The 72,089-nt window shown below is 41.5% G+C and overlaps 1 protein-coding gene across 1 annotated transcript; it reads left to right on the forward strand.

Moving 5' to 3' along the window:
• The first annotated feature begins 21,465 nt into the window (after positions 1–21,465).
• On the forward strand, positions 21,466–51,539 carry LOC147606003 (coatomer subunit beta'-1-like). Its single transcript, XM_086792787.1, has 24 exons — positions 21,466–21,663; positions 22,886–22,906; positions 23,020–23,081; positions 23,176–23,230; positions 23,320–23,356; positions 23,481–23,806; positions 23,893–24,024; positions 24,144–24,292; positions 26,242–26,310; positions 26,432–26,579; positions 27,073–27,138; positions 27,526–27,714; positions 28,662–28,802; positions 29,062–29,136; positions 29,292–29,468; positions 29,555–29,646; positions 29,745–29,861; positions 30,028–30,142; positions 30,637–30,708; positions 49,635–49,831; positions 49,941–50,034; positions 50,144–50,250; positions 50,361–50,493; positions 50,591–51,539. The coding sequence occupies exons 1-24, from the start codon at positions 21,661–21,663 to the stop codon at positions 50,732–50,734; spliced, it is 2,721 nt and encodes a 906-aa protein (XP_086648913.1). The 5' UTR covers positions 21,466–21,660; the 3' UTR covers positions 50,735–51,539.
• Positions 51,540–72,089: the final 20,550 nt, after the last annotated feature.

A 72,089-nucleotide genomic window follows, 5' to 3' on the forward strand; every position in this document is an offset into this window, starting at 1 on the left:
ATGCAAATAGCATGGAGTACTATTATTTTACTAAACCAAGGCAATGATAGGAAGGTAATGTATAAACATGTAGAAGAGGCTACTCTAGAGGTAGGGGGAGCGAGAGAGGCTAAGGTGGTTAATAAATTAAAATGCAAATAGCATGGAGTACTATTATTTTACTAAACCAAGGCACATTGCAAAGGACTACTATAAAAAGGAGAATATAAAAATTAAAAAGTTGTAAGCAAGGAAACTATGCATCATCAAGTAAAAAGGTTGATGAGATAGAAGTGAGTAGTTGTTTATGATTATCAGTTACACCACACGACGTATGTCAAGATCAAGAAATATTTGGTATGTGAATTCTGGAACCTCTAAATCACATGAACATTCATGAGATGAGTGGTTTGGAGATATGCTGAAAATGGAAAAAAAGGGTATGTGGAAACAAGTAATGATACTGTACACCCCATTGCGCATGTTGGTATAGTGCCATTATCTATGCCATGATGACAAAATGAAGAACCTAGAAGATATACATCATATTCCTAATATTACCAAAAACTTGGTTTTTGTTAGATAGATGATTGAGTAGTAGGGTCTACAAGTGAGGTTCAATCCTCAAGGAAAAGACTTCAACAATTACGGTTGCTTGGTTGCCAAAGGGTAACATAAATGGTAGGATGTTTACGTTGGATGTTAACATGCTTGAGGTAAAGGAAACCGTATTTGCGTGATAGGACAAGTATCATTGTAGACATTGACATATGGCACAAGCACATTGGTCATATGAATATACAACGGTGGACTCTAAAGTCTATGCAAGCCCAAAATATTGTTGCAGGTTTACCGAAGTTTAATGTTGATGTATACACAAAGTATGTGAAGCATGTTAGTTTGGTAAGCAGGCCAAACATGCTTTTCTACATGAAAAGCACGTCACTGCAAGGCCATTAGATGTTGTGTTATATACTTTGATATATGGGGACCGACTCCTAAGACTATAACAACTGCAGGTTGGAGATACTATGTTACATTCATTGATGACCCATACTAGTAGGAAAGTATGGGCCTACTTCATGAAGGAGAAAAGTGAGAGGTTTGCTTACTTTCACAGACTTAAGGCCTTGGTCGAGAAGGAAAAACATATGTAGATAAAATGCCTAAGATCGAATGGTGGGGGTGAATATTTCTCCAATGAGTTCAATGATTTCTTGAGAAATTAGGAAATCAAGAGGCATTTCACATGCAGGTACACTCCGCAATAGAATGGTGTTAAATAAAGGAAACGTAGGCACATTATTGTAGAAGTATTGTAGAAGTTTCTTGTGTCTTAATGTTTGAAAAGAATATGTTGCATTATTTTTGGGCTAAAGTAGCACAACAAAAATTGTTTACATTATGAACAAGAACCCACCAGTAGCTATTAATTGCATGATGTACCTGAATATAAGTTCATAACAACATAGAAATGCATTTTCATTAGTTATAATTTAGAGCAGAAAGGTTATAGATGCTATAACCCTACCACTTATGAGATCGATTAAACAAAGATGTTGTCTTTAATGAGATGATGAATAGCTCTTGTATGCACCAATGAAGGCAACTGAAGATGTAGATGTAATAGGTAATAATGTTGTCTCACATGTAGAGTAGCACAATCATAGGTGCTAGGCAAGTTGAGAATAGATGCAAGAAATGTAGATGCATCATCTCATGGTACTACAAGTGCTGGTACACATGTATCATGAAAAGGGAAGAAAAAGGTAGATCATCCTTTTGTGCTTATTCTGTCAGTAAGTCACTCTTATGTGGATGGTGACTCTAGTGGATAGAAGAGCCTTAATGAGGATCTTGGCATTCCCTCAATGGTGGTTACTCCTGGCCATGTGCATTGAGAACCAAGGCTATTTTGAGGACACCCAATAGTAACCTAGGTGCACGGAGGTCTACTTGGGTTAGATACCCCATTGAGACAGGTTAAGATTTGATAGATATATATCCCATCACTATGCTTATATGCACGGAGGTCTACTTGGGTTAGATACCCCATTGAGACAGGTTAAGATTTGATAGATATATATCCCATCACTATGCTTATATGTTTAAAGAAATATATGAGTTAGATTCCACTTGTATTGAGCAGGAACTTGGAAATTAGAAATGGGAAGATGTCATGGATTGGGAGATAGGAACATTAAATATAAATGCATAGATGGGGAGATAGCAACATTAAATATAAATGCGACATGGGAAGTAGTTCCTTTGCTCTAAGGATAAGAAGGAAATTTGATGTAGGTGGGTATACCAGATCAAGCATACTTAAATGAATCTATGAATAGGTATAAGGCAAGATTGGGGTTGCCAAGGGTTATATGTAGATATATGGCATTGACTATGAGGTAAAAACCCTTTTGTATTCACACGGAAGAATATGAAACACCTATTTGATTTATCTTTATAATTAGATATGCAAACTTCTTAATTTTAACCCATGGATTTAAATGTATGCTTAAAATTTGGTTAAAAAATGAAGCTCCAAGTATTATCACACTAACATCTATGTTGTCTATTAATTAAACTAGTTCTTCACACTGATTAATTAATTAATATAATGTTTGAGCTTATATATTGAAATCTTCAAACCTTATAAAAATAAAATTTCCTTGAGAAATACTTGCTCCCTCACATTTGATCTCATCGCCCTCTCTTCTCACCTCCCTTGCATAATCTACCCCTCGCACAGCTTTAATATACCACTAAAAAATTGTGTGTGTGTGTGTGTGTGTGTGTGTGTGAGAGAGAGAGAGAGAGAGAGAGAGAGAGGAGGTGAATGCTCAGCCACAATCAAATGTGTCCCAGGGACCAACTCATAAGGATACATTAGCTCTTGTTTTGCCATTTGGTTTGAATATAGAGAAGGGCAAACAATTAAAAGAGGTTAAGGCCTTAGCCTTAACCTCTTTTAAGGCCTTAGCCTGGGACAAGAAGTATCCGGATATCAAGTGGAGATAGGATACTTCTTGTTTTGCCATCTGGTTTGAATATAGAGAAGGGCAAACAATTAAAAGAGGTTAAGGCCTTAGCCTGGGACAAGAAGTATCCGGATATCAAGTGGAGACAGGATACATTACCTAGTGATGCCCGTACTTTAGGTGAGAAGGAACAGGTGGATGTTTTGCTGTGAAGAGTATGGGAATAGATGGAGAGAGAAGGCATTGAGGATCCCGTGCAATATTTTAAGGAAAGAGATGCCGACGGTGGTACCTCTCATTGATTGGCTTTCTGTTTTGATGGATTATGAAGATTATTCTTTGGAATGTAAAAGGTGTGTGTTCACCATCCAAGAATTATCGCATGTGATGTACTGTGTTTCAAGGTCAATGGGATATATTTTGTACTCTGGAGCATAAGCAACATTCCATGACTGGACAAGTGTATGATTACAAGTAATTTCGTGTGTTTTATAGTGGGCACCCCACTACACAATCAAGGGTCATGATTGCAGTGAAATCTCATTTTAAGCCATCATTGGTTATGCAGTGAAATCTCATTTTATGTAGGATGTCTGAGGGCGATTCATTTTTGTGGAAGTGGAGTTTATGGATGAAACATTATGGCTATATATGCCTAACGATGTTGCACAACGTTGTCAGTTATGGGATGATTTATTATGTTTGTGCAATGCTAATCCTGGCTTTGTGTTGTGGGCGATTTTCATGTATGTGAATTGCGGGAGCATGCTTCTACACCTCACTCTATGGATGGGCCGGAGAGGCTCAACTAAAATGGGTTTGCCAATCAAGTTTTGAAACAAGATATGTGGTCATGGCTACACCCGCATGAGAGAGGATTTACATATACCTCTCAACAATATGTGGACACAAGAGCTCGTCTGGACTGCATGTATATTTGCCATCATGATTTGTTTCTGCCATAGATATTGTCCATGGAGGTGGAATATAATCATATTTTGTTAGATCATTTCCCTTTGGTATTGTAGATGCATGGCCATTCTATGGATGCTTATAGGCCATTATTGGAAATGGATCCTCTTAAGGTTAACCAGACTTTCTTGGAGCATACTATTTTCCATCAGTTTATGTTGTAGGTGTTACAAAACTTTCAAGGCCATGTAGTCTCTATTGGGGTGTCAACTTGGGAGTGTTGTATGGCCAATATTCAAAAGCTTGCTCGCCAATATGGGATTCATAATGCATCATATTTTATGGAGAAGTTATAGAACCTAGAAACATTGTTGGTTGATTTGAACGAGGTGGTTCAAGAGGACGGCTCTTTCCCTGACATTGAGATAGCTATTGATTGGTTGTCCCATTAGGTTGCAGCATTGCATGAGAATCAATATGTGAGATATAATCTTATGTCTCGAATGGATGCCCTAATGGATTCTTATTTTTAGTCACATACATTCTTTGCTCATTTGCAGCAAAATCATGCACGTGAGAATATTGTCAGGATGTAAGATAGGCAAGGAGTATTGATTACTGATCCTACTTATGTTCTAGATGTGTGTATGGACTTTTATCGCCATTTTTTGGGTTTGCAGGAGGTCATATCTCCTGATGTTATTGCAACTAGAGAGTCTTTGTTTCACTTGGTTCGTCACTAGGTATCAAATGTTTCTGCAAATGAATTGGAAAGAGATATTTTTACGGATGAGGTGGAAGATGTGTTGAAGCATTTGCCTAAAGGGAAAAGTTCAGGCTAGGATGGGCTCCCCAATGAGCTTTTCACGAAGTATGTTCATGAGTTGAAGGTACCTCTCGCTTCTATTTTTTAGGAGGTGTGGAATACAGGTTATCATGCCTATGAGTTGGAAGATTGGGCTTGTGCGTTTATTGCCTAAAGTTCCATCCCCAGTTAATCTACATCAATGGAGACCAATCACATTGATGGGGGCCATATATAAGATATTTGAAAAGGTCTTGCCAATAGGTTGCACTAATTTCTTCCTACTTTGATTCATCCAAGGCAATATGGATGTATTAAAGGTCAATACATTTTGCATAATATGTATTGAAGGTCAAAATATTTTGCATAATATACTAAATGTACAAATTGGAATTGATTATGTAAGGGCTTCGAGGCAAGAGGTGGTTATGGTTCAATTGGATATTGAACAGGCTTATGATCTCATTAGTTGGTCTTTTCTTTCATAGCTTATGCAAGCTATGGGATTTAGCCCTCGCATGTCTTCTTTGATTTATACTATTAGCGAACATACAATGGCTAGGCTTATGATTAATGGTGGGGTGATTGAGCCCATTTATTTGATGAGATCGATCAAGTAGGGATGCCCACTTAGCCCTCTCTTGTTTGCAATTGTTACACATGCAATCTTATCTCGACTGTATAAGCTAGTGGAGGACAGTGAAGTTGTAGGGCTTACTCTTCCAAGCGGAGGGCAAATGGTCAGCCAAGCATTGGCAGATGATTCTTTCATGTTCCTTAAGGCTCAAAGAGATAATGTTCAGAAGGCTATGTGTGTTTGGGATACTTTTGGTCTTGCTTTAGGGTTATATATTGAAGCCTGTTCTTATGTTCGGTGGGGATTCAAAAGTGCCTCGCAAATTAGAACATTATAAATTCATTACCATATTTGAAAATGAGTTTTGTATCATGAATCAATATGTAGAACTAATGGCCACCTTCAATACTGAAGGTGTTTTGGTCCACTTTCGATATCGAAAGTGCTATTTGGGAAACAGGGGAAGGGCACGTTCTCCTATGTTTATAAAATTTTGGGGAGGACTGTGCCAACTCCCTGCCATACTTTATGTATGGTTTTTTTTTTTAAACTTCACTCACACAAACGAGCACGAAAATCCTATGACTTGAATTTGGCCTTCGCTTTTCAAAATATGAAAAATCTGCTCTGTTTCTTCACTTCTGCCGCCTACTGTAGGGGTGATTTGAGAGGTTTTTTGTGATAATTGAGGGCATATATAGTTACCCAACACTCCAAGGCATGTGCACAATCCATAAATGAGGTGATTTTTGCAAAAAATCGGCTTTAATTTCATCCACAATGGACATCTCTTTTCTGTTTTTGTGAGGACTTCAAACCAATGAATTTCCAGTCACTAATATACATAACTTTGTGAGGACTTCTGTTTTTGTGAGGACTTCTGTTTTTGTGAGGACTTCAAACCAATGAATTTCCAGTCACTAATATACATTAACTTTGCTCCAAATTCAATGTAGGGCTTGCACATGAGTTGCCAATACATTCCCATTTGCAAGATACATGATTCTTTGTCAGATTTGCAACCATTTACCTCATACATTCACCACACTCAAGCTTCAATGGAGAGCTTGCAAAACATAATTTTTCTTTGCTTAGGCCAACTCAAATCTGGTGTTGTTTGTGTTTTTGCACCTGCAATCCGCTCAAGGATGTTTAGTAGTCCTTACCCGATAGGCCAAGCTGATTCATTTAAAAGTTATGATTGTGAATGCATGATAGAATTATAGACTAGTTGGGCATGATGATCGTCTATAGCTCATCATCAAGCCACACAATGGTGCATTTGGATACAATACACACACATGGCTTCTTAGATGCATTTAAAAGTTATGACTGTGAACGACATGATAGAAATGTGTGGGTGCTATCGGATCATTGTAGTCACACCATGTTTCCATCAGTCAAGAAAAATATGCCAGATATATTTTGTATCTATTGGTTCTGTTGCTCTTTTTTTTGTTGTGTGCATGTTTCAAAAAGCATGACATTCTCCAATTTGTTGTATACCATTTTGGAGTAGCTAAATAGGCATTTGGGGAACATGCATTTTGGAGTAGCTAAATAGGCAACCAATTTTTACCTTTGGAAGAGTAACAAATAATTCAGTTTTCCATGTTTGTGAACAACATGAGTTACACTATACCATTATCCTAAGGAAGAAATAAGTACATTCACACACATAAGCTATGGAAAGACAACGCAATACATATGTTTAGGTGCTATCAGATCGTTGTAATCACGTCATATTTCTATTAGTCAAGAAAAATGTGCACAGATGTGTCCTATATCTCTTGCTCTTTTTTTGTGGTGTGCATGTGCATGTCTCAAAAAGTTTGTCAGCTTTCCTAGACTTTTGGTTATGTAGTTTGAGTGTTTTAGTTCTTTTTGTGTGTATAATTGATAGGCCATAAATAGCTAGAACAGAGAAACAACAAGGATAGTTGGACCAAGCAAAATAATATAGCAAAGGAGAAGCTTAAAAAAAGGATCAACCAACACATGAATTCCTTAAGAGAGATAAGGAGGGCTCAGAAACATGTTGAGTTACTCATACCCAAGCTTTCATTCATGAGAGTTGTGAGACAAGAAGCTTGGGATGAGATGGGCTAGCAATTCAGTATGTGTCCTTCAAGAGGCTGCAAAAGATTTCAATATAGATTTTTTTATTAATAGTTACATTTGTTCTTCCCATGCGCATAGGGTCACTCTTATGGACAAGGACATGCACACCTGGAGACTTATAAGATATAGGTTTGAAAAGCTATTGCATCCTATACCATTGAGTGACTCCAGAGAATTTAATATCCTAAATGTGCCACCAACTAGAAAACCCAAAGACGCGGGTGTATCAAGATTGAAGACGTTACGCATGATAGGGAGACTAGGACTGTAGATCAAGCAAAGACTGAGAAGGGCAAAGAACAGATGTATTTTGAAGAAGAAAGGAGAATTGATAAAGAAAGAATAATGAGAGATGAGATGATGGAACTTGAGGAAAAGAATCTTCGAGATTTAAAGAAGATACCTAGACAACTTGTTGTTCAAGTGAAAGATTTTGCTGATGGTTTAGAATATCTTGAGCACCTTCAAATACATATGTGCTTGCAGAGAGAAATCAAGAAATAAATGATGTTGTGATCTTGATATCTCTCAAGTATGTAAGCTACGAAATTTTTCCTTTGATTTATTTTTTTATCCTTTGATAAATGCCTAAATTATACTCTAATTTACTATTTTGTGGTTTGTTATTTTGCAAGGCATATAATAAGCACATTAGAAACACTCCATCCTTCACTCTTGGACAATGAAACTCATCAGTTTTTCATTTTGCCAGTATGTTATCATAATATCAATGATAACTTTAAAATTTGTAAATAAAGCTTTATATAAAAGTCTAAATAAGAACTATCATTACTATAGGTTCCATTACAAACCGACAGAAGCTCATGTGGATGGAGAGTGGTTGCAAACACATGGAGATACATCCAATCAAAATTTCCAGTAGACATATCAAAAAGAGTAGCTAGTGAGTATTTTCGACAAACATGCTTATGAAAATTTTATGCATTTCCCTTAAACTTTCATATCCTACTAATATATACTAAGATTTTCATCATAATTTTTTGCATTTCACAACTTCATGTTATACAGATACATATATTTGGTGCGTGAGAGCAAAGGAAATCAGATTAATGCTCGATATTTGTGTGGATCTTCCACCACCATTCCACCACCATCAATCCCACCTATGATGGCACAGAAGCCATTGAAAAAGAAAGGACTTCCCACAGTGTCTCCACTGAAATTTGGGTCATCTTTAAAGAAGAAAACGAAATACATGGAGAAAGGAAAGGCTTCTCAAAAATGGAAACAGTCTAAAGAAAAATACTCGAAGTCAAAGGAAACATCCAAGAAATCGAATTCCAACCCGATCAAGAAAGGTAAAGAGGCCAAAGCTTCTATAGACACTAACCAGCCAAAGTAGATAGTTTTTTTTATTTTCATACATTGTAACCAACCAATTTGTATAGATACCATTGTAATAAATATATATATGAAATTAATATTGAGTTTAGTTTCTTATTTAACATTGGTCATCTTGTTGTAGTAATGTTGAATAACTATTTAATCAAATGAATCCACAAGACAAGATAGATGGGTGCAACATTATATTGTATTAAGAAAACTTCAAAATTATAGGGAACAAACATTTCATACAACTAAAAGTATTTTCGAATCTTCTTCCCATCGTAATACCATCTACCTTAAATTTGTAGTATGATGGTATGGCATCTAATAGAGACTCCAAGGACATGCACACATCCCTCAACATCTATTTTGCAGTTACAGGGACGACTCTATTGTCATCATCACTTAAGTTGATCGTTAGGTTATACTGCATAAATTTTTCCTCTGAATCCAATGGCATCCAAGTCCCTCTACTCTTTTTCCATCATCTGCAATCTAAGCTAATGTACAAGTTTTGTTGAGAGATGTTGTATGCCATCACCACAGAATCAATGCGAGCATTACATTTAATAAAATCACCCCTATGGATGTCTTCATTCACTTTCCATTTTACTCCAATTGCATTATCCAAGTCAGACTCATATATATTTGTAGACAGCCACATTGCTTTTGTCCTGTTCATGTTTGCTTCTTGAAAACATGCAACAAATACATGGAGAGGTATAAACCATGGTAGCCTAATCCTCTTAGAAATCCTTCCTGCTTTCATAGACTTCTGAATATCCAAGACAATCTCGAATTTAAATGCTAATAGAGTACCTTTGTCTGGAAATTCCCAATCTAATGAATCTAGGCTTGGTATAGCCCAACTATCCAATCTTCCATAAGCTTTTGGTCTTGTAGAGACAATATACTTAGCGTTTTATAAAAATATGTGTTTATTAATGAAAAAAGTAGATGGATGATCGAAAAATAATACTTTCCCAAGATCAACATGCATGGCTTCGAAAGTCTCGGTGAATGACTCCACAGGTTGCAACTTAATGCTTGTTGACGAATAAACATCTATCACATATACAACACATGTAAATAAACCATAGAATCATAAAGAACATAAATAAAATTACAAAAAAAATCTTACAATGAGCTTAGAATGCAGATGCTGGAGTACAAGAATGCACGTGCATGTCTCTTGCATATTGCACCTTTGCCTTCCACCCATATATTTGCTATCTTGAATTCCAAGATACGTCCCTTCTAATGGTATTGTACTAAGCCTCTTCTTTGCCTTTTTATCCTATGAGGACCTTTGCATGATGGTTGCATAGTCACCCAATCGTTTAATTTGAAGTTTATATCTTTCCTGTCTACTTGTTGTTGCTTTGTAAATTCGGTAGCCTACATCAGGATGCCAAGTTAAGAGACTACTGTCTCTTTTCTCAAGCCTTTGTTCCCTGTTATGAGATCTAATGGTCATAACAAGGTGGATTTAGGCTATCTACAATACCCTTAGCCACCCTGCGTGCCCAACGTGTCCAAGGGCAGAATACCTCCGTATAAGAGAGTGTCAAAGTGTGGGATTTTGATGTCAACAAAGTGTAGAATATGATCATCTTTAACATTATGAAGGATGCATGATGAAATGGCACTAAGAGTGCGCTTTGTGTTAGATTGTTGTCTCGACATTGTTAGATGATGAATAGAGGAGAGGATGATGCAAAAACACGACTAGAAGGAGGTGAAATCATAGTAGATTAGGGAATTTCAAACGCATTTACTTATTTTGGGGGGAACCTAAATTTTATTTTTTTATTCTTTGAAGTACTGACATTTGGTATGTGGGGGATAGGACCTTGAAGTTGTAACCCACTAAAGTGACATTGCAATAGCCGTGCTGTATCACATTAAAGTGGTGATAACCCACTAAAATAGCCAAAACTAGTGAAGTTAGTAAAAAGTGGATATGACACCCAATGTCATATTTGTGGTTGAATGTCACATTTCTATTGGCCTCAAGCTTAATCCAAATCCGATACACGTGATTAAAATGTAACCCTTTTTTTAACGTTTTTGGCCCTAATGCTCTTTAAAGTTGTTGTTCACACACCTTCCCCATGTACTAAGGTTGTATTCAGGCGTGCGACCGAAAAGGACTGGTACTAAGGTGACTTGGGTTTGTTTGCTAAATTTTCTAGTGATGGATGTCCATTGTTTTTTTTTTTAGTTTCATCCTCAAAGGGTAGATTGAGCAGAGGCCATTCCAAAACCTTGAAAAAATGCAATCTCGATTGCAGCTCTCGTGGACTTTAAACCCAAGCCATACCACATGTGGCTAGACACTCTAACCACTTGGGCTATACCCATTTTTTGTCGATTGGTGTGGGTGTCTGGTTGCCCACTTTTGGTCGTGAGGAAAATCAAGGGGGTGTCAGCACTCAGTAAGCAATTGCTAATATTGTTAGCAATGTCTATGTAATGCAACACAGATTTTTGGACTCATGTTCTTTCTTTTCCTCCACTGCGTCCATAGCTACATCTAAACCCTTACTAAGCTTCGAAAGTTGGGTTAGTACCCCCCCTTTTCAGCCATGTGATGAGCTTGCAACTCACCTCTCTAGTGTCATCAACAAGATCTCTCTCTCTCTCTCTCTCTCTCTCTCTCTCTCCCCTCCCCCCCTCTCTCTCTCTTTGCTCCCTATCTCATAAGTGAGCATGACTCTTTGCTCTCTTTTTTCCTCTCTACCAAAGTGATATGCTCTCTTTTTTCCTCTCTACCAAAGTGATATGCTCTCTCTCTCTCTCTCTCTCTCTCTCTCTCTCTCATAATAGAAGATATATTACCAAAAATTACTTTACAAATGGCCACATGGCTGCCATGTGATGTACTAGCTTTCTCTCACTAATTACTCCGAACCATAGGTGTAGCTTGGAGTACCCTCATCCAATATATAGCCATGTCATTCTCTACCAAATGAGATGACTATAAGGAAGAGACTTGCCACAACATCCCTTTTATATGACCTATGTGAGCTGTAATGCCAACTTTTGCATCAAATATGAAGGCATTCCTAGTTAACCAGATATGCCACAAACATGTCCACCTGAAAAAATGAAAGAAAACTCAATGTTCTGGGTTATCTGACCCATTCGGAATCTTGCCAAAGATCTAGTCTTTAACCTTTATGGACCTATCTGTCAACGGAATCCATACGCAAGAAAGGAAATCCCACACCTTCTTTGACACCGGACATGAAATGAAAAGATGCGGGCATGTTTCCAAGCATGTAGTACAAAACACACAATTACCAGAAGCAATCTGTCACTTTCGCAACTAGTCCCCCAATGGTAAGCCTCCAACTAGCATGCACCATAGGAACACCTTTCCTTGATATGGAATCTTAGTCCACCAGCCCTATAAGATTACTTCCTTCCACCAGGTTCTACTTTTCCTGATGTTCCATACCCTATTAGCCTTCTCATGTTGGAATTAGGGTTGCAGGAATGCACACACAACTTCAAGAAGATGAGAAAGCTTGAGCACAACACAGTAGTGTATTATGAGTGCCAAAAATGAAAGATTACAAGCCCTAGAAGATAATGGGCGTATATACAATGCACGGGGGAAAAAACCTCCTAGTGAGGGAAAAAGTGCCCCGGCGGTCCTAAGTGTGTTCACACACATCACTACTATAATATGGTAACAAATCCCCCCTGGAGTGATGCGGTGAACAAGAGCTAGCACTCATGTATAGGGAAGTGTCTAGCTATGTGGACGAATCCACAAAAGGGAGTAAGCCCAAAGCTTTGCGAAAAGCTTCGAACTTCTCACGAGGCAGAGCATTTGTGAAAAGGTCTGCAAGGTTATCCTGTGTTGGCACATAAGCCAAACTGATCTCTCCTGCAGAGAGTCTCTCCCTGACATAATGGTAGTGCACCTCAATGTGCTTCGTACGAGCATGGAACACTGGGTTCCGCGCAACTGCCAATGCGCTCTGACTGTCAGTGAAGATGGTGGTGGCAGATGGCTGCCCAACACCCAAATCAGCCATAAGGCGTCTGAGCCACACACACTCAACCGTAGCTGTGAAAGCTGCCCTGTACTCAGCTTCACAACTAGAAGTGGCCACAGTAGGCTGCTTCTTGCTCAACCATGATATGCATGAGCTTCCAAGCATGAAGCAAAAACCACTCGTGGACACGCGTGTGTCATAACAACCAGCCCAGTCAGAATCTGAAAAAACATGTAAATCTGGCGGCAATGATCCCCCCTTGGGATAAAACAACCCAAGATGCCGAGTACCACTCAAATAGCGAAAGATACGCTTCACTGCCTGCCAATGCTTAATGCCTGGGCTATGCATAAATCTGCTCACCTGTGAGACTGCAAACTGAATGTCTGGCCTCGTAATGCATACATAAATGAGGCAACCAACAGCTGTCTGATAGAGTGTGACATCAAAGTGATCTCCAGCATCATGAAGACTCAACTTCAAACCTGTCTCCATTGGAGTAGCAATAGGCTTGCAGTCTTCAAGGCCAAATCTCCGCAACAATGTTTCAATATACTTTGTCTGACACAAAGCAATACCTCCATCACACTGCTTAAATTGTATCCCCAAATAATGATGCAAATGCCCCAAATCTGACATCTCAAAAGAGGCATTCAAATCAGCCTTAAAATCAGCAATATGACTCTCATTTGGTCCTGTGAGCAGCATGTCATCGACATAGAGAGCAATGATTAGATGTACACCATCCACACGTTTAACATACAAAGTGCTTTCTGTTGGACTATTCTGAAACCCATGTGCAGTCAAATATGCATGTATTTTTTCATACCAAGCTCGTGGAGCTTGCTTTAAACCATATAAAGCCTTTTTTAACCTGCACACTTTGTTTTCCTGCCCTCTTTGAACAAAACCACGAGGCTGCGATACATACACCTCCTCATGCAAATCTCCATTTAAGAACGCAGTCTTTATGTCCAGCTGATGTACATTCCAACCATTATGAGCTGCTAATGCACAGATGCTACGAACAGTGGTCATACGACATGTGGGAGCAAAAGTCTCATCAAAATCAATGCCCTTCTCTTGAGCATAACCTTTTGCAACAAGCCTAGCCTTATGGCGATCCACTGTGCCATCAGGCTTACGCTTCAATTTGTATACCCACTTAGTGCCAATGGCCTTCTTGCCAGGGGGCAAGTCACATAAAGACCATGTACTATTCTTCATAATAGCATCGTATTCTGCTTTCATAGCAGCCATCCAATTTTCTGAACTTTGTGCCTCATCAAATGAAACAGGCTCACTTTCATCGCACATACTAGAAACAGCCAATGCATAACAATCTGACGCATAAGAGGCACCATGAGAGCCAGAACGAGTGCGACTAGACAAAGGGGCATCCAACTTGCTGTCACGCAAAGTCTGCACCAGCCATCTAGGCATGTTCCTAGAGCCCTCAATCTCTTGTCTCTCATCCTCAAGTGCATCATGCACATCTGCATCAGATATAGGCTGATCTGTGCCATCATTTAAAACCTGCATAGGCTGAAAAACTGCCTCATGAGGTATTGCACTTGACTGTGCACCACTGAAAAGAGGCAACAATGTATCATAGACATCACGTGAGCTGATATCTGTCTCCTTAGTACATGAAACCAAGGGCTGAACTGCATCTTCCACAAATACAACATCACGGCTAACCAAAATGCGCTTTGTCTGTGGATGATACAAACGATAGCCTTTGCTCTCAGCACTATATCCAACAAAAATACATTTGACAGCTTTGTCATCCAATTTTCTGCGATGTTGCACAGGCACTAATGCATATGCCAGGCAACCAAAAACACGTAAATGGCCAACAGATGGCTTGCGGCTATGCCAAGCCTCATATGGAGTGACAACCTGTAATGCTTTGGTGGGACACCTGTTTAGTACATAAGTGGCACACATGACAGCCTCAAGCCAAAAACCATGTGGTAGACTTTGACTCTTAACCATACATCTTGCCATTTCCATGAGAGACCTGTTTTTTCTCTCAGCCACACCATTTTGCTGTGGTGTATACGGCACTGTACATTGGTGTTTTATCCCACGCTCAGCCAGAAATGCATTAAATTCTGAAGACATATACTCCCCCCCTCGATCTGAACGGAGGGTGCCCATCTTACTTTCTGACACATTTTCAGCCATAACCAAAAACTGTTTGAAGCACAAAAACACTTCGGACTTTGCCTTCAAAGGATATACCCATGCATGCCTGGTAAAATCATCAATGAAAGTCACGAAGTAAAGGTAGTTTCCAAATGATGGAGTTTGCATGGGACCACAAACATCACTGTGAACAAGCTGCAATCTGCGTTCAGCTCTCACTGATCCATCTTTGGGAAAGGAAGCACGCTGCATTTTACCCAATATGCAGCCCTCACAAACATGCTTGACAGGTGCCTCAAGCTTAGGCAAAGAAGACACCATTTCAGATTTCTGCAGGCGCAGCAAACTTGCAAAATTCAGATGACCAAAACGTGCATGCCACAGTTTTGCATTTGAAATAGCCTGCGTATCCATAATAGCACATGCTGAATCCTCTACACATTTGCCATCCATATTGAGCTTATACAGCCCTCGACATAGTGAACCAGATGCTACAATGATGTCACCACAAGAGAGATCATGAACAGTACATTTGTCATCCACAAATTTTACAACCAAACCTGTTTTGGCAAATGCGGAGACTGACAGCAGATTCTTTTTGATCCCTGGCACATACAATGCATCAAAAAGTGTAAAGGTGTTGCAATTTGCAACATTCAGCACAATCTGTCCAACTCCTTTAACGGGATAAGAGGAGTTATTGGCACAAGTGACAGTATTCCCTGTGGGAGCAGACTCAAGGAAAGTGAATAAACTGCGCTGCGAGGTGATATGCTTAGTGGCACCACTGTCAAAGTACCATACATCTGAATCTACTGCAGACATACATGTGTCATGCAAAGATGGGTCATAACTGCACTGTGCATTGAATGCCCATTCTGTATCTTGAACAACATTAGCAGATTCATTGTTAGAAGGAGAGGCATCTGCAACAGCCATACCAGCCTCTTTCTTCTTAGCCTCTTTCGCAGCCAGCTTAGGACACACTTTGATGACATGATCATTTCCCTTACAGTACTTGCAAAATGTCTTCTGTTTGTCACCCTTCTTCTCATCTTTGTCTTCCTTCTTTGGTTGCGCAGCATTTGCAGATTTCTGCTTACTAGAAGAAAAGCCAGCTTTACCTTTCCCGCTTCTCTGACTAGCAACGAAAGCTTGATCTGCGACACGCATAATATTCCTGTTTTGCCTTGACTGGTCTTCTTGCAGCAAAACAGAAACTAACTCCTCAAATGATAAGGCATTGGGATTGCCTTTCATCATCAAGCGAAGAGTGGAAGCAAAACCCTGATAAGAATCTGGTAGACCATTCAAAACAGTCTGCACAAGTGAACTGTCTGACAGGATTTCATCTGCAGAAATGAGCTGCTCTTTGAAATCCTTGATCTTTGTCAAAAAGCTATCCATAGAATCACCTTCGTTCATATGCTCACTCTCCAACTGTTTTCGGAGGTAAGCAACACGAGCCTCATTTCTTGCCTGATACAATGTGGCAAGTACATCCCAAGCATCCTTAGAAGTCCTGCAGGAGCGAATATGTGGGATAATGGTACGTTTGACAGACAGCGCAATCAAGGCATGAGCCTGCGCATCTCTACCATCCCAACGAATCTGCTCTGCTGAAAGTGGTGGTTCTCGAACAGCTGCTACAGCACTTGTGCCTGCACCATCATCAACAGTACCTGTTTCTGATGTGTTTGCAGCATTCCCAGCCACAATAGGACGTGCATCAATACCCTGCACAATGTTCCATAACCCCTTTGCTACCAATACATGTCGCATCATATATGCCCACAATGGATAGTTGGTGCCATCCAACTTATCCTCAGCAGCCAACATGCGGAATACATCATTGTTGTCAGCCATGGCCAATGACTGTACTACTAGATGTAAATGCTGTCTGTAAGAGGTAAACCTGTATAAAATGGACCTGTGCTATGTAGCACAGCCCAAAACAGACGAATGGGCACCTGTCCTGCAGATTTTAATCTTGACAGAAAATCTGCACAGTAGGACGATGTTGCCTGCGCAGTACTTGGAATGCAAAAACGGAGGGCGAAATGACTTCAGATCAAAATTCTGAAACGAACGAGCCCTACGGGCCCTCCCACGGCATATACTAACCTGCAGACGCTCGTGAAACCTCGTCGCAATCGGAGGAGATGAAGCGGCAGGTGCCGGTGATGCTGCCCGGGAGGAGGAAGCCTGCTCTGATACCAATTGTTGGAATTAGGGTTGCAGGAATGCACACACAACTTCAAGAAGATGAGAAAGCTTGAGCACAACACAGTAGTGTATTATGAGTGCCAAAAATGAAAGATTACAAGCCCTAGAAGATAATGGGCGTATATACAATGCACGGGGGAAAAAACCTCCTAGTGAGGGAAAAAGTGCCCCGGCGGTCCTAAGTGTGTTCACACACATCACTACTATAATATGGTAACATCTCAGTGATCCAGAACTTATCTTCAACCATCATATGGTACACTTGATTTGTTGTACGCTGGAAAATGTCCTAAGGCTTTTGAAATGCCCAATCTAACCAAGGTTGCTAATCCTCCGACTGAGGAATATCACCAAATAGTGTAAGTCTTGCCCTCACCTTCTCCAACTATACATATCCACGTGGAACCCAAATATATTGATGGATTTTCCGAAAAGACAATAAGCGGCCTCTACATTGCAACAAAGCATCCATAATTCTCACTAGTCCCGATCAGGCCATTCTATTGAATTTTGGCCACTCAACAAGTTTGTCAAGCCACTCCAGAAGTTGTGAAGTAGACAACACCTCACCTAGGACCATAGAATTCAACTGCAACTGTTGATATGAAGGCTCCCATTTAGTGTTTTCTAACACCTCCTTCCATGAGATCATCAAATGAGAAAGGAGAGGTGAAGCCAACCTGTCCATTCCATCCCAAACCAAGCAAAGAGCTCTTGGTACAACTTATCAGGGCAAATTTCTACATTACAACCGGCAATCTGTAATGAGTCCAGGATTAGCCCTACATGCAAACTTGTATGAGAGCAAACCAAGCAACCTTATGTATGCTTGCATGCAAGTTTAGAACTGATGTGGGTATGCTTCGTTACACAAGCCGCTTCCCTGATGTGAGTTTAGAACAAACCAAGCAACCTTATGCTTGCATGCAAGTTTAGAACTGATGTGGGTATGCTTCGTTACACAAGCCCCTTCCCTAATGTGAGTGTGAAGACATGAAAATACAAACTCTAAACACTTAGGGTTTTTGCATTGTGCTCACGAGGATCTGTGATATATTGTTGTATAATCTTGTTAACGCATGACAAGAGGAAAAGATGATTAGGTTTAGGGTTTTTATCTAGCCTGTGAAGTCATGGCATGAAGGTCACTCCTGGATCCTGTCATGAGGGAGAAGATCCCATTTAATCTGTAGCAACGTCATGAGAGTACAGATACGTTGTGGGCCTTACCCTTCTGAAGGGATCTATCCTTAGAACAATACGAAGCATGACGGTCTCCCTCTCTTGACAGTAGTAGTGCAGGCAGTTAGATCCCCCCTCCTCCCACTTGCAAGAGGCAACAATTTCGCCTCTCTCTGCATGACACTCCTTTCGTTCTCTGCATTGGGCCATACGTCGAGCTCTCCTCTCCCTTCTCTCCTCCTTTCTCTGCACTGTGCAAGCTCTCCTCTCCCTTTTCTCCTTTCTCTACACTGCGCCAAGGGGCAAGCTCTCCTCTTTGTGTTGGCGACCACAAGAGCGCAATGAGGGGGGTCGCACATAGAGTGGACCAAAGATAAACATAAGGGAACGTGCCTTTCCCCCATTTCCCAAATGACACTCTTGGTATCGAAAGTGGACCAAAGATACACCTTATAAGTGGTGTTGAAAATGGCCACTTTTTTCAACTATAAAAGAGAGAAAATAGGAATACCTTTGTCAGCCTGGGATATTGAAGTAGATGATGCGACAAGTCTCGTGTGATATTGTTTCACGATCGTTGGATTAATGAGAGCTCCCTTCTTTTTATGGTGGTTTTCAACACCACCCTCGTTTTATTCTTATCGGTTGCTCTAGGAAATCGGCCTCTAGGCTGATTGTTCTTGGATGCCGCGTGTGCTGTTGACGGCCTTCCACGTGTGCTGCGCTTATTAGACCCGAAGCTGACGACGATCCCGGCTTCTTTAATGGTGTTGACGGCCACAACTGTGATCAACGAAGCTGTGGACTCTCTACTGTGTGCCTCCCGCGCAGCTATAGCCTGGCCGTCATCTCTTTGCACCTCGTCACCTCTTGGCAAGGCCTTCAAGCCTCTCAACTCATACACGATTCTGATGACACCGGCTTCTGACGGCCACGAGACTGCGGTGAAGGAAGCTGTCGACTCTCTACTGGGACTACGCAGCTGGAGCTTGGCAGTCCTCTCTTGCACCTCGTGACCTCTTCTCCAAACCTCTGCACTCCATACACGATTTCGACGCAAGCTACAAAATAAATCTTTATTTAACTCGTGTCGCGAAAAGCAAACTCGGTTGCTTTTTTTCTACTTGGTGTTTATAAAAGGTGCCTTTTTACTCGGTAACAAAATCCATCGTTCGATCTAATAATTGTGTGGCTGCCACGTGGGCACCTCTCCTTACATGCTTTTGGGAAAGGGTCCCAAGGTAATAATATTTTGGGCACATACTATACTTGACTTGTAGGTTTAGTTTTTTTTTTCATATTTAGTAAAAAAGAAAGGGAAAAAATTAAAAGCATGGTTTTTTAACAAAACAAAAAAAGACAAGGAAAAAAAGAGAGTAGGGAGAAATTTAAAAAAAGAAAAAAGAAAAAACTTTTTTCCCTTAAAAATGGAAAATTACAATAATAAAACAAATAAAAGTTAAAAATATAAAATATTTTTTTATAATTATATATATATATATATTAATACTAAGGGAAAAGGTATAAGAAAAAAAAGGAGAACTAGGGAAGGGACACTTTTTTTTAAAGTTAAAAGGAACAAAGGGAAAAAAATATAATTATATATACATTTGAAAAAATAAAAAGAAAAAAGAAAAAAGAAAAAAGAAAAAAGGGGATTACTTTTATTTTTGTTTGTTTATATATATATGGAAAAAAAAGCAAAGGGGTTTTTTTAATTTAGATAATTAAGATTTTCTGTCTAAATTTCGTGTATAATGTCTAATATATACTATACATTCTAGGTGTTCCAAACTCTTATCTACAAAATATATCCATTGATGTAGAGGCAGCCTGTAAGTATGTTGTACCAACCATGTACAACTGAGAATGTTTATTGATGTATAATGGATTCATATAATGTATAGGAAATCCACCAAAAGTTGATTGTTCACAGAGAAAGGCTAGCATACGCTATACCTTGGTAGTGAAACTGTTGCTAGGATGGTATAGAAACATCCATCTCTTAATCCATTTCAAGAAAAAATAAGTAAGCTTGCTTTTGAATACACAATAACATATTTTCTAATAACAATTGAGTTTTTAGCAAATCAATTACAAAGTGGCTTTTCTTTACTTTAGGACTCTAGACACAGAAAAAAATTAAGACGTTGGTCAGCAACCCTATGAAAATGGGACATGCAATTAGAGTAAATGAAGAATATATTAACCTCCGCAAGCCCTTCAAGCTATCATGGACACCTTCTTCGAGGAATTGATTCAAGCATAGGCTGCCACACGATGATTGTAAAGCTACCCGACCTGTGTTTGTTATTGATACAAACACAACCGTTACATGGAATGAGATTGGTGGTGAGTTCTTTTAAAGATAATAGATTGCATCGAAAGAGTATTTCACCATACTTACAAGTGTTTCTAAACTACATTACAGAGAGCGATGATGCGAGCAATATTTATTTGACCTTGCATCCACTATACTTGATGACAATATTGCACTTGTTGTTGTCATCAGGTAAATGCATCAGGTGACAAATATGTGCTCCAAAGCAGATACAAAAGGATACAAAGTAGGGTGTCTCCTTAGTGTACGTTGCAATACTAAAGTGAGAACCACTATTAGTCATGCATATGTGTAACACTATTTTGTACTTTTATGTTTTGGTATGATAGGCTATAATCAATTGTTAGCTAAATTAGTGTTGTATGAGCCTCTTACAACCTATGGGCGTAGCTATGGACTTTGTCTAGGTATAGCGGTTTAGGCATAGATCTAATGGTTTGATCTTCAATGTGCTTAATAGCTTCACAAACTTGATTGAGCGTCTCCCCCGTTTTATCAAATTTGGTCATTAACTTTGATATTTAACTCTCTGGCCATATGGGGCTCCCATGGGTGGGCTTCACATTTTGTTCGTGGACTCGTGTTGGAAGCTTCCCAATAAGACTTGCCATGTGAGCTTGTGAACACTCCAATCCCACCCTTGCGTACATGGCATATATTGATTGGTAAATGTCCTAATATAAAATTGACACATTATATATATATATATAATAAGTAAAATTATAAATATAAATACACACACAAAATAGGTGTACATATATATATAATAAGTAAAATTATAAATATAAATACACACACAAAATAGGTGTGTGTATATATATATATGTATGTATATATATATATATATATATATGTGTATGTTTACACAGTCTTAAGAGCTGTGACTAGTGTCTCAAGGATCGCGCGGTTTTTGGCTCGTGGCTCCTAATACATTCATTTTGTAGAGGAGAGCTACAGAAGATCAGTGTAGGAGCAGCTCCATCGCCAGATCCTTTGCAATCTCGTTAGATCCGTTCATCAGATCTCTAAAAATGGTAACGCTGGATCTTGATCTTGCTTTGCGTTTCTCTGTAGATTTTTGGATGCTTTCAGGCTTATCCAAATCAATGAAAACGCTCTTGATCTCGTAGGTTTTGTACCACTAATCTCTGATCAGACAACAGTTTAAGGTTTTAAAGGGAAGTTAAAGGCTTTACAGATGTAGGTCCTTAAGAAATTAATGATATTGTCAAGGTCTAAAATGGAAGCTTAGTGTATGCATTGAAAGACTTCACACTTGTTCCTACAAGGTTTGCAAAATGTATCATCTGATTTTCTGGAAACCTGATGCACTCATGGCTATATCAGTGCTTGCAAAGCTGAGAGGGTTTTTGTAGTGTACAAGACGAGGCCAGAGCATGTAGGTTTTGCATGTGTACTACTCAATAGTATCAGAAATGTGGATTTTGTTTGTTATTTACCCATAGTTTCTGGGCTGGAGATGTTGGCTAAATCTTGTAGATTCCTTGTATTTTCCTCGATTTCATGTTTACTATTTGAGATGCCAAAAATGCAGTGGATCATGCCCTTGAACTTGAGCCGTGGGCCTATGTCCTCACATTGCAAGACCAATATAAACCATGCTATACTGCATTGCAAGGAAGTAGTAAATGCACATGTATGCTGCCTTGCTTATGCTGATATTTGTCTGGTGGCATGGAGATCTGCCATCAGGGTCTGGCTTGATTGCTTTGTTCGATGATTCCTTTCATGTTGTTGGACATCCAGCATGTGGTCACGATTGACCTTCTTTTGCATTCTTCTAAATTTTACTTGTTCATACGTGCGTTGGTTTGTTTTGATCACCTCATGCAACTTGAGCAAGCCTTTTGGATTGCATGGATCAAACGAAACTATTATGCATAACCAGGTGCTTATGGTTGTGCCAAGGACACATTATCATCCCCTTAGAGAAAATTTACTTTTGACAAAGTTATGCTGCCACAGTAAAACTTGAGTGGCCAGCCACAAGGCTACTAATACCAGGGGAAATCTGGGTGAGGTTCCTCTTGCAATTTGCGGGGTTTGTCCATGTTGGCTTTTCAATGACAGGATTACGATCTCATGACATACTTTGTGTGCTGCATAGTTTCTTCAGTTTTTGCATTAGGGATTTTAAACAAGTTTAGCATTTCTGTTAGTCAATGTTGGATGCAAGCCAATCTATTGGGTAAGAGGTGATGACTAATTGCTATGGTGTTGTGGTGGTGTTCGCAGCCGTTACGATTGGAGATTAAGGTAAACTTTTTCTTCATGTTGAATTTATCATGTTATGTCCTGCAGTTTTAGTTCAAGTAAGTTGGCTGGCCTCTCAGTATAATTTCTAACTACTGACTTAATTCACATTACAGCGTAAACTTGCACAAAGATCAGATCGGGTGAAGTCTGTTGACCTTCATCCTACAGAGCCATGGTATTTTCATCTTCGTGGTCCCAGAAGTCCTTGTGCAGTTTGCAGCATTCTTGCACTTTTCTCCGTAGCCTGATAATGTTTCTTTTGGGGACAGGATACTTACAAGTTTATACACGGGCAGCGTTTATATCTGGAACTATCAGTCCCAGGTAATGTAGTTGTGGGGGGTTTTAAGCATAAGATTTTGTTTTAGAGTATGTGCCTAACAGCCTCAAATTTTTAATTTTGTTCCCCACAGAGCTTAGTCAAGTCTTTTGAAGTTACAGAACTTCCAGGTGACTGTCACCTGCAATGGTTGGGTTTATAAGAATTCTGTTATACTAGCTCTCATTTACTTGGTCTTCAGCATCTCATTTACAACTCTTCCTAATGCTGTTGGGCTGGATTTGTGTATTGCAGTTCGATCAGCAAAGTTTATCCCTCGGAAACAATGGATCGTGGCTGCTGCAGATGATATGAACATTCGAGTATACAATTATAACACGATGGACAAAATCAAAACCTTTGAAGCTCACACTGACTATATTAGGTGTGTGGCTGTGCACCCTACATTACCATATGTACTGTCATCTTCTGATGATATGTTGATCAAACTCTGGGACTGGGATAAGGGTTGGAGTTGCACTCAAATATTTGAAGGTCATTCACACTATGTGATGCAAGTAGCCTTCAATCCCAAAGACACGAATACCTTTGCAAGTGCCTCACTTGACCGGACCATCAAGGTATACAATGGAGGCAAAGGGTATTTGGTATGAGTTTTGAAATTTATTGATGGCTTCTGACACTATATAGTCTGTCATGGTAACAGATTTGGAATTTGGGGTCCCCAGAGCCCAACTTCACTCTGGAGGCTCACATGAAAGGGGTGAATTGCGTGGATTACTTCACAGGAGGTGACAGGCCTTATTTGATCACTGGATCAGATGATCACACAGCTAAGGTGCACACATGTGCCTAACAGCCTTCGGAGATGCTGAAAAATGGCCCTGCTCTATGTTTGATGCATAGAGGGGGGTTCATCAATAAACCTATGTTGACTCGGCCTTTTGATCACAACAGGTTTGGGACTACCAAACTAAGAGCTGTGTCCAGACATTGGAGGGGCATACTCATAACGTCTCTGCAGTCTGCTTCCATCCGGATTTACCCATTATCATAACTGGCTCAGAGGATGGCACTGTCCGCATCTGGCATGCAACTACATACAGGTCAGTTTCAAAGTTTTCTGTCAATTGATAACACAACGTTGCGGTTTCTTAAGTTTGCTTAGTTCAAATTTCTTTTAGAGGATTTCTATTCAATATTTAGCACATGCATGTGGGCCAAATTTTTTTAGTGCAGGTCTCCTGTTTAATGTGGCAAACGTGCTCCTTTGTTGAAGGATTGTGGTCGACATATTTTTGTTTCAGTGACAGCTGTATTGATTTTGTTTTGTGTTCGCAATATTAGCTTGTTCACATCTTGCAGATGCAGTGCCCATTAAATGCTTTGGGTATTGTTTTTTGTACTTCTTGTAAGAGTATCTTGCTTGTTTGGAGAATTTTTAATATGTAAAGCCACAGCATTCAAATGGCCAGAAAACATGATTTGTAGAAATGTTTTATGATGAACTGTAAGAAACAGTTTGCAAAACCTGCAGTTTTGAACCTTTTTTGTCAAGAAGAATGCCTCAAGCTATATGTGTTTATGTATGTATGGCTGTATGTATGTACTTATCTTTCTGTCTGTGCGTGTGTGTATGTGTGTTTGTATGAATGTATGTTTGCTTGTTTTAATTGTATGTTTGTATGTATATAATGTGCATATAAATGCGTTGACCTGCGTACACAAGCACACATACATACTTGTGTATGTGTGAAAGATTTTTGATTGTGATGAGCAGATGGGCTGAAACACATTTGTGACTGTGTATATGCATATTTCAACAAGCACAGCTACCATTTCAGATTGACTGAGTATGCTTCAAATTTTCAAAGTTTTGAGCATTTACTCCTCAGTGTGGAGAAAATGCAGATACTGAAGTTATTGTTCAACTAGTTACTCAATGTTGAATTGAACTCGTGACTTGAAGCTTCTCTCAAACTACTCTTCAGTCTGCAGAAGCAGTAGTTAAATTAGCTCTTTAGTAGATATGGCATGTAAGAGAATCTGTGATTTATAAACGTTTAGGATTAAATGTTCCAACAATGGAAGCAAGATTATGCGCCCGTAGAATCACCATTTTTTAAAAGAAGGAAGCATAAGATCCCTTTGTTCTGTGACTTGAAGCTTCTCTCAAACTACTCGCGTCAGTCTGCAGAAGGAGCAGTTAAATTAGCTCTTTAGTAGATATGACATGTAAGAGAATCTGTAATTTGTAAATGTTTAGGATTAAGTGTTCCAACAATGGAAGCAATGTCTTTTCAGAAGAAATTTAAGATTATGCGCCCGTAGAATCACCGTCTTTTTAAAGAAGGAAGCAAAAGATCCCTTTGTTCTTACTTTTTTTGCTAAGGCTTTAAATAAGTTTTATTAACACTCATTAGATCAGGGTAAAGATCTTATCACTCATGTATTTCTGGGTTTGTGAAACTTTTGTTCTTGTTTCTACACCAACTTATTGCCATGAATGATTCAGGATTATTTGAAGCATTCACACAGAGTAATGCATTGGATACTCTAATTGTTGCAAATCACTATTGACTGGACATCTCCATCTACCAAAGCTTGTACTAATCGGGACACGGGTCAACCCCACTGCGTCTTCTTGGGGATCATAGGGATGCATTTCATGATCATGTGGCCCAACATTCGATTAGTGATGTATCTATTACATCCATTTGTACTTACGAGATTAGTGATACTTCGCATGGGGAGTCATGAGATATCTATGAGCATAGGCTTGAGTTTCTTGTGTTAGATGTGTTAGGCTATTCCTCTAGGACTTTCACATGTGGTGACATTCACGATATCACTACAACTAGCTTTCATAGTTTACCTAACAGCATTTATGTGGGTATAGTGCATATATTTGAGCAGGCATTGAGCGTGAGGTTAGTGATGACTTTACTGTGGTTAGATCTTATAGTGGAGGCATGATTATACTTGGTGTTAGTATAGATGATCTTTTGATGCTTGTAAAGTAGTTCTTGAATGGATTGATTGCTTTTGGGAACAGGCTGGAAAACACTTTAAACTATGGTCTGGAACGGGTGTGGACTATTGGGTACTTAAAGAGCTCTAACAGGTATGCAAATCTTCTCAAGAAAGTTTGCCTGGTAGTTGAAGATGAAGACTGTATTCAGTGTGCTATACGGTGCTTTACTTTACCAAGCTAAATGTTGAGTTTCAAAATTGGAGTTCTGCAGGATTGCTATTGGATATGATGAGGGTACTATAATGATCAAAATAGGAAGAGAAGAGCCAGTTGCAAGTATGGATAATAGTGGGAAGATAATCTGGGCAAAACACAATGAAATTCAGACTGTCAACATCAAATCCATTGGGTTAGATGAGGTATTGAGGGTATCGTTTTGGAGTGTTGATTTCATTGATTGTTTGATTGTACAGGTTTGTCTAACATGATGAAGTTGATTGGTTAAGTAACATAGCAGTAGTTCCTACAGTTTCTATGCTGAGAACATGGCTTGGGGTATTTGGTGCTGTTTCCCTGCTAAAACAGACTGCTGACTGCTGGACTTCTTGCACTTGAACTTCTTTGGTTGCTCGAATTGAGGAAAGATTCAAGGCCTATTAAATGCCTAATTGGCATGTGAACTCTCCTGGTCACTAGAATGCCCTTCAGTTCTCTCGCTTGAGCTCGTAGTGTGGGCCTTTATTCTAGCCCCTTTGTTTTCTCATTAATGCTGCAGACTGCAGTGGAGCCTGTGTTGGGCAGCAATAAGCACTTAGTTTACAGTCTAATAGTTTTCATATCTCACATTTCTCATAGTCTTTTGTGTGCAGGTAGTCATAAGTTGATTTAAATAAAATTGTTTCAAATGCACAGGTAGCGGATGGCGAGAGATTACCTTTGGCTGTGAAGGAGCTTGGCAGTTGTGACCTTTATCCACAAGTGCGTGCCTTATTTTATTTGGACTTTCAGAAATGAGGCTCTCTAAATTTTGTATTGGTGTTTTAGAATGTGAACTTGGGAAAAGAAACGTGTCAAGATGGTTGATTTGGTATTTTTTGTAAATCTATGTGTAGTCTTTATTCTACAAGGGTCCCTGTGGCTTATGACCTTTCTAGCAAGGGTTTTTACAGACAGATCCCTGCCCATGGGATGGGTGGAGAGGTTGGATGAAAAAGATTCCCCACCCGTAGGAGATGGGCGGGTGAGATATCCCCTTCATGGGCAGGGGATCTGTCTGTAAAGCCCCCTAAAGTTTTTCTTTTGTCAAGCTGCTTATCATATCCAGTTTTTTTGGGGATTCTAATTTTCTCAAATGCCTTTGTACAGAGCTTGAAGCACAATCCAAATGGGAGGTTTGTGGTTGTCTGTGGGGATGGGGAGTACATTATCTACACAGCTCTCGCATGGAGGAATAGATCTTTTGGGTCTGCCTTAGAGTTTGTATGGTCTGTGGATGGCGAGTATGCGGTTCGAGAGAGCACATCAAAGATTAAGATATTCAATAAGTCATTTCAGGTACTGCTTCTCTTAACATGCACTCAAAAGTTCACTTCTAGTGGACCTGATGTGTCTTATAAGAATGATAACTTATTTTGAAATAAACTCCCTCCCCCTCCCACTCCCACTTCCCCTTATCCTCTTCCTTAATTCCCCTCTCCCAGCTGACCTTGGGTCTGAGAATCCCCTACATAGTTAGAATTCTTGTCATACTTAGCCTCGCTGCACTAATGGCTTTGTCTGTTTATCAAAAGGGCTCACAATAGTCTCAACACTATGTGAAATTCTAGCCCTACTGTGACATAGTAGGCATGGCACATGCATCAGATTTCTGGGGCTGATGCATATGGAATCCCCATCTGCTTAGCTGGGGAAAGAAATTTCCAATGCTCCACCTGGATCAGCACATTTGCGAGACTCCGATAAAAAACAAAGCAAACTATCTCATGGTAATGGAAATGGCTGCTTTGGGAAATCTGTTGTAGCTGCCTTTATTGCCCACCCAAAGTCTCTATATGTCCTGGCTTTCTTTGTTATTTACAAAAACTATAATGCTGCATGTAGTCTTGTGACATGGCACTTGATGGTCCTTTTTTCCTTGTTTTGTGTTGCCATGAAAGTGGTGTCTAATTTAGAAGGAAGAGGTGCCTGCAAGCTAATAATCTTTCACATATTCTGTCCTCACAGTTTCCAACCTTGGAACTCTTTGTCCTTGCTCGATCTTACTAAACTCGGGGGACCGAGGGCATCCCTGCTTGAATTCAAGTTTGCCCCAAGGCTTCATCTATATTTCTTTTCTCTGAAACCAATGCTATATTGGTTTTTCCATGAAAACCATGTAAAAGTTTTTATGCTGCTTGAAGGCATAATGGCCAGCTGATTTGTATGGCCCATGATCGCAATTACCACACATTTGAAAGAACATATCGATCTGATCATCTGACATCTCTATATGCTCACTGCAGGAGAGAAAAAGCATTCGGCCTACATTTTCTGCAGAAGGTGTATATGGAGGAGCTCTGCTGGCTGTTCGCTCAAACGACTTTGTGTGCTTCTATGACTGGTCAGAGTGTAGAGTGATTCGGCGCATAGATGTGACAGTAAAGGTATGTGCTATTCACTTAAGAAAACAAGCATCAGAGTTATATGAGTGGACTTTCAAACAGCAAAGATTTTCTCCTCTAATTTATTGTGTAAAGAGGTAACTACTTCTAGTTAAGACGACTCCTTACTGCGGTACATGAGGGCATTCTTTGCATATAAAGCACTGTTAGATGTATTACTGAACGTATAGTGTTTAAATTATGATTGAAGAAGGATGCGGCTCAAGGGTTTTGCTCCTTTTGTACTCTTCAATACATGCAGGACATCTACTGGGCTGACAGTGGTGACTTGGTTACAATTTCCAGCGACAATTCCTTTTACATATTGAAATACAATGTAAATGAATCATGCCGTTAATGCTAGGTTTTGCCCTTTCTGTCAGATCAGCATCATGAATAATGTCCACGTTTATGGTAATAACGTGTATCTATATTTGTCTTTTTGGGGACTGATCAAGTGTTCTCTTAATGGCAAATGTATTGCCATTGCAGCGAGACGCGGTGGCTGCCCATACTGATGCTGGCAAGCCTTTGGATGAACAAGGAGTTGAGGATGCGTTTGAACTCTTGCATGAGATTTCAGAGCGAGTCCGTACTGGTCTATGGGTTGGTGATTGCTTCATTTACAACAATTCAGCATGGCGACTGAATTATTGTGTTGGGGGAGAGGTAAGTCGGTTGTCTATTCTTTTGATAAAACATACTGATGATGCTTTCTTCTCTCTATAGCTTGTAGGTTTTGTTTCCCATTGCAGGTCACCACCATGTATCATTTGGATCGGCCAATGTACCTGCTTGGATACCTTGCTAGTCAAAGCAGAGTGTACCTGATTGACAAGGAGTTCAAGTGAGTCTAGATTCTGCATCAGAGTTTGTTTTGCTCTTTTTATTGCTTAACATGTGGCATCTGGCATGTGATTCTTTGATATTTGTGTTGTGTTGCAGCATTATGAGCTACACCCTGTTGCTTAGCCTGATCGAGTATAAGACTCTTGTCATGAGGGGAGACATGGAAAGGGCTGAAGAGGTGTTGCCTACAATACCAAAAGAGCAATATAATAGGTAAGATGGGGATCTTTTGTCTTAAACTATTGTTGCTTCTTCTCCACTTTTCTATGTTTACCTCTCATCCAAAATTATCCCTACCCCTGAAAATACACCTGCACCACCTCCCACCCTCCAGTTGCATGTATATTTATGGGGAACGTTGAATGTTATTCGTCTGTAGTGTTGCCCGGTTTCTGGAGTCTCGTAACATGCTAGAAGAAGCGCTTGCAATAGTGACAGATCCTGACTATAAATTTGATCTTGCTGTTCAGTTGGGAAGGCTAGAGGTGGCAAAGGTATGTTTTTATTTCATCTCATTGATTATTAAGAATGATTTTCCTCTCTTAAAATAATAATAAGAAGAAGAGCGGTTTTCCTGTTTTGAAGGATGAAGTCACTTGTCTACAAAGGTAACATGTTTTTTATGCATAAATATGCGCCGTGCTGATGATGTGAGTGGGGATGTCATAGTACAAAGTTCATGCTGTGCATGATGGAGTTGATGATTTGAAGCTTTGTGAGTACACTGTCATGGAGTCAAGATAACACTTTTGTTTTTGTTAAATTTGGGAAATAACCTGGACTTTTCATTGGTATACCTAAACCACACAGACAAATTGTTGTCAAAACATGCAGACTAAACAATTTAGCAATGAAGTCTCTACATTTTGACAAACGTTTTTCAGGGTGTATTCATCACGGTGTTGCTATTGACAGTTTGTATTTAGCTTGAAGGTGGTAAAGCACATGTGCAACTTCAGCAGTGCTGAAAACTTAGCTGCTTGTGCAGGCCATTGCAGAGGAAGCACAAAGTGAGTCCAAGTGGAAGCAACTTGGAGAGCTGGCAATGTCTTCTGGGAAGGTTGGGGTTTTCTTTTCTCTTTTTTTTTGCCTTTTTTTTGGGAGTGGGGGTGTGTTGAAAGGACACTACATGTTTATTTTCTTTAAGTTCCTTAAGAAAGAAATGACAATGCCATTTAGAAAGTTAGAACCAACGGAAACTTTGGATGTATACAAAATAATGCGAGGTCCAAAACACTGTGATTGCTATACATGCTTTTATCTGAAGCTGTACTATGTGTGGGAGATAAGATTTCAGATGGCCACACTAGCTTGTGTACACTCTTCTTTGACTAAGTTGTCCTGTGATGATACATTTGTTGGTCCTTTACACAGATAGTGATGGGTCTATTGGGTAGATGTAAACATTAGAAGATGATAGTCTAGTTTTTGTGTAAGCTTGCCAGTTAATAATTTTCATCTATTATAATTCTTGTTAGAGTGAATTTTGTGGGTTATTTATGATATATTGTGTGTGAAATTAAATATAAATTAAGGCTTTTGATCACCTTCATCCATATGCCAGGTCTTCCTTCAGCTCTGGCAGCCCTCACCTTGTCAACTGTGCACAGCCTGTGTCTCCGCAGTCCTCACTGCTGCTGCCAACCTGGTCTCTCACTAGCAAGAGTCCAGTTCCATGTGTATATTAGCTGAACGACAAGTTACTTCAAAACAGTAGAAAAACAACAAGCATTCAGAGTGTGTCTGGTGAGTATTATGGCAGCAACAACTTTCTGTGTGTGCACAGAGACCAGACCTCTCCTTTTTCTGGAATCTGGATTTGGAGGGTGGTCTGCACCTGCTCCTGCTCCAATAGCAAGGGCTTGATGCCTCGAGATGGTACATTCCCTTCCTACGTTGCATCCAATGTGATGGGATATTCATGATGTGCCAATTTTCCTGCCAGTTAAGGCTTGTTTATCTGCCTATTTAGTCCTACCCCTGTATATATGCATCGATTTGATAGGAGATATTAGTGCATGTGTCAAGCGCCCTTGCTGCCTCTTTCTGGTGTTTTCTCTCTCCACAATCCTGTGCCATCAGGGGTTTCTCCTTTTCATTTTACCGCCCATGGCTTTCATGTTTTTGGTGCTTATAGTAGCCATGTGAATTCAATATGAAGAAGGGGACTTCAACAACAGGCAACAAAGTATTGGAGTGGTGTAGGAGCTCCAGGCAATTAAACTCTGCTGGCTTCTTTGGCATAGTGCATGTTGGTAGGGTGCATCTCAGGGACTCGGTAGCAGGCTCAATATAGAACAACCTGCAAAGCTTGCTTATTGCTTGAGTACATTGCATGTATTGAGCTGCTACACGGGCTTCATGGTCTCTTGTACTGAACCAATCCTGTTGATGCACATCGCAGTGGTTCATGAAGGCCAGAAAAATTATCTGGTCAACTTCTTAAGAGTTGGCCCCTTACAGGGGTGTAAACCATGTGGCTTTTGCAGAAGCACACTCATCCATGGCGGTACAACCATATATCTGGAATGGTGTATGGCCCTAATGCTAGCAGAGAACCTAGTCCTTGCCAATGTATAATCTGGATCACTAGAATACTTCTTTGTTATTAAGCACATGAACAACTGCTAGCAGTGCAGCCGTTTGTGAAGGGCATGAACAACTGCTAGTAACTCTTGACCAAAGGAAGGGCGTTTGAACTCAGTACTTTGGGATTCATAGCTTCCTGCTCTTATAGGCTACAGGATAGTGATGCCGATGCAGTGCAGTTTCGATACGGCCGGTTTATTTCAAATTCAGGGGTCTGATAGTGGGCACAGATGATTTCACCTTCAGCTTCTTGTTTAGATTCCAGTATTTGTGTTAACTCTTTTTTTGTTCCGAAAAAAGATCCTTCTATTAGTTAAAAAACAAACAGCCATAGGCTAAATGTACATGCTCAGAACCCTACAAAGAGGTAATGTAGGAGCTGGAGGGTGGTCTCTCCATGGCTAGCTGCTCTCGGAGGGAACCTACCTCACACAAGGGGGGGAGGTAGCCATATAGGCGGCCTGTAATGCCAAAGTGATCTCGCCGTCCCCGATCATAGGGAAAGAGACCTTGGTGCCATGTGCGCAAAAAAGCCTTTCTTCGTCTACGCATGCCATTTGAACCTCCCTGTAGCTTCCCCCACTGGCCGTGGAAGGTATGAATGATGTCGGTCCATATGGAACGGATGGACTCAGCAAGAGGAGGGGTGAAAGTGCCCTTGATGGTGGCCTCACTCGAACGGGCCTGCCATATATGCCATGCAGCAATGCTGCTGTTGATCTCCCATCTCTGACTAGCCCAGAGACCAAGGCTCGATGAGTTGTCAGGAGTAGGAGCAGTATCAATCTTGTAATAAGAGAGTCAGCGAGCTTGTCCTCCTGTTGCCACCTCGTATGAGAGAGCGGGGCCAGACTTAGTCACCTAGACTATTTTCCATGGGGCACTTGGTAGTAACTCGTCCCCCGGCAACCTTATTGGTTTAGCTAGGAGGAGGAGGACGAGATTGCCCGGCAATTGCAAGATTGTCACATGCACTCTGCACTCAGTGCATGGTGACAAGATGGCTCATCATTAGAAGTGCAACATTTGTACAATATTAGAACCCAGTAGGATGATATTTGTCGTACGCCGTGAACCCATTGTACATCCTCAGTCTAGGATAAGTCAGGCACGAGCTATGTAGGTCATTCGTCAGCCTTAGCGGGTCAGTCAGTCAGTCAAGTCCCTTAACCCACTTGGAGAGAATCATTCATGCATGTAGAGTCAGTAGAAGCCTTAGGGTTTGCATCAAAAAGCACTCTGCATCCTGCATAATATGCATTCATATGCCTGTGCATCATTTAGAACATCCCAGAAGCCTTAGAGATTTACCAGGATTTATCTGGTATTTTTTCCATATTTTATAGTATTTATTTAGCATTATTTGAATTATTTGTCATTTATAAATATAAACTTTATTAAATGACCAGCCAACTTGACCAACCTCTAGTTAGTATAAATAGGCTTGCACAGGGCTTAGTTTCTCATTCAGTCTTCAGTGTGCTAAGAGTTTTCCTCCTTAGCCCTAGGAGTTTCCCTTGCCTTCAGCACTAGACTAGTCTCATCCAGCCCTTGGAGTGTTTGAGGTTGCTTCAGCCAGCCCTATTTCTCCAACACCTGCAGTTCAGCAGCCCTTACAGCCCTATAGGCGCTTGCTTTCAACATCAAATCAGCCCTGAATCAGCCTACAGTCAGCTTGCGTTTACAGATCTGCAGCACCTACAGTCTGCATTTTCTGTCCAGCAGCAGCTGTACACATCTGCATTTCAGTCCAGCCTCAGTTCCACGCCAGAAAACAGCCATTCAGCCCTGCGTTTGCAGATTTCCAGCAGCCCCTTTCATGCGTTTTTAGTCCCACAGCAGTTTACATCAGTATTCAGAATCATCCAATCATACACCAGCCCTCTGGTGAAGGTAACACAGCATTCATAAGCATTTACAGCATTCTAACATAGCTTAGAACAGTCTACCATCTCCTTTTCTCAGCCTTAGGTGTGCAGTCCTTCCTCATGCCCTTGGGAAGAGTGCATAGGCTCGAGATCAGTTCATCGAGGTGTTTTTACAGCCATGTACAGTTCAGCCAATCTCCGATCCTCCGAGATCTTGCGTTTGGCTTATCTACAGTCCACAATCATTCTCTCTAAAGAAATAAAGCAAATACTATCTCGTTATCGGGATAGGGGGCCCTTCAGTGGGTAATTCGGGATCCAATCTGGTGTACAGTTCTCATATCTCTCTCTCATCTCTCTTTAAAGTTTGAAGTATTAAAGTGGATTGCTAAACTCACGAAACTTAGGATACAGAAGACGGTGTGAGCATTTGTGTGACAGGATCGTCCAATACAAAGACTTCCGTTGCATATCACATTGGTATCAGATTCAGATTGTCCACACACACCGTATCCTAGCGTGGGGGCATCCTTGGATGGTTAGATTGCGTTCCGGCACGACCACCAACTTCAGCATCATGTCTACAGGAGAGAGTACTCATCAGCCGGAAGACGTCTCCCCCAAAGGAGACTTTGTTCTTCCGCCCACAGCAGACACCATAGCTCTTCTTAGAGCTCAGAACCAGCTGCTCATGGAGCGTCTCCAACTCTTGGAGGCAGCAGCAGCACGTCCTTCTACACCTCTAGTAGCACCCGACTACATCTGTCATAGTTGCCACAAATGGCAAGCGGCACAAGCTGCCAAAGCTCCTTCTGTCATAGTTGCCACAGCCTCCCGAGCTCCTCCAGCCCCGCCTCCTATCTCAAATGCAGTTCAACTTTTACCTTTCATGCATCCTATGCCATCCGTGGTATTTGATGCTAAGCAGGAGGGTGAGAGCGATGTTGTTCAGAAGAGCCTCATCCGAGCTTATGGCTCTGCCCAGGGCCGATAGTTTGTTGTCCTTTTCGATATGGGTAGTTCTGAAGACGCCATCTCTCCCCAGTTGGCTAATAAATTGAACTGCACATTAGTCCCATATCATCTGGATGTGGACGGGTTTACACTTGGTCTTCGCACCCACATTTCCCAGAAGGCACAGCAATTTGCCTTTGAAGTTCAGAAGGCCACATTTCAACGAGATTTCATCGTCTCTCCTCTGTTGGGGTGTGACATGATCTTAGGAATCCAGTGGTTTCATCAGTATGAACCTATTCCCAATTGGGGGCAGGACACCTTTATTATCTCTAAAGGTTTTCCTGAGCCTGTCATGATTCGGGGGGATAGGAGCATTCTTGGCGTTCCTATGATTTCTCATCTCCAGGTCCGACAAGCTATGTGCAAGGGAGCAGCAGAAGGAGTATTGATTTATGCTCAGAGAGCTTCTATCTCATCGATAGTCGTTGTCTCATCTTCTTCAATCCCTCAGTTGGCAGATCTCCTTTCTCATTCAAACATTTTTAAGGATGATCTCCTACCCAGTATCCCACAGTTAGCAGAACCTCCTAGCAAGTTTCCCTCTTGTCTTTCCAAGACTTTCAAGGGCAAGCTAGAACAGCAGTGAGTTCTCAAACATTTGAAACATGTTCCTTATGGATACATTTTCACAGTCACCACAGACCACCAAGCACTTAAGTGGCTCCCGACGATGCCAAGTGTCCAGTGGAGTGCTCAGCACACTAGACAGGGTCAGCTCTTCCAACAAGTTGGAGGAATGATTAAGTACATCCCTGGTCAGCATAACCCAGTAGCAGATGTTCTTAGTAGAAAGACCAGCATCCCGACCAGTCAGGAGTCTACCATTCTCAACATCTCTGGAAAAGACTTAGAAGATCAGTATGTCGATTCCGCAGAGTTTGGTACTCAACCTAGTTTGGCCCTCAATTTTGAGCCTGGCCATCATTCAGTTCATAGACAGGCATGTAAGTTTAGACGAGATATCCACTTCAAGGAAGGGGATTGGGTCTCTAAGTGCATCATGAAACAAAGATTGAAACAAGTGGACAAACATTGTCCCAAGCTTTCATTCCGTAGTTTTGGCCCTTTTCTAATAGTCAAAAAGTTAAGTGATGTCTCCATGAAGTTAAAATTGCCTACCAGTTGGACAATGCATGATGTTTTTCATGTTTCTTGGCTAAAACCATATGTTGGTCCAGAAGTGTTTGATGTTTCAGATGAACAACAGCCAGACGTGGTAGACGAGGCAGAAGTTATTGAGCCTGAGCAGATCCTTCTTCATCGATGGAAGCATGGTTCCGGTCGACGGATTGGTCAGTTCTATACGAAATTCGGAGATCGAGGCACCCACGAAGCCATATGGCTCGACGAGGAGTTCTTCCAGGAGTACCCCCAGTTGTTGGCGGACTACTTGGAAGCCATGAACCTGTCGCCAAGCTAAGCAGGAGGGAATGTCACATGCACTCTGCACTCAGTGCATGGTGACAAGATGACTCATCATCAGAAGTGCAACATTTGTACAATATTAGAACCCAGTAGGATGATATTTGTCGTACGCCGTGATCCCATTGTACATCCTCAGTCATTCCTCAGTCAGGCACGAGCTACGTAGGTCATTCCTCAGCCTTAGCGGGTCAGTCAGTCAGTCAAGTCCCTTAACCCACTTGGAGAGAATCATTCATGCATGTAGAGTCAGTAGAAGCCTTAGGGTTTGCATCAGAAAGCACTCTGTGAGGATTACTGTTATTACTTAGTATTTCATCCACTATCTGTGTATTAAGACTGAAACTGAAAGTAGACTTGAACACAGATGTTTGATTGATTGATTGATTGATTGATTGATTGAAATTGTGATACAACAGGCTCCTTATATAGGAGTTCAAGAGACACGAATGAAAAGACACATCCCATGACCAATAGTCACGACTCTAGGCGAAGGGACACATCCTTTGGACGAATAGCTGCAACCATTGAATGAAGAGTTGCAACCCTAGAGCGAAGGGATGTGACCAGTCGTCGAAGGAGTGTGGCTCTTGATGAAGAGGCATGTCTCTAGAGTGAATAGTCGTGACCATCCAAGTGTAGGGGTCCTCTGTAATCATGTCACTTCAGTATCTGTAATCATAAGGAGACTGTATAATGAACTAAGTCACAATCGTGACATTCCCTCCCATTTAAAATAAAACCCTTGTGATTAAATGAGAGTCGGTCGTCTGCCAAAGAATTCTTGGAGGAGTTGAGGATATTGTTGCATTTCTTCATCTGTCTGCCAAGTAGAATCTGACTCATCCAAGTCCATCCACTTAACAAGAAATTCTGTAGTAAGCTTCTTTCTTGTTTCTTTCTGACGAACGTCAAGAATCTTCTCAGGAACAAGAATAATATGATCATCTTCAATCTCAGGAACATAAGAAGATAACTCCGGGATAGATGAATCTCCTTGTATGTATTCCTTGAGCCAAGAGATGTGAAATGTCGGATGAATTTTTTCCCAAGATGGTGGAAGATCCAACTTATAACTGACAACTGAAATCTTCTTTATAACGTTAAATGGACCATAGAAACGCGGTCGCAACTTTGGAAAGACTGACTTTACTGTCTTATATCGATGCGGTGCAACATAAAGCAAAACCAAGTCACGTTCTTGAAACTCAGTATGCCTTCTGTGCTTATTCGCATACTTCTGATACTTCTGCTGAACATGAATCAGTCTGTCTCGAACTTGTACAAGAATATCTTGCATTTCTTGAATCAACTGATCTGCTAATGCCACCTTGTGTTGAAGAACAAAGTTTGTGGGCACAAGCGGAGTGTGACCATATGCTGCTTGAAAAGGAGTCATTCCAGTGACTGAATGCGGAGAATTGTTGTAAGCAAACTCCACAAGAGGCAAATATTCTTCCCAAGAAGCTAATCTTGTCTGAATATAATGTCTAAGCATTTCTTCCAAAATTTGATTTACTCTTTCTGTCTGTCCATCTGTCTGAGGATGATAAGCAGAACTGAACAAGAGATTCGTACCAAGAGATTTGAATAAGGAAGTCCAGAAATGTCCAGTAAACTTCGGATCTCTGTCAGAAACAATAGATCTTGGTAATCCATGGATTCTGAAAATATGCTGTACGAACAACGCTGCAAGATCTGGAGCAGAAACTGTCTTCTTGCAAGGAATAAAATGTGCCATTTTGGAAAACCGATCAACCACTACTAAAATTTGAGCATTGCCTTTCTGCGAACGCAGCAAAGTAGTGATGAAATCCATGCTTATGCTTTCCCATCTTCCCTGAGGAACTGGCAAAGGCTGAAGCAATCCTTGAGGAAGTTGTCGTGAAGCTTTCATAATTTGACAAGAGTGACAAGCTTTAACAAACTTAATAACATCCTGTTGCATCTGAGGCCAAAAGTATGTTGCTGATAACAGACGATATGTCTTGTTAATTCCAGGATGAGCTGCAAAGGGTACTTCATGATGCTCTTGAATAAGGAGTTTCCGCAAAGACGCATTGTGAGGAACACAAATGCGATCTAAGTAATAAAGTAAATCATCTGTAATTGTATATGCGGCAAACATATTCATTTCTGCAACAGTAGGATGAAGAGATTTGAGGGCTCGAAAGACATCTCCAAAGTCTCTATCTGTCAAATACTCATGCTTAAAACATGCTGGAATCTCCATCTGCACATTTGAGATAGCAAAGTTCGTAGCTCGAGGCATGCGGCTCAAAGCATCTGCTACCACATTCTGTAATCCAGGAACATAGAGTATCGCCATGTGAAAATTTGCCAAAAATTCAACCCATCGTCCTTGACGAGGATTCATCACTGGCTGAGTAAAGATATAGGTCAAAGACTGATGATCTGTCTTAACCACTGAATCTGCTCCAAGAAGATAATGCTTCCATGTTCTATAAGCATGTACAATTGCCAAAAATTCCTTGTCATAAACGGGATATCGCATTTGAATAGCCGAAAATTTATGACTATCAAAAGCAATAACACGATCATTCTGCATAAGAACGCCTCCGGATGCTCTATCTGAAGCATCGGTCATGACGTCAAACGGCTGAGTTGGATCCGCAATAGCCAAAACAGGCGTAGTTGTCAACGCATGCTTAAGATCATTAAAGGACTTTTCAGCTTCAAGTGACCATTGCAATTTATCTAACTTTGTAAGGGTTGTCAAAGGAGCAGCAATATCTGAGAACTTGTGAACCTTGGTGTGGTAAAAATTTGCTAATCCCAAGAAAGATCGCACATCTGAAATTGTAAGTGGCAAAGGCCAATCAACAATGATCTGTATCTTCTTAGGATCAACTGCAATACCCTGTCCAGAGATGATATGTCCAAGATATTCCACATGATCTTTGAAAAACTGACTCTTCTTCTTGTTGATGTACAAGACATTTGTACGGAGTACGTCGAAGACAATCTGCAAATGCTTCTTGTGATCTGCTAAAGTCTTACTGAAGACCAAAATGTCATCCTGATAAACGATGACAAACTTATCCAAGTAAGGACCAAAGATGTCATTCATCAAAGTCATGAAAGTAGCTGGGGCATTGGTTAACCCAAAAGGAATGACCAAAAATTCATAATGTCCATACTTTGTTCTGAAAGCTGTCTTATATTCATCTCCAATTCGAATCCTGATTTGATGATAGCCTGACTTCAGATCAATCTTCGAAAATACCTTTGCACCAAGCAACTGATCAAAGAGCTCATCGATGCGAGGCAAGGGAAACTTATTCTTGATTGTCTGCTTATTAAGGGCACGATAATCAATGCAAAGTCGCATAGATCCATCCTTCTTCTTGACCAATAAAACTGGAGCACCAAAAGGACTTTTGCTTGGACGTATATGACCTTTATCTAACAACTATGCCAATTGTCTCTGAATTTCTTGAGATTCGGAATAAGAAACTCGATAAGGAGCTCGAACTGGCGGTGGTTGTCCAGGAATTAGATCAATCATATGATCGACAGAACGTCGAGGAGGCAATGTCGTTGGCAGCTCGTCAGGAAATAAATCCTTATAAGGTTGAAAGAAGGGCTGTTGTAAATAAGAAATATCTGATGGCGAGGATTCCGATTGGTCAACTGTATTATCCTCTGCTTCTCGCAACATAACTAAGGCAGAAGTGCTGTCGCGTTTACGCACTAAGCGTTTGACTTGCATAGCAGAAACCACAGTAATCGGCTTAGAATTAAACAGACCTCGTAATTCCATTTCGCGATGATTATGATAAAGTCGAATGGAATGATCTCGAAAGCTGATCAAAGGATCATACTCATATAACCAAGACTGTCCAAGGATCATGTCATAGTGTGACAAAGGCATAATAGAGAAGTTCAGTTGATCTTGATAGTCCTGAATCTGAAAATGCAACTGCTGAATCTGTTTACTGCAATGCAAGAAAGAACCATATGCAAGTTTCACTTGGAAAACTTCCGCACTCTGCTGAGTAGGTAATCGCAACTTGCTGACGAGAGTAGTTCCCACAAAATTAGTCGAGCATCCACTATCAACAAGAACATTGATAGGATGCTGGCCAATAAATCCCAATAAGCTCAAAACTTGATTGGAAAGGTTAACAGGCACTGAAGTATGGTTGTGGGCATTCAGCATCAAAGCACTGACAACTTTAGAAACTCGCACTGCATGAACCACCTGCTTGCCTTTTTCTGGCGCAGAAGGATGATGATGTCCATGTTCATCTTCTGGGAAACATTCCATGTTGGAATTCTGGCGAGAATTACGCTTTGGGCACTCATACCACCTGTGTGGTCCATGGCAAATTGTGCAAAGACCTGAAGGGTTGGCTTGAGAGGTTGAAGGTGCCGATGTAGAGGCTTGCTGACCTGCTGAGGTATCGCGGCGAAAATTGCGGCGATTGTTGGGTCGGCGATCTTGCCAGTTGCGTTCTCGATTCCGATTGTTGTTGTTGGAAGAGGATCCTGTTTGTGAGGCTGCTGCCTGACCTGAAAATCTAGGCCGAAAGGACTGTTGCCGAGTAGATTGCTGACCAGAGGATTGGGAATATTGAGACGCAGGTTGAGATAAATTTCCTCTGCGATTGGGCTGGGAGAAACGAGCACCGTTTGAGGACCGATTGCCAAAGAAGGATGTCCTGGGTTGTCGTCGTAAATCTCCAAGGCGCTCTACGTAGGCAATAGCAGCATCTATGGTGAGAGGGTTAAACTTCTGCACATCTTCCTGTAAGTTGGGTTCAAGTCTATCGATGAAGCTGTGTAGCTTGTCAGCGGGGCTGAGGCTCTCAATTTCCAGAGTTAAATGTTGGAACTCTGTGATATATGCGGCTGAGGATCCTGTTTGCCTCAGGCAGCGGAGAGCAGACCGGGCATGGTAGTCCGCACTGGCAGGTTCAAAGGCCTTGCGGAGGGCGCGCCGGAATTTATCCCAAGTAGGAGTGTGCTTACCATCTGCAACACGTCGTTGCCACCATAGAAGTGCTGTATCCTTGAGTAGGGAACTGGCTAAAGCAACCTTCTTGCTTTCGACCAAATCGGTATTGGTCAAATATACCTCCATTTTGAATATCCATTGGTCAAGCACGCGCTTGTTGACATCGAGTTTCTTTTTTTGTGCAGCAGTTAATATTTTATAAAGAAGTTGGAGTTCTGCATTGTTTACCTCGGCAGTTGGATCTGGTTCATCTTCATTTTCTGCTACCGAAGTCTCTGAAGAAGATGGTTGTGGATCACTGGCTGATGTGCGCACTGGAGGGGGCCGCTGCAACTGGTCGAGGCGTCTGCTGATGGTAGAGAGACTTGTCGAAAAAGTCTGCTGAAGTATCTCCATCTGCTCGCGTAATAATGTAATGGCCTGCATTTGCTCGTCTTGTTGCTGGCCCTCTGCCTCTGAGATAGATGCCATGTTGGATCTGCTAGAGGGAGTAGCGCGGAGAAGCCGGTGAAATATGTGGTACTGCTGGAGGAGAGAGTGACAGTGAATCGTCTTCCAATTCTGCTAAGAAATCGGAGCCTAACTCTGAAGGCTCGAAGTCTTCCACCTCGTCGAGAGGAGGTGTCTCTGCAGGGGTTAAGGGAGTGTAATCGGGCACAATGAGCTCGCTGTATACTCGAACCAAGGGCTGGAGCGAGATGATCCGGTTCACTGCATCCACACGGCACTCGTCCAGGAAATACGCCAGATGTGGGTACCGTCCCAAAATAAACTCGTAATGAGCAAGATGGTGTGCTGGACACGTCAAGTAAATATGCGAGATCACCCACGCCTGAAACTGAGTGGCGTGGCGGTGACTGATGTATAATAAAAAGTCCAGGGGACCTGGTACATGAACTGCAGCCGGAACAGGTTCTGCAACAGGTTCGGGTAATGGGGCGGGCTCCGGTGTGGGTGTCTCGCGGGAGTTTTCAGGCAATATGGCCTCCGGGACCTCGTCTATGTACGAGATGTAAGGCACGGGCTGATTGCTGTTGGGTTCCATTGGACTCCTGGTTGATAAGGGAATGTGTGCCAGAGTGGAGAGGAGTCCCTGGCGTGGCAGCGTGGGAGAGGAGCGCACCGTGTATGGAACAACGTGCAAGAGAAGCAAATGGGCTGGCCGGCGGATGAATCCGTTGCGCTGGCCCCATTTGCTCTTTTGTATTTTTTTTAAAATTATTTGTGTAAAATGTGTTGGATCTGGTGGGTGTCCTTGCGCTGGTTGGCGGCAGCGGGTGTCCGTGCGCTGGCGGCCGTTGGGTGCTGGCGCCCGACTGCTCACGTGGCTGGTAAAGCCACGTGGATTAAAAAAGGCTTAAGTGTATGAGCCGTAAATCATAAGGCTTTTTTATTAATCTGAAGCGTTACGTTTTTTTTTTAAAAAAAAGTTGACGCTTCGCCGACTGGAAAGATGCGCCGTTTCGAAGGCTGGGATCACATCGCCGACTGGGTTGCCTCTTCGAACAGTGCTGAATCGCCGACTGAAGATGCCACCAGCAGTCTGAATAGATTAAGGCGGCTCACAACTTGAGCTGGTGGGTGGCGGGGCGATCCATGCGCTTGAAGGCGAGTTGGCGCCCTACTCTCCAGGAGTCGTGCGAAGAGGTGCCATCTCTTGGTGCCACCGTGCGTGTGAAGGGATGCGAACCCATACACGAAAGGGCACAACCCATACACGAAAGGGCACAACCCGATGAAGAGGCTCACGAAGGGCTACCAGCAGGAGATCGCTGCATACTCACCGGGTACGCCACACACACATCTGTGCAGCTGTCTTCTATATGTGAATTGAGAAAGAAGGTTTAGGTTACCTCATACTCGTAGATGCAGGTTCCATCTTTCTTCTGCTTCCATACAACGCCGGGTAGGGGAGTAGAGCGGAGAGGGTGAGAGGCTCACAACCGTAGGCCCGGGAAAAAATTTTGCTCTGATACCACTGTGAGGATTACTGTTATTACTTAGTATTTCATCCACTATCTGTGTATTAAGACTGAAACTGAAAGTAGACTTGAACACAGATGTTTGATTGATTGATTGATTGATTGATTGAAATTGTGATACAACAGGCTCCTTATATAGGAGTTCAAGAGACACGAATGAAAAGACACATCCCATGACCAATAGTCATGACTCTAGGCGAAGGGACACATCCTTTGGACGAATAGCTGCAACCATTGAATGAAGAGTTGCAACCCTAGAGCGAAGGGATGTGACCAGTCGTCGAAGGAGTGTGGCTCTTGATGAAGAGGCATGTCTCTAGAGTGAATAGTCGTGACCATCCAAGTGTAGGGGTCCTCTGTAATCATGTCACTTCAGTATCTGTAATCATAAGGAGACTGTATAATGAACTAAGTCACAATCGTGACACACTCTACATCCTGCATAATATGCATTCATATGCCTGTGCATCATTTAGAACATCCGAGAAGACTTAGGGAATTTACTAGGATTTATTTGGTATTTTTTTCATATTTTATAGTATTTATTTAGCATTATTTGCATTATTTGTCATTTATAAATATAAACTTTATTAAATGACCAGCCAACTTGACCAACCTGCAGTTAGTATAAACAGGCTTGCATAGGGCTTAGTTTCTTATTCAGTCTTCAGTGTGCTAAGAGTTTTCCTCCTCAGCCCTAGGAGTTTCCCTTGCCTTCAGCACTAGACTAGTCTCATCCAGTCCTTGCTTCAGCCAGCCCTATTTCTCCAACACCTGTAGTTCAGCAGCCCTTACAGCCCTAGGCGCCTGCTTTCAACATCAAATCAGCCCTGAATCAGCCTACAGTCAGCCTGCGTTTACAGATCTGCAGCACCTACAGTCTGCGTTTTCTGCCCAGCAGCAACCGTACACATCTGCCTTTCAGTCCAGCCTCAGTTCCACGCCAGAAACCAGCCATTCAGCCCTGCGTTCGCAGATTTCCAGCAGCCCCTTTCATGCGTTTTCAGTCCCACAACAGTTTACATCAGTATTCAGCATCATCCAGTCATACACCAGCCCTTTGGTGAAGGTAACACAGCATTCATAAGCATTTACAGCATTCTAACATAGCTTAGAACAGTCTACCATCTCCTTTTCTCAGCCTCAGGTGTGCAGTCCTTCCTCATGCCCTTGGGAAGAGTGCATAGGCTCGAGATCAGTTCACGAAACTTAGGATACAGAAGACGGTGTGAGCATTTGTGTGACAGGATCTTCCAATACAAAGACTTTCACTGCATATCACAAAGATTATCTTAATAAAGGTTTTGTTCAGTCTAGTAAGTCTCCATGGGGTGCTCTTGTTCTTCTGTCGCGGGAGAAAGATGATAGCATGCGCTTCTATGTAGATTGAATAAAATCACTGTCAAGAATAGGTATCCTTTGGCGAGGATGGATGACCTGGTCGATTGTCTTTAGGTGCTAAGTATTTCACGAAGATTGATCTATGGTTAGGCTATCATCAAATAAGGATTAAACCTGAGGATGTGCCTAAGGCTGTGTTTCAAATGCGCTATGGCCACTATGAGTTTTTGGTCCTACCTTTTGGGTTGACCAATGCTCTTTCTACTTGATGAACAATTTATTTCATCCATATTTGGGAAAGTGGATTGTTGTCTTCTTGGATGACATATTGATTTACAGTGTTAGCAGGTCATTGGAAGAGCACATACAACATCTCAAAGTAATCTTGGAGATACTTAGACAAGAGAAGTTGTATGCAAAGGAGTCGAAGTTATTTTTTAAAGGAGGAACTTTTGTTTCCGGTTCACATCATCTCTGTTGATGGTGTGAGGATTGATCTAGATAAGGTTCGGAAGGTCTTGGAATGGCCAATTCCACATACAATTAGGCAGGTGAAATGATTTCTTGATTTCATTGGCTTTTTCAAGAAGTTCACCGAGGCTTATGCCAAGATCTGTGCTTGAGCTTTTGTGTGTGTGTGTGTGTGTCTGTGTGTGTGTGCCGGCTAGCTGCCCTCCTACCCAACACACTGAAGGAGCTAGTCACCTAAGTGCCTATGTTGCAAATCGTGGATCCTAGTAAACCTTCTGTGGTTGAAACGTATGCCAGTGATTATGCAATAGGTGTTGCCTTGTTCTAGGATGGGAGACCCATAGTCTTTGAGAGCAAGAAGCTTTCGGATGCACATATGAGTTATCCTACCCAGGAAAAGGAGCTTTTGGTTGTTATCCGTGCAATGGAAATTTGGAGACTCTATTTGTATGGGTTTCAATTTGTTGTCTTGACGGGTCACCACTATATTCGTGATCAACCCGACCTGAAGGGTCGGAAAGCCAAATGGGTTGACCTCATTCAGGAGTTCGACTTTGAGATGGGTTACCGTAAGGGAGCAACTAATGGGGCTGCTGATGCCCTTAGTAGGATCCCCGAGCTCAATGCTATCTCTTTTACTGAGATAGTGATTGACTTCTGTCTCTTTGTCTGTCTGTCTCGCTCTCTCTCTCAAATAGCGTAACGACGATATGTTTCAGCCTTGAAACGTTTCACCTCGAAATGAGGCGTTTCACTCCTAAATAAGTGCACACCTAAATGCTAGACCGAAACACCTTTTCATGAAAGGAGGAGATAAAAGCATTATATATAATGTAATTTTAGGTGTTTCAAGTAGGGTGTTTTAGGTATGCGTTTTAGTGAAAGACCGAAACGTTTCGGATGTTTCACACATTTCACATTTCAGCCTCATCGAAACGTGTTTCATGGTTACCATGCTCTCAAAGGACGTCGCCTATTTTGGTTGAATTTGGCAATTGGTCGAGGTTGGTTGTAGCCCACGAGATCCTAGTGTTCCAGACATTCTGATGAGTGTTGCAGAGAAAGATATTGGAAAAGTATTCCATTAGAGATGAATTACTATTCAAGTATGGCATGCCTAGTGATTTGTACGTCCAAGCTTTGATATTGCATGAGTGCGATGACTCACCTAGTGCCGTGCGCCCGGCATACATAGAACCTTGGACTTGGTTGGCTGGCATTTCCACCCATGAAATTCTTTGTTAAGGATTATGTGTGCAAGTGTAGCCAATGCTAGCTTAATAACGTTAAAAGGCTTAGAGCTAGAGGGTTATTGCATCCTTTGCAAATTCCTGAGAACAAGTGACAAGTATCTTGATGGATTTTGTAGTTGGATTGTCTCGGACTAGTAGGGGCCATGATTCAATCTGGGTCGTTGTTGACCGATTGACGAAGATGGCTAGATTTATCCCTACCAAGTCGTCGAAGAGTCACGAGTTGGGTTAGCTCTTCATGGAGCAACTATGTAAGCTCTATGGATTGCTCGAGGAGATTGTCAATGAGATCAAGATCCCAAATTCATTGCACGATTTTGGCAATCAATGTTTTCCAAATTGGAAACATGCTTGAGTATGTCATATTTGGATCATCCGGAGTTGAATGGTGAGATGGAGAGGACGAACCAGGAGTGGGAAAGGATTCTTCTAGAGATTGAGTTTGCTTATAACAGTAGTAGGCATGCGGCTATTGGTTTTAGCCCATTTATGCTTATGTATGGTTATCAAATGAAGTCACTCGTTGCCGTAGGACTATGGGGGGTCAGCGGTGGATTTCTTGCACGATATGTTGGATATGCTGAAAGTTGCAAGGGAAAGCATAAAGAGTGCTTAGGATCGTGGTCAATATTACGCCAACTAGCGACGAACCCCGAGAATTTTACATGAGGGCATGTGGTTGTATCTCAAAGTCCCAAAGGACTCTTAAGACGATGAGGATTGGCAAGCATTACAAGTTATCTTGTTGATGTTGTGGTCCTTACCAGATCACAAAGAAGATTAGTGATGTGGCTTATCGGTTAGCACTACCTCCTAGAATCAAGATTCACCGCGTGTTTTACATCAGTCGTTTAAAGGAATGTTTGGGTGAAAGTGATGAGATTGTGCCAATGGAGCAGATCCCTAATCTCGAAATCGCGACTAGGTATATTCCAATGGAACTTGAGTCGGTTCTAGATCAACGTACTAGACGGTCCCGGCATACCATCTATTCAGAGTACTTGATCAAGTAGAAAGGAGGACGGTTTGAGGTCGAGCCTACATGGGATTCAGAGTGTAGTGTATAAAGTCGCTATCCCGGATTCATTGCTAAGGACATCAATGGTTCTCAAGGAGAGAAGTATGTTACTTCCCAAGGCTAACCAGGGTTAAGATCTTTAGGTTAGGTTCATCATAGCCTAAGGGTAAGGCAGGCATTTAAGTGGGGGTAAGTAGCTTTTATGAGATATGGGCTGTAATTGGTTCCTAGTATGTAAGTGACTTTACGAGTGAGTTTTAGGGACAGCTCATCAGACCTAGACTTGAGGCCTTGAGGCTACTCCATGCTTACATCCGATGGGTGTGTTTTGGTGGTATGGACGCTAGGGACTTTGCACGTGGAGCCACTTGTGCTCGGGGATAAGCTTGAATGGCTCTATGGTTGGGCGGTGAGCTAGATGCCTGAGTCTGTGTGTTTTTCATAATTGTTAATGCTTAAAAGTAGGGTTTGCTAGCTTGGGGGACTTGACACTCAGCCCCCAGGGGGGACGCTAGGGACTTTGCATGTGGAGCCATGTCTCTGATGCTACTATCCCCTTGTGCTTGGGGGTAAGCCTGAATGGCTCTATGGTTGGGCGGTGAGCTAGATGCCTGAGTCTCTGTGTGTTTTTCCTAATTGTTAATGCTTAAAAGCAGGGTTTGCTAGCCTGGGGGCTTGACACTCGATGAGGCTGCCCGGCTGCTTGCCGGCACCGCCTGTGTCCTATGTTTGCTGGGCCTATTTGGGATGCCGGGTCTGCCTGGCCAGGCACCACCTGTCGAATCGATCTACCAATCGACTGGAGGAGGGGGATATACTCCTTTCGGAGGCCTGGGAAGCAAACTGTGACGAGGAAACCAATCAATCCTGCAAGGGGATTGGGTGCAAGGTTGAAGCTGTGATACCGTCGAGCGAAAAATGCCTGAGCTGTGTGTATTGTGATGGGACTCTGCCGAAGCACCCTGTTAGCTGCTGCGGGAGAGTCAAACTCCTCTTGGGATTAGCCATACCCAAGAAAATGAATATCAGTGATTTTGCCGGGCTCACCAACGAGGGCTGCCTGGAGCAAATCCGGAATCTGACCCTGTGCTGGATGGCTCCCCATGAGCTTGCAAAGCAATGGAGGGACAACGAGGGAGGATACTGTCGATGCCAAGAACCCTAGTGCTAAATCCTGAAAGTGGAGGGCGGGGGAGGATAGCTGTCGAGAACATGGTGCCCAGGAATGGGGGAAGGGCGGGGATGCAAAAGGACGAGGGCAAAAGAGGTGGGAGGAAGGGGGGCTGGCAGAAGGGCGGTGGATGGAGGCAGGCAGTTGAAGAAGAGGCAAGAGAAAGAGGGCAGGGGGGCAAAGGAGAGGCGGTGGGGGGAAGATGGGCAGGAGGAAGGCAGCAAGGAGGCGACAGATGAGAGCGGAGGAGGGCAGACGAACGGGTAGGGGACAGGGAGCAGGGGCGCAGAGGAGGTGGGCAGGGTGGGGTCTCAGGCTAAGGCAGGTGGATGGGGGCAGGTAGGGGCATAGGGAGCAGGGGCGCAAAGGAGGCGGTCAGGACAGGGGCTGAGGATAAGGCAGGCGGAGGGGTGCAGAAGGGAAGGTGATGGCGCGCGCGGGGGGGGGGGGGGGGGGTGTGACAGGTGCAGGGGGGAGCTTCAGCTCTCATGGGGTCTCGCATATGTGTTTACTCTTATCATATCAGGGTCAAAGTAAAGAAAAAGGGATGTTGTTTCTTGGACCTTCTTTGTGCCATATAAGGAGGGATGTAGCATTTTGCAATACCTTTGGTGTGAGTGTTGTCTCTTCATGGAGTCTCACGACTGTTTCAACAGCAAAGTGCAACTGAAGAAAAAATATAGACCTAATGATTCCTCAAGCACGGGCTGCTGCCGTCTTCTTGTTGGTTTGCTGTAGTGTGCATTATCGGTAAGGCCGTCTTGAGGCTGTGGTGTGAATAATTTCTCCTCATGCACATTGTGAGCAGATATTGGTTTGCAGTGTTGTTAGCTGTTTTTCTTACCACCTTCTTAACCTCCTCTTTGTGTGCAGTTGGGTGTGGCAGAAGAATGCATGACAAGGGCAGAAGATTTAAGCGGCTTGCTGCTGCTATATTCATCGCTTGGAAACTCGTCGGGGATGAAGAAGCTGGCTTCTTTAGCCCAAAAAAATGGGAAAATCAATGTGGCATTTGTTTGCCTCTTCATGCTTGGACAGCTTGAAGAGTGTTTACAACTTCTTGTTGATAGGTGAATTTTTGAGCACTACAAGCTGAACCCTTCTTCCTATGTTTGCAGAAATAATGTATGATAATGTTATTTTTCTTGAGAGCTTACAAGATTTTTGAAGCTGCCTCAGCAACCGGATACCTGAAGCTGCTTTCATGGCCCGAGCATATCTACCAAGTAAGGTCTCAGAAATTGTTAAGCTTTGGCGCAATGATCTGAAGAAGGTGAGTGCATGGAAATCAGTGGTTTTATTCTTGTATGGGTTTCCAGGAATTTTCATGCTCTCATTGCAGAGCTTGTTATCAAACTATGACATGTTGTGTAAATATGCAGATCAATCAGAAGGCCGCCGAATCTTTGGCAGACCCAGAAGAGTATCCAAATCTTTTCCCAGACTGGCACTGGGCATTAGAGGCAGAAACAAGAATGAAGACCTTTAGGTCTGCAGCACATTGACCTTATTTTACTTGCTGCTGTATGCCTTGGAATTCCCTTTCACCTGAGGTGTTTGTGCTCTGGAAATACTTACTGTTTGAAAAACGTGTTTCAGAGAGAAGCTTTCACCGGCGAGTGATTATGTTAACCATCTGGAAAGCATGAAGGTGGACATAATTGGTGAGTTGAAGGCATTGCATCTGAACAGTGAGGAGACACCTGCTGAGAATGGGGACTCCTTTCATGAGGTTGGAATACTTCTCAAGGTTCACTGCACTCGATAATAATTTCTGCTTCCAATGTTGCCACGCCATTGTTCTGATATGTGTTGGTGTTGCTGTTAAGGCTGAGGATATGGCTGAAGACTTTGTTCAAGAGGATGGTGGAGTGTTGGTCAATGGTTACGAATATGATGAGCCAGCAGATGGGGAGGTGCTTGTCAATGGCGGTGATGAAGCCGAGGAATGGACTGTAGAGAATCACGAGTGATCTTGAAACTTGGTTTTTATGAAGTTACCTGTCCACTACAATGCCTTTGAGACAAGCTCGGTGCAACGTCAAATTTTTGGACAAGTACGAGGAGCATAAGATGAGCTTGGCACATCAATATTTCAGGGAACGTCAGAGGTCAGGTCTTTTCTTCTGCATATCTTTGTAATGAGGACGTCGGAAAGCTTTTCAGAGAGACAAGAGTATGAAAGTTGAGGGTTTCCTGCATGAAAGGAACATAAAGGTCGAATTTCATATGACCAGTCCTTGAGTTGTAAGAGGCTAGGATTTGAGGTTGGTGAGACCGTCTTGAGTATGACCACGACATGCTTCACCACCTCCAGTTGTCCAGTGTGGAGGTTGTAATTTCTTGAGAGCATTTTTGACTAAGCTTCCTGGTTTTGATGTTGAGTACCATGTATACCCCCTATGCTGGTATTTTGATGATGGGGGTTATTTATGGCTTCTCAAAGCTATATACAAGAGAAAGCATGTTCCTCATATACATGCTTTTCCCTTCTGCATTTGCGTTTTAGAGGTGGCAGGATTTAGATGCAGAGAGGAGAGGGATCAAGGCATGATGACTGCAAAAAAAAAAAAGTTGAATCTAAGCCATTCATAGTGCATTCCTTCTTTAATTTAAAGAAGGAAAGTTTCCAATGGCAGTGGTAATGGATTTAGATGCAAAGGAGTTTTAAGAAAAGGGAAGCAACCTCAGCCATGCACAGTGCACAGTTCTCAAGTTTAAGAAAACAATGGCAATCACATGTCCTTTCTTTTCTCCAATTAATTTGCAGTTAAGCTAGCTCTCTAGCTCTCACGAGCTTGAATTCCATTGACTGTTAGTAAACATGGGTTATCATGTGTAATCAAAGGGTTTTTTTTTTGGGGGGGGGGGGGGGTTCACCTGCTGACAGATTGGTTACCTCAAAAGAATTAAAGACTTGCTTGTGTGATGCGTTGATATGATGCTGGTTATCTTTGCCAACTTTTGGTTTGAGGTGAACATCCGAAAAGGTAAACCAACCGTTTCTTGGTGCAAGCCACACATGGACAAGTGATCTTTGCACATACATGGACAAGCGATCAGCAGTTTTTCACGTTGTGGTGCATGTATAAATCTCACTACCAAAAACTATGTCAATTGGACAAAGAAAAAGTATGGAATAACTCTCTGCCCATGTACACCCTAGATTGGGTTACCACTGCATCTGATTTACTAGCATATCCCATGCAATCACATAGCCAAAATGGATGCTCTAGCATATCCCATGCATCCACTAAGCACCTGAATGGCATTGAGTAACATCTCCTCTATAGGGTACACATTCCAAAGCACGAGGAGAACAAGTCTCGATCGGATTTTGCAACTTCTTTTTTGGTTTCTATAGCTACTAGGACGTAAATCCAACGAGGATTGAATCTGTGTCCTTAGCTTTCTTACTTTAATGTAGTTCGTCTTGCATTTTCTTTTGGCTATTTTGTAGTATGTTGGTGTCATTTTTCGTAGTATGTAGAATGTGCATAATGGATCTATATTGAGAAACCAGCAGTCTCATAGACACTTGTGGTACTCTTTCTCCCTCTCTCCTGGAGCGCTTTAACCTGTCTCTCTCTCTCTCTCTCTCTCTCTCTCCCACCCCAACCAACAACCCGAGGAGACATGTAGGTAAAGTGTCCATGTTGGACCTTGTGTCATACCCAGCACCCCTACCAACTCAAAAATATGCTAGTATGACCACTGGGAATGAAATCAGCAGGGAGTAAACTTCAGTCATGGTGAACTCAAGCCCCCTTTGCTCGAGATTGTCAGATAAATACTCGTAGTTGATTAGGGAACAGGTTTTGTGCAGAGATATGATGGTTTAATTTTAGCCTAGTTTTCTACTAACTAAATCATTAATTAAGAGCAATTAGTGAAGATGAAAAAAAAGCTTCAATTTGGGCGTATTACAAGCAGTTATATGCATCAATCATAAAATTCTAGCTCAAAGTTATGGACTATGCAAGCAATGGCAAGAGGAATGAATGGTGATTTAACCAACCTAAATGATTTACGAAATAACTCTCAATTCAATGCCGAACTTGAAAATTGTGATAAGAATCATGCAGAATAACAATGATTAAATGTTTACTGGAGAGTGAAGGCAAAATCAATAGCTTTTATCACTAACTAAAAATTTTAATGGTTTTGATTATGAGATATCACGAAATTCAATCTGTAATTGCTAATGAGCGAACGAAGGGAAGCTCACTAGTCATTTCTTGAACCGATTTATAGCGTAGCAATTATGTTGCTAATTGATTAATAATTAACTTCGCAATTGAATAACTGATTAAGCTTTGGTTTACAACCTAAAAATTGGCTGAGTGTGATAACTAATCAATCCTTAACTAATCTTGATCAAAATGTGGTTTATGAGATAAAAATTGGCTTGAGTTTGACCAATAATCATTTCTTAATTACTCTTATAGGTATTTTCTTTGTCGGGACGGCCAAGGTTTGGGCTGTGCGTGCTTGCTTTCGCCGCCTCTCCCTTTTATGCTTTCATGCTGCTTAATCGCTGATTAGTGGTAAACACGCCATGGTTGATATGCATGCATACAAGCTCTGGAACCTCTCTGCTTGTAATTGATATTCATGCATAGTGTAAGTTCTGGAACCTCCTGCATGCATACAAGCTCTGGAACCTCCTGCTTGTAATTACTCTCTAATTCCGTGGAGTCTGCGCCTAGCTATTGCAATAGCTCCTCTAAGAGGGTTGCTTTCAAGCCTCTTTTTCACGGCATGTGATTTTCCTTGATACTTAATTTTACAAGGTTCCAATCCCTGGCTTATCGTGGGTAATTTTTTGGTTATATTTGGCAGCTTTCAGTGCTCCTTAAGTGATGCTAGCGAAGACCATCTTTAAGGAGAGAGTAACAATTCTTATTATGATGGGCCCTTAGTTCACTAAAACTATCTTTTTTTTTTCTTTTTTTTTTTTGGGGGGGTTCGCTACTTCAACTATTGATGGGCCCTTAGTTCACTACTTAAACTAGTTTATTTTTTCTTATCATTTCTAAGGCATGACTTGACACAGATAAGAGTCCCTTAAATTATCTTTTTCTTTTCATTTGGCGATCGTGGTGGTTAAGTGGTATAGTTTAGGACCGATCCACAACCACATGCATGGTAAGGTGATGGGAAGCTTTGGGTAGCTGTGACGATACATAGCTTATTGAGGAGGCAGGGAAAGTGATAGGCGATGTAGAGGTTCTCCATGGTAGGTCTCTATTGGTTGTGGAAGTGGTGCAGAGCTTTCAACACGAGGTAGTTGGTAGAAGTGGTCCACACCCTGTTGTGAGGGGCAGAATGAGTGCCAGGACAACTCCATGGAATGATTAACATGGGTAGATAGAGGTCCATGGCAGCTTGACATGACAAGTTATGATGCCCGGATCTCATATCGTGATGCCAAGAGATTATGCTGTTACTTGACAAATATATCAAAACCAAGGTGAGGTGTTGGTGTTGAATTGGAGTTGAAGTAGAGGATATAGGGAGGGAAGCTTGTTGGAGGTGCCTGCAAGGTCGAGGGCTCTTTGGGTGATATGGGCCATGCTTCAGCTTGCTATGGTCCCCACATCCAGAGATGTACCTAGAGGGTTTGCATTGATGAGGTTAGTTGCATGTGCATATGTATGTGCGTGCCTTGAGAGATACGGGAAGTCAAAAGAAATTGTGATACATGTAATGAAATATACAAGTGACATGCATGGGCAATGGGTGGAAGGTGTGCACATATATGTGTACACTTCTCTAACAAGAAGACTTCTCCAACTCAATTGCTTTCTTTGACTCTCTTCGCTACCTTCTTTGACATTTACTTGATTTCCCTTGTCGTGGGGAGTTAAGATCATTAGAGTATTTGAGGTATGGCAATGGATTTACGCATGGCTGTCCCCACAGTTATTGCTGTAAGGGAGCTAGGTGGCCTTTATGCCTTGATGGATTTGGCATTATTAAGCACATGAGAGAGAGGCATTGGGGATAACTGGTGGGTGGGGTGGTCGAAGACAAGGTCATGGAAGGTTCCTGTTGATTTAGGTAAGGTCTAGGTGATCGGTCATATCATGGGCCAAGCTGGCGTGTCCACCTTGGTCCCCCATCCCCAAAAATGTACTTGGATGGGTGTTGGTGATAAGGCTCAATGTAGGTTTGTGAAAGAATAGTGCCTATGCATCTACCACATGCAGAGCTCATAGATATTGTACGTGATGTGCATGGGCATTGCAAAAAAAGGTGGGCCTCTGTAGAAGCTTCTTCAAGTGAAAACTCTAACACTCTGCTCTTGACACGTTGCATTCTGCTTTCTTTGACTTCGTTCTTTGTGTGTGTGTGGGTACCCATGGACAAGGGTTTTGTACCGAAAGTGTGTCCATAAAAGATTGGACAGGAAGTAGGCTATGCTTGATGTGGGATGAGACTTATGAACCCACCACATTGGTACCAAACATACTATCGGTCTCATAGAAAGATGTGACAAAGGGCTTGTGGAAAAGCCATTGGCAAGATATCGACTCATGATCTCAAAGGGTTTCTAAAACCTGTATATCTTGGCATGTCTTCGAAGGTGTGAACATTGATGGTGCCATGGAAGTATTTGACCATGCCATAAAGGCTGAGCTATTGATGGAAGTTGAGACCTTCATTGAGATCAAAGACTAGCTAATTTTCCTTATCCGTTAGTTTGTTGGCACCTCCTCCAGGATGAGGATGATGAGTTGGAAGAACCAGCATGTGGTGACAATAGTAGGGTAAGGGACCTTGGTTTAAAGTTCTTCATTCAAAGCTGCATTTCTGTAGTAGTGAGGGGTGTGGGGGCATCAATGTAGGAGAAATTATAAGCAGGCCCTTTGCCTTCTATGCGCAAGAACTTGCACCAAGACCACCTCCTTTTAGCTCGCATGAGCTTGGGATCTATGCAGATTTCTCTGGGTATGGCCATGTATTCTTGCCATATTTGGTGATTAGCAAGGAGATAGGGCATATGCCACCTGGGCTGGACTATTATGTGACCTACAATGACGACTGGGTAGTACTTGGGGTTAACAAAATGCCAGCCTCCTTTGGTGTGCCGCATGATGGTGGTCAATTTTCCATTGGGCAAAGAAGGAATCCATGTGTTGGTTCACAAGATAGATTTTGGCCATGTCAAAGGGCATATCCAAGTGACTATGTAAGTTGCCTTGGAATATGAGATCCCACATGTTTGGAGGGTATGTGAGGACACCCTAGAGTCCTTCCCATAGTCCTGGCTTCTTTTGGAGTAGTCTACAGTGGGTCCTCGTTGAGATCCATTCCCTCGTGGAATGATTCAAGGATGGGGGGCTCATGGATGTAGTAAACAAGGGGGTTTTGTTGGTTAAAAAAAGGTCAAGGCTTGGGGGTTAAGCAGTGGAAGAGGAAGGGGCTCCCATGGAAGATATCATGGATTGCTTGACAAGAGGATTATGGGTGGGAGTTGGAGTTGGGCCGATGAGAAAGATGGTTGGGTTTGAATTTGGGGGATTTTCTTTGTTGCCTAAACTATCTTGCCACCATGGCGCGAGGGGGCTTTATTGGCTAGGGGGATTCTTCATCACCAAAAGACTTGTGCCCTCGTCTTGGGTTCCTTGTGAGAACTCATCGAGATCATCCACCTCATCTTTAGGAATATGGTTGCGAAAAAAAGGCTCTTGTGTCTCATCCACAAAGATGTCCATGTAAGACACATGAATGGTCTGAATGGTGGCTTTGTGTGTTGGCAAGGACTTGGTTGAGGTAAGAGTAGACAATCTCAAATAGTATGAGGATGTTGAGTAGGTTTTATTGATGATTGGGCATGCTACAAAGATGGTGGAAGGTAGAATTCATTGCTCGGTAAACAAGGGTTTTCATGGTTATCATGGACGAGTGAAGTAAATCTATATGAATGGGGTAGTGAAGGCTGGGTGGTGTCGTGAGGTTGAGGTAAAGTTATTCCTTAGTAAACAGTGTAGAATTGAAAAGCACATAACACTACGTGATGGCGATGGACAGAGGCGAATGGGAGTCCATGGATTATAGCAGTGTAGTGTCCCTACTACAAGAGATGGCTTGGTAGAAGAAGAACATGGTGATGAGGGTGGGTTGCCACACAACATTGATGAGGGCTAAAATGGTGTGGAAGGTGGGGTGGAAATAGGGTCCAATAAAAAGATGTTGAACTGAAGCAAGTATAGGGCCATGGTGGGTTGCCACACAACATTGATGAGGGCTAAAATGGTGTGGAAGGTGGGGTGGAAATAGGGTCCAATAAAAAGATGTTGAACTGAAGCAAGTATAGGGCCATGGTGTGGTTGATGAGGGTAAGAGTATCCACAAGAGATCAGTGATTAGCAATGTGTTAAGGTCTGTAGCCCATGAGAGAAGCATGTCTAGCTTCCTTTGGTCATGCCCTTCCAATGAGTGTGATTTTTGAGGGATCTTGGTGGAGGGAGATTTTGCTAGCAACTCCTCTCTTTAAAAATGTGGACATTCTCTCTCCAGCCCCTCCACCACTACCTCCTCCCGTCTCCTCCAACTACCTCCACCACCACCTCTTAGCCTAGCCTTTCTCCCCTCTAGCCCAACTTAGCTCCTCTCTCAAAACTCTCTCTCTCTCTATCTCTTCCTTTCTCTCCCTATCTCCCTATCTTCCTTACTCTCCCTATTTCCCTCTCACACTCTCTTCCCCTGCCCCCCCCCCCTCTCTCTCCCAATCTTTCTCCCTTCCTCTCCCTCTGCCACCCTCTTCCCTCTCCCACTCTCCCTATGCATAATCTCTCCTTTCCTCTCTCTCACCCTTTCTCCCTTTCCCACCCTCCCTTTCACTCTCTCTCCTTCCCTCTATGTCTCTCCTTCATTTCCCTCTCCCACCCTTCCCTCTATGTCTCTCCTTCATTTCCCTCTCCCTCCCTCCCTTTCACTCTCCCACCCTCCCTCTCTCTCCTTCTCCCACCCCCCCCCCTCTCTCTCTCTCTCTCTCTCTCTCTCTCTCTCTCAGTGTTGCATATCATTGCATGCCTTTGCATGTGATTGTATGTCATTTGAAGTCTTTGCATGTGACTTCATATCATTGCATATACGAGTACAATTGACAAGGTGAATAGTGTACACAATTATACATACAAGATAATTTGATTCTAGGAAAGATATTTAGTATACCTTGCGTACTGTTTCATAAAAAACAATGAATAATGTAAAATTATTAAGGTTAATAATTTTATAGTTATTATTAAGGTTAATAATTTTACAATTATTATTAAGGTCATGGTATAATTATTTGAGAGGAAGAGGTAGAGAGCGAGAGGGAGGGAGAGAGAGAGAGAGAACAACATGACAACATTACATCCTTGGGATCAAAAATACTACTTTCAATTAAAATAAAACCAAGTTCATTCACATATAACTTTCAACAAATACAACTCTTCTATCATAATTGTTATTCAGTACCATCGAGAGTTCTATGGGTGTTGCTTATCCTCCTCCGGAGTGTAGGCACAAAGTAAGCAAACGAAGTTCGTTCCCTTCTGCACTTCCTCTATAGCAAAAGTTGCTCGTACGCATCATAAATAAAACCATGGGCTCGCCATTTAGCAATTAATCCCACCACTTTGGTCTACACTAGAGAAATATCATCACTACTAGGAAGTGGTAAGGATGTTAGAGCTTTCCATGCTTGTGCACCATCTATGGTTTTTTGCTTGATCTCTAGATTGGTGGCCTCCCTAGATACGTGTAGCAACAACTTCAATGCTAATTTTTGATGAGACCATCACAAACAATACGAAGAAGGGTTGTGGGTGGTGTGCTCTTCTAAGAATGCTAAGCTAAATGGTGCTTAACAAAGTTGTATGGAGGTTATCTGTATATTTATAGTAGTAGGAGAGGTGTGCTCTTCTTTTGCACCAAACAAAAAAAGATACCTTTCTTCTTTTTTAATTTCAATAATAAAGGCATCTTCCCTCAAAATCCTACACCCCAATAATGAAGGCATCTTTTCTTTCTTTTTTGGGGACGAGGGAGTATGTCATGAAGAACAATGAACATTACAAAATTAAATAGGATAATATAGCTGCCAATCGTGGGGGTAGGAAAAAATTTTACTCCCAAAAAAGAAATTTCATTTGGATCACATACTGTTTACTTAAAACAACAAAAAATCAAAAATTTGACAAGGCAATTAATAAAAAAGACAAGGCGAATTATAATTAAAAAATCACTTTATTTTAGAAAGGTTATTACATCATCCTCGGTCTAAAGACATCTACATACTTATAAGGGCTACAACAATAAAAAATTATTTACAAATGATAACACACTATAACTACCTAGGATTCCTACACCTATGCGCTTTTATGGGCTACTCTATTCTTCAATTTCTCTCGAAGGGGCTCCTCCTTCTCTTCGGCAATGTACTCGTAGCTCTACCAAGTGGTGCCAATAGCACTTCGAATCTTCATATTCCATAAATACAAATATCTAGAATCGATAGGCTCATCCACTAGCATCTTTCTCCAAAGATTACGGGCCTCTATCATGATTCTCATATCTTTTATTGCATATGCGCCCGTTTTGTTGCGCACAAATATTTGCAAACCCTATCAAGGGTATCCTTCAAAGTATAGTTGGGGCCATTAGAAGAAGACATAATTAAGATCAACAAAGGTTAGTTGATGATGGTGATGGTTGTTAAAAGGAGGAGAATGATTGTGAGGGAGAGAAATATGATAAGAGGGAGATGGAGGCAATAAGATTTGGAAGTGAGAGTTAGAGCCAGGGGTCATATTTATAGATACACAAAGCAAAAATCAAAAAAGCATTTTGCATGGATATTTTCCAAATTTAGAAAAGTATATGCATGGCTATTTCCAAAACTTAGAAAAGTAGATGCATGGATAAGTGTTGTGTGTAAAAAGAGGAATTTCATGAATAAGTAATATACTCAAGAAAATCTACATAGACATTAACATCATGAACATATTCCAACCATTGACATACAACCATATTGTTTGTCCTACTAAAACATTTAAAAAATGAAAAGTAAATAGACCTTACTAGAGAGTTGATACAAAGGACATTTTATTTTATAGCAACATGAAGGATCTTTTCAAAACTATAGTACAATGTCATCATCAAAACAAGGCCCTTTTTATAATGCTCTCATGCTGTTGCTGCTCTGCTGAACATTCTCATGCTGTTTGCTGCTCTGCTGAACATTCTCATTAGATCCTCCATTTTAGAGTGGGTTGATATATAAACATATTATGGTTTGCATCTAACCCAAAGATACACAAATATTCAAAATAAAGGTGCTTGCATGCACAATATGTGAAAATCAAGACATATGCATGATGGATTCTTTCCCATAGTCACCCGGTATTTTTCATTGCATAGTAAGGATTCCTCGGTCTCAATTAAAAACACTTCCATTTGTCCGGCCTTAATGACCAAATGTTTAAAGACCATAGTTGTGTTTGAAATTGCCGAATCTATTCTCTTGGTTGCCCTATCTGATATGCCGCTTTTGTACTTTGTTAACCGATTGGCTACATCATTTACTTCTTGCCGTAGTCCCTTTTGCAACACAAATCCACCAACCTCCAATGCTCGAACCTCATCCACATTAAGGTTTATACCTTGTCCAAGTGGCCATACAACTGGGGCTCTAGCAGGTGATTGATAGATGGTATTACATACTATCCAAGTATGATCCATGCTGCTGTTTTGCAAAACCACATGAACTAACACCTCTGCCCCCCTGACCACTCTCTCATACCATAGAAAGATGCTTACTGCATTGCAGAGTAAGCATCTGGCATGATCCTTCTTGTGGGTTTAAAAGGTGTGATTTGCATCAACACCTTACACATGAGCTTCGTCTTTAAGAGTGGATTGCCTCTTTTGATAAATCCCTCATATTCTGCAGCTATGTTAAGGACTCAAGGATAGTTGTTTCAGTAAAAGCTTCAATTTTTTCTTAAGGTTCGATTTTGCGTACCTCATCAAGCGGCCGTGTTGGAGACAGTTTGGTGCCGGCATCTCCTTTGGGTCTAGAGGGTTAGTGGGAATATCAATAGGAAGAGAAGGTAATCGAGAGAAAGTGCATTTTGCCTCTGATTGGTTAGTAGGAGCTACACTTGAAAAGGGGTTTAATAATTTACTAGTTATTAAAGAGAACACATGGTAAGTAGGTGAGATTGATGAACTCTCTTCGCGACCCTCTCTCCTGAACTTGGGGGTGGATGATTTGGCTTGTTAGTCTTCATAAATTTGTAGAGTTCTTTTATATCTTTGAGGGTTATATCAAGATATTCAATATGTTGTTTATCAAAATTATAGACCACAGTGGTAAGCATAGACTCTAGATGTTTATGGATATTTTGATAAAGCTTAATAATACCAAAAGGATGATATGAAGTAGATTCGGAAAGATTCAAATGCTGATATGTATTATATACTTCTATCCCATGGTTGATAATCCATTGATAACTTCTTTTAACAACCTCGTAGTTGGCTGGTGTATGTGGAATATCATCTCGCATAAATAGGTCAAGTTTATTAACACTGTTATCCAAGATGTCTGATTGTTGTAACACATGACACCAACTACGAAGGTTGAGCACTATGGGATGTAAGGGATATAAAAAGATGTTAGCGAGGTCAGTTAGTACTATATCCCCCCGAAGAATTCCCATGATAATGGTGGGGTCAGCATCTCTTTCCATATTTTGACGGATAAGTGTAAGATCTCCTAGGCTGAGGTCTTCAGTTAGGTTAATCTCATATTGAAGGAGAGAGAGTGTTAGTGTAGATAAAGACAATGTTAGTGTTTGAGGAGGGGCCCAAGGAGTTACCGACAACGAACCTGTTTCCGAGGCTCATTCGATGAGGAACCTTAATTCATCAAGGGCTTTTGTCCTTTGAGTCCTTTGTTGCATTGCTATAACTGGCGCTCCAATTCTTGGATCCTTGAGTCTTTTATGGAATGGAGGTTGGAGATGGCAGCTTCACGGAATTCTCTAGCAATGGCTAGCTCATTGTATTTTTTTGTGGCTTCTTCTTGGTCCCTTCTTGCCGTTGTGAGCTCTAGCTGAGCATCTTCAATCTGTTTCAGCCTTTTTGCTCTGCTAAACTTTCGCTGTTGCTTAGCTTCTGCTGATTGACGTGTTCCAGCACTTGTTGGTGACTAGTCAGCATATGATCAATTTCCTCCTCCTTTTCTTGGATTACCTCATTTAAGGCTTTTAATTTTTCACCTTGTGCTCTGTTTAGTTGCTCTCTTTCAGTTTGAAGACTGACCACCTTTTGTTCTGCTACAGTAATGGCTTCTTTTAACTTAGTAATTTGCTCTTTAAATCCATCTTCCTTGGATGTGAACGACGTGGTATGGGCATCCTAAAGCTGCTTTGTAAGTTGGGCTTCTTTCTCTCTTGCCTCTATGCTACTTCCGTTTGAAGCTATTCTTTGGCTTGGTTGACCATTGCTTGGAGCTCCGTGTTTTCTTTGATTTTCTGAACAACTGTTTTGCTCAACACACTATTGTGCTCTTCTAACGTCTGGAACTTGTTTTCCTGTTCCTGTGGTGTTGCTTTTAAGATTTTAAGTATCACTCCCTTATGTGTTGCATCTGCTACAGCCATTTGTTCTTTAAGTGCTTGCAATTGACCATTCACTTCATGTTCTTGCCTCTATAAGGTAGTATTTTTGTCATGGAGCAAGTGAGTGGTCAGTATAGGTGGCCTCACCTTACCTTTTGTTCTTGTTCCCACATTGAAGCACTTGTGGATGCCGAGTTATCTGTTTCTTGAAACTGGAGGTGCAGCAGGATTTCAAGGCCTTCCGTGGTTTCCTATAAAAATGTATCTGCTTCCAAGTTATGCAAGAAAGAACCTTTTTTAACAGTGCTTGCATCTTCTATTCTTCTCTTCTTACTAGGGCTTGTAGGTTCTTCTACTCACTTTCTCTTGTCAATATCGTGACCTTCTCCAGTGGTAGCTGGTTTCTGATAATGTAGCTTCTTCATATCTCGTATCAACATCTGTCTGCGATACTGGCTGATCAGAAAGGACAGGATCCCGGAGTGGTGAGAGGTTCAAGAATACCATTGGAACAGGGCTTGAGGGAGGTGGGTGAAGAGGCATTGCAGGAGATGTGCTTACTATCGTCCCTTCATTGGCATGTGTTTCTTTCTATTCCATCACTTGCTTCAATGATACTATCTCTCTTGACACGTGTGCATCCAAGTGCTGGGATTCTGCCTGAACTTGCTGGAGGATCCCGCTCATCTTTTTATCTTTTTTGGTCTCTTACTCTTCTTCAATTCCTGTAACAGCTCTTTTGTTTCTTTCAACACTACTTGTCCTTGTTGCAGCAGCTTGACATGAATGTTTGTAGATGGTTCCAAAGGTGCTGCAGCTTGGGATACCTGTACTTCCTGTGTGCCTTCTGGAACTAGAAGGTTAGCAGCATGGCTGAGCACTCTTGTTAGAAGGTAAAGGTTACACACTTGTACTGGTGTGACTTCAAATAATTCTCTATCTCTCGATGAATGTACCAAGCCCAATCATCTTTTTTTTCTTCATGAACCTTTCTTCAAGTCTGTTTAGGGGGACCTTGTTGTACCTATCCACAGGTTTGACCTGCATGATAATGAACATGGCTCTGCAAGCCTTTTCGTTCATGGTGGTTCAAGCATCGGCTCGTTTAGAATCCCTTACCTTTGCCCACTTTGTGAAATAATTTGTGGCCACGATCACATATCGGGCTTGTGAGACGAATGCGCTGATGGACTAATGGGTCCAACAAAATCAATCCCCCATTTCTCAAAGAGTTGTCTTACAATTACAGGAGTGAGTGGCATCCTATCTTTTTGTTGTGGAATATCAAATCTTTGACATTCTTCGCATCTTTTCACAAACTCTATGGCATCCCCAAATAACGTAGGCCACCATAGACCTGCTTGAATCACTTTGCGAGCTGTAGATTCTCCTGTGAAATATCCTCTGACTATTCCTGAGTGTGCTTCTTCTAATATCATAACAAATTCATCTTCTCGCACACATCTTCTCAAGATATCATCTTCGTCTAGCTTATATAATTCTCTAGCAAATCAATTGATAAGGTGTGGCCAACTTAATGAGCCAACACATTTTATCCTTGTTTAAAGGTCGATCTTGTGGAAACCCATAATCTAGATAGTCCGTAATTTCCTTGCTCCACTCAGGCACCATATTAAGTTTGAACAGACAAGCATCAGGGAGGTCATCATCAATGCTAGTTATACAGATTCTCCGTTTGGAATTCTAGACATATGATCAGCCAATACATGTGTTCCCTTTCTTACTATGACCGTAAAGTCAAATTCCAAGAGTAGAAGTAACCAACATATGATTCTTCTCGTGGTGCAGGGTTTTTCCACCAAATATAATAAGGCCTGATGATCCATAAAGAATACAAAATTGTTGGCTAGTAATAAGTAATGTCGATATTTCTTCACAGCATAAACCATGGCCAACACTTCGCACTCCGTAGTGGTCTAATTCATATCTGCATCGTTTAGTTGACGACTTGCAAAGCAAACTGGGTAATCCAATTTGAATTCCCTAGGTTGCACCAATACACATCCTATAGAAAAATTCGATGCATTGATGTGTACATGGAATACAAGATCCCAGTTGGGTGGCCTAAGAATAGGTGCACTTGCTCCAGTGCGTTCTTTAACGTATGCTTCTTTAGCAGTTATCAGTCCATTCAAAGACAATGAGTAATTTGTACAATGGTCTGGCGATTTCAGCATATAATAAGATGAAATGACGGTAATACCCAACCTGGCTCATAAACCTCTGTACACCCTTGTAGTTGGTTGTGGGAGTGATTCCAAGATCAATCTTACCTTGCTCTCATCCGTGAAAATATCGTTCTTAGACACAATGTGCACTAAGATTACACCACGTTTGACCCAGAATTGACATTTTAAAGGGTTTAAGGGTGTACGATATAATCGACATCGCTCAAACACCTTCCTCAAGCAAGCCAGATGTTTAGTCCAGCGTGAGTGTACACATAGATCATCAATGAATACCTCCAACCACTTTTGCAAGTAGTCCTTGAAGGCTATGCACATCAATCGTCGTTGGAACGTTGTTGGGGCATTAGTGAGGCCAAAAGACATAACCTTATAAGCATATGTTCCCCACATCGTATTGAAGGCCATTTTGTGCTGGTCTTTTGGTGCTATGGACACCTGATTATAACCAAAATACCCATCTAAGAAGTTGTAAGCCTCTTCACCTACTGTTACCCATTCCAATACATGTTCAGTATACGGCAATGGGTAGTACCCATCTAAGAAGTTGTAAGCCTCTTCACCTACTGTTACCCATTCCAATACATGTTCAGTATACGGCAATGGGTAGTAGTGTTTCCTGGTAGCCGTAGAGTATTGACCTTTTTAAGATCAACACAAACTCTCAATTTTCCATTCTTTTTTTGGCACAATCACAATTGGTGAGAGCCATTCTCTGTGCTTGATTTCATAGATGAAATCCACAGCAATGAGTTTATCGATTTCCTCCTTTACAATTGCTGCATATTTTGGATTCATCTGATATGTCTTTTGCCTGGATGGTCTTGATTCGTCCATGATTGGAATCGTGTGTTAGACCACCTTGGGTGGTACACCCTTCATTTTCGTATATTTTCAAGTAAAGCAATCTTTGAATTCTGTGAGGAGAGCAATGAGCTCTTGTTGTTCAACTGTAGTTAAACTTCCCTCGGTTGGCGGTAGAAAGTTCATTACAACAAGTGTATGATGGTAGAAGAACGAAAAGACCTTGAGTTTAACGTTTTTCAATAATCCCATCGATCTTGAAGATGTTATGTCTACCATTGTGTGACGATTGGATTTGCTCTTTCCAATTCTAGTTTACCCCAATTTTCCCAACAATGTTTTGTAATGATACTCACCCCTGCTCCATCCATGATAACCAGTGCTTGGTATCCGCCGTTTTATAGTGAATTGGGATCGTAGCATTTGTATCGTCACTCTCATAATACCGGCCTAGTTGATTGACAGGTATTTTGACGAATCTAGGAGTTCCTTCCTCTCTAAGTACTAGGTTTTTCTCCGCGAGGTGAATAAGTCTCCTTTGCAATGGACATTGGGTTTAATCTTCCTTCTACCCAGTCCTTAATATCTACCCATAATACCGCTGTCGAGAGTAAGGCTGTCTCCAATGAGTTTGCTAGACCTCAAGTGCATAAGAGTGTAATTTGATAGGAAAAAATTAGCACTCCAATGTTTTCAACTGGTTTTTTGCTGAACAGTCTTTTATGGCCGTGAAGTAACAGATATCTGTGAAACCGTAGAAAATGCTTCACGTCGTGAAGTAGGAAGGAGAAGTTCACTGAAATAGCAGGAAATGCTTCACATTGTGAACTATTCCTCGCACTACGGCAACTAAGGTTTCACGCTTTAATTTTTTAAGCTCAGAATTACTTCAATTCGAGTCAGATAGACAACCCAATTAATGCAATTAGGGTACCTCTTTTACAATTGGTCTGACAACCCTTAATTCGTGAACTAATAGTCCGGAGATGTTAACTCCTGAACTGCTAGCACGTGAACTGCTAAGACGTGAAGTGTTAGGCCATGAATACTTAACCTGTGAAACGCTTGACTCATGAAGTCACATCCAAGATTTTACCATTTCTCTGCTCGCTGGATGATCTCGGGTATCAATGTCTTATGAAAGACCCAATGCAGAACATCAAAATTCTCTGATTCTACTTGCAATACATAAGAAACATAGGAATGCAACACCCATTAGTGTTTTTTATATGTAATTCTTTTTGCACAAATATATCCGAGTCTAATAAATTTTACCTCAAACGATCCCAACAACAATATATTGTTTTCAGATTGAACACTAAACCATCTAGGATCATCTTTTAGAATAGATGTATCAAGTGCCCTGTTCATCAGTGTGATGGTAACTCTTTTTAACTTTCTCTCCTCCACAATTTGACACTCATAAAGCTTTAGCACAAATTTGAGGACACCATCACATTCTTCAGGAGTAACTTCAAACAACTGAACAACATATGATTGTAAGGCCTCCAAGTCGTAGAAAATATTATTGTATCTATTGTAGAACACATCTCCTGTTGGTACAGCATAGGTGTCTTCAATATGAAATGGGGTTCCTAGTGCTGCAGTACCTCTTTGTTTACTTGTTTACGCCTTTTTTTTTAACCAAAGAAGGATTTGGAAATAATGATCCTTTCATACTAGAATCCTTCATCTTTTCCTGAGTACCCTCTGTGTGATATACCAGCCTCATCAAGTATTCCCTGGATGTCATGTGGATTGAGTTGATTATCTTTGAAAAAGTCGTCTATTTGCTTTTCTGAGACCTTCTTATATTTCTTCTCATTCATTAGTGCTTCTGCATACTGGCGATCTAAAAGAAGACTTAAATGTGTGCCAGAAGGTTTTGTCGTTGACTCTTTATCAGGGTGCAATAATGATCTGATATCATATTGAAATGAAAAAATTGATATATATGAACATATGTAATAATGATTGCTATTCATAAAATATCACAATAGAAACAATAAACCAGTTAATAGAAAGGAGCTTACTTGATTGCATGTATTCTCTTCTTGATGCCACCACCTCCTAGCTTCATTTGCTCAATATCCCTTAGTTTTTTTTTGTCGTTTACGGAGACCTAATGAGGTCTGCTTATGTCTTAATTCAGACATTTGTTTTTCAAGCCGCCCTGAAATGGTTTCCTTATTGTTGCTTAATAACTTCTGCACACGATGCTCCATGGTTTTCTTCAAATGAATGTTCTCCTTCTCAAACAAATCTCTTTCTAATTTAAGAACATTTCTTGTTGCTTCCAAATGATGTGTATATCCTAGGAGCCCATTATAGCCATCTCCAACAAAGTTAAGCAGAGATGTCGTATTCATAAATGGGGGTGTGGAGTTTGTAAAAGGGTCTTTTGGATATAACCTCCCATCAATCCATAAATCTATGTTTTTCTTCCCTTGCATCCTCAACATTTCTTTAGAAGCAGTACACAAAGTATTAGGTTTATTTCTCTTACTTAGAGGTTCATATTCATGTTCAAGCTTGATGTGCAGGTTGTAAATGTCTCTTTTCTTTGTATTCCTCCTTGCTCTTGATCCCTCTGCCATCCTCTTGATTCTCTTTGTGTTCCTCCTTGCTCTTGATTAGTAGAAAAATCTGAATGGAAAGAGAAAGGTGCCAAAATAGTAAAAAGAAGTAAAGAGTCCAACTAATTTGCAAGAAAAACCTTGATTTTAAAGGTACCAATACCTGCAAACTTTGATATGTAATAACTTTGAAATTTGAGATAAAGTTTCTGGTAGGGAGGGAAGTCAAAAATCTTTGGAATTTGAGGTGAAATTTCTTGCAAGGAGGGAACTCAAACTATTTTTGGATGATCCTTGGTTCAAATTTCAAGACATATTCTATATTGGCTTATACGTAGAGATTTTGAGATATAAGCCATTCAACTTGGAGAATTGACCAATTCATTGTTCACGTAGTACATATAGTACATGAACAGATTGAAGACTTCGAGAACTGGCAATATTCTATCATTTTTATGTACATTTAAGAATAGAAATATATCTTCTATATCTCAAGAAAATGCCAAGAGAAAATACGCCAAAATCAATTTCACCTTATTTTTTAGGCTTTTTGGATTATCTCTCTAAGCTTAGTTGGCACTTCTTAGAGGGCCCAAAGTTGAGTCCAAAATTCGCCTAATGATCTCTGCACCCACCCTCGTTTTGGAGGTCGCTCACACTAGAGTACAAGATGGATCTTCATGGAGATGCAAACTCGTGGCTCTAGACTTACATTTGAGGACAGATTTGAAGCTAGCCTCCTGTGAGCTTGGGATCAGGCTAGCCCTTTAACAAACCACTCAAGTTTCATCAGAGGAGCGCCTCCATCAACCCTTCATATCGAACCCCCTCGTCTGTTTACCCAGTGGTCATATGTTGGGGGCCCGTCTCCACGTATCCTCGGGAGCTTTTAATATGGGCCTACCTCAATCACTCGAAGATTGACTCATTTTCAGACAGCTTCCCTAGGAGGCCTAAGAGAGGAGCTTCACTGGGATACCAAGCAGCGACAGACTTAAATTGACATCAACTCTTCCATCCCCGCCGTGCCCTTATCCCAAACTCTCCACCTCCCCGGGTGCAATGGCTGGGCGTCTTCACCAAACATGCAATACCCTTGGCCATCCATGGCATTAATGAGAGGTCCAACTTCCTCACCTTCTCTATGCAACCACATGGCAAACTCAAAAGATTAGAGCCCCCTTTGGAGGATTTTAGTGGGTGCACCTTGCGAAGGGTGAGGGTGATAGGTTTCCATGAGCATAGTTGGCACATTAACCCTCCACCAGCCAAGGTGGCTAGAGAGGCATTGGCGGTTAGCGCTATGGGAGGGTCACCCTCTCACGTGACTTTAGTGGTATAGAGTGGAGAGGACATGGCATCATCCCTTTGATAGTAGAGAGGAGGCTCCCAATACCCCTTTCTTTGATAGTAGAGAGGAGGCTCCCAATACCCCTTTCTTTGCTTACATCGCACGGCTGGGCCACACAATTCAGATGCTCGCGAGACGATCAAGAATACTCCAAGTTCCAATAGCTATGAGGAACTAGCAATCTCAAGGCCTCACTCCTCAAATTTATGGAAGAGGCTAAAGGTAGCCATGAAAGATCATTCTGTTTCTATGGTAGCTAACACATTAGAGCCTACAGGTTGGCACTTGGCGGCTGGCCATCGAAGGTAGGTGAGCAATTTGTTCGAGGTGTGGCCATCTTGCCTTCGGGAAGTATGGCAGATGATTCTTTGCATTTTCTCTACCCCTTGGCATAGTTACTTAGGGAACAGTTGCTTGGGCCATACGACTGAGGCTGCCATGGCATATGAGGAGGATGGTGGGGGCCTTACCATGCAGTACTCTCATCTCTATATCTCTACAGTTCCAAGTCTAGCTCCCTCTTTTGATCATTGTGGACTCCCGGTACCTGCCACCATAGATAGGAGATTTGCTCTAGTATTGATGCATGGCATATTTGGAGGGCTCGTTGTTGTTATAAGGAGGCCATCGAGGACACCCTCATCTCACCAGCAGGGTCCATCTTGAGCATCTGGATCGATATCATTCATACCCTCCATGGACATTCGGGGAAGCTTTAAGGTGGTTCTAATCACATATGATGTGGAAGCGCCAAAGTTATTATGCAGATTTGGCGCCACAGTTCTTTTCTCACCGACAATGGTAGCAAGCCCACTTGGCCTTATAGACCACCTTTTCATTCCCCCCCCCCCGCCGGCGGCACCAATGGGAGAAGAGCACCCTTCTCTTTTTTTCTTGTTTTTCTTGATTATCGCTCCCTATATGGAGCTAAGTTTGTACTAACCCATAGTAAAATAGAAGCATCTCTTTCTCAAGGAAAAAAAAAGAGTGGGTGCCATTAAAACCTTGATAGCTTCATCAGAGCTCAATTTCTAAGCATTCTGAAAAAGGAGAGAGGATGGGAGCATAGCTTTGTCACATCCTCTATGCCAACATAGCAATGAGTACTCAAGACCATACCATGTAGGATCCAATGCCAGCTCACCCTAGAGCAATCAATACCTAAGCATGAAGCACCATATGGTAGAATTGTAAACCTTATACTACTTATGCCTTGGCTGAACACAATGCTAATTAATACACTTAAATACACCAAGATTTAGTGGACAACATGCTTAATACAAGAAGTAATTTGCTGAATTGACAAGAGACGCACAGTGACGAATTGCCAGTGCCTCCCTCAAATCAAGTATATTGATCTTGGGAGAATAAAGTACATAGTGTCATGGGCATTTGTGACTAGATTTCCATACCAATGCATATGAAAACAATATTGCAAAGAACGTAGTTGTCGGTGTGTAGACTTGCAACTCACATTACCCTCTCAAGTGACCATGTTCCCTACCATATGCTCTCTATTGTTCCACCAACACATGGTAGCAACAATCTGTAGTAAAAGAGCACGTACGATAAGAGAATAGTACATAGGGTATGCAAATATGGAGTTTGGTTTCTCCCTCCTGGTACTTGCTTCCATATTTATTAACCCAATTCTAGGGTTAACAAGATCTAGTGCCATTATCTTACATCAAGGAGTCATGATAGATACTCCATACACTCAAGATATGAAGCAAGGGTGTCCAAAGCTACAACTTGGACGAGCGCCCGTAGTGGTGTGACAGAGTATTTATGGTGATTCCCACTTCAAGAGCGTGTAGTAGGCAAGTTAGGATGAAGTCCTAAGTGATGTACTTCATGGATATATTATGAGAGTAGTCATTGGAATAGCATAAGGCCTCTTATGAGCCTAAAGTTCCCAGTCGGCCACAATTTGAGTGAGTGTGAATACTTATGGCTATGTATATAAGTGAATATCTCTCATAATACAATATACTCTCCCATTGTGCAATTGAGTCTTGCTCTTGCTAATCCTCTTGCTAATCTCTCTCCCTAATGCATTCTAGTGAGTGTGTGTGAGTGAAGTGAGGTGAGAGGAGGGACAAGTACCTATAGTGCAATGCAGTGGTGTGATAACACTCGCAGGAGGTGTGGTGGAATTGATTCTCAAGGAGTTGTAGAGCTTGGAGACCTCAAGGGTTAATAGCTCGGTTTCACACCGTGAATCGGACTTTATAAAAAAATTAAATTTGATTTTTTTTGGGTGTGAACCTTGTTTCACATCGTGAAACACTTAGGGTTTCACGCTGTGAATGCTTCATGGAAAAATTAAGTTTGATTATTATTATTTTTGGGCGCGGACTCGTAGGGCATGAAACCTTAGGCCATGAAAGTGCAGAAAGGGTTCAGTCTAGTGGGAAATACAAATTTCCTTGTTTGGGAGGGATATTTTTTTGAATTTCCTTGTTTCGGAGGGAATTTTTTTTGAATTTAAAATTAAGAAGATATGAGCATTTTTTCAAAAAGGTAAACGGGAATCAAAAAAGTCAACCTTTTTATGACACCCCTTACACCCTTCATAAATGACACCCCTTACACCCCTTACACCCCTTACACCCTTCATAAATGACCCCCAAAATGGACAATTTGACAACTCATGAGTATCTACTCATTTAGCCTTAATGAGTTATGTAAAAAAGTGATTAAGAATTAATCAAAGATTAATCTTTCCCTCTTTTACACTAATCAAGGACTCCAATTAACCACTAATCCTT

The sequence above is a fragment of the Cibotium barometz genome, chromosome 58, assembly GCF_041138505.1.
Source record: "Cibotium barometz isolate CiBa-2024 chromosome 58, ASM4113850v1, whole genome shotgun sequence".
Lineage (NCBI taxonomy): Eukaryota > Viridiplantae > Streptophyta > Polypodiopsida > Cyatheales > Cibotiaceae > Cibotium > Cibotium barometz.

What these genes read in the sequence shown, in the direction of transcription:
- LOC147606003 (XM_086792787.1), top strand. An exon ending in GCATAGATGTGACAGTAAAG is followed by an intron (nt 28,803 to 29,061) that starts GTATGTGCTATT and finishes CAATACATGCAG; the next exon opens with GACATCTACTGGGCTGACAG. An exon ending in GAAGGCTAGAGGTGGCAAAG is followed by an intron (nt 30,143 to 30,636) that starts GTATGTTTTTAT and finishes CTGCTTGTGCAG; the next exon opens with GCCATTGCAGAGGAAGCACA.